Source organism: Apis mellifera, linkage group LG9, assembly GCF_003254395.2.
Source record: "Apis mellifera strain DH4 linkage group LG9, Amel_HAv3.1, whole genome shotgun sequence".
NCBI lineage: Eukaryota > Metazoa > Arthropoda > Insecta > Hymenoptera > Apidae > Apis > Apis mellifera.
This window is the reverse complement of record NC_037646.1, coordinates 11,576,835-11,647,912: the sequence shown is the minus strand read 5'-3', so window position 1 is coordinate 11,647,912 and position 71,078 is coordinate 11,576,835. Positions and strand designations below refer to the sequence as shown.

The window sequence follows — 71,078 nt, the reverse complement described above, 5'->3', positions numbered from 1 at the left end:
ATTGGAATATATTTGGAGGGGTGGTTGAAAGGGAGGGAGAGCTTAGAGATGCGGTTTCGAGAATTCGAACGAGCGGCGGAACGGATGAAGAGGAGGAGGGGGGGGAGGAAAGTTGCAAAGGAGGCTTTGGCCGAAGAAGGATGACCGGGACGCGCGCGAAGAGCGGAAGAGCGGAAAGGGCAGGACACGGAGGGGATGGGAAAGAGGACGAGGAGCAGACGAGGAGGTTAGGATCGGTAGGATGCGGGGCGAGGGGCTAGGAAGGGACGAGGGCGAACCGCCTCGGAGGGTGAGCGAATTCGCAGCATTAAACATGGTGGACTCGCGCATTGGTTGCGCAGTAGCTGGGCGTTACGGACCGCACCATCGACCAGCGGACTGTACGCGCTACTGTATACCAACCATCCTGCGGCATGTTCTCTTCTCCCTCTCCTCCCCTCCCCCCCTCGCTTTATCCCTCTCTCTCTCTCCCTCTCTCCCTCCTTCCCTCCCTCCGCTTTCATCTCTCCTCGGGGATAGGAAACTCTGAATCTCGCCCCTGTTGTTCCTTACGATGCTTTCCGATCCTACTTCCTGGGGGATATTTCTTTTCCTTTTTTCCTCCCTTTCTTTTTTCTCCATTTGCTCGAGATTATTAAACTTGGGAACGAAGAGAAGGGAGAGAAGGGAGATGCGAGAATATAAAGAATAGGTGTAAATTCGTCGAACTGTAAAATAAACGCGATGAGATAAAGAGGGAGAGAGAGAGGAAAAAAATAAGCTCGAGGGAGTGGAAAGAAGCTCGGTGGCAAGGGAGGAGGTCTAGGAAGGATGGATGCGCGCGAGTATAATAAAGGGTAAACACGGGGCACGGGCGCATGGAAGGTCCTTTGCGATTTCGTGAGATTTTCAGTTAATTTTCTGGTTCCTCTTACGGACCACTCCATCAAGCATCCCCCCCTCCCCCTCCCCCTCCTCCTTTCCCGGGCTATCTCCGGTCCACCATTCGGATCCTCCGGCACCGGAGGAGCCCTTCCCTTTTCGCAAGAGTTTTCAACCCTTCCAACGAGGCGGCCTGGTATAATATTCAATTACATAGCTGCAAGTAAAGTCAAACAAACCCACGGGCCTGCAAATCTCTCCCTCTTTCTCCCTTTATCGCTCTCCGCTCTCCTCCTCTCTCCCCCCATCTTCCTCTATCGCGCGCGCCTCTCTCGCTCTCTCCGGCCTCTTCCGGGGTTGGTCGAGACTCTCCGGGCCTCCGACAGGGTGTATACACCCGCCACCCAACCCTCCCTCCCTCCCTCCCTCTCTCCTGTATATACGTTGCGTTACTCCACGTTACTTTACCCGTACCCCGTTCACTCCAGTTTGCAGAGACGCCTGGCCATGGTAACGAAGAGAGTGCAAATTCTTGTTTGGAAAAGACGACGACGAGGAGGAGGAGGAGGAGAAAGAAGAGGAAAAGGAGGAGGAGGAGGAGGACTATAGCCCCCGTTATTCACCCTCGCGGCACCGACCCGCTCCGAAAAAAAAAAAAAAAAAAAAAGAAAGAAAAAGAATAACGCGACGGGACAGCGAGCGCGTGTGTACGCGTTTTATGAATTTAACCCGACCTTAACTGTCTCGCCCGGAATAATCTCTGTCGCGTATCCAAATTTTTCGAAATTTGGAGAAGAGGTTGACTTTCCTTTTTCTTTTTCTTTCTCTTCGAGATAAATAAATTGGATGAATAAATTTTAAGGAAAAAAGGGAGGATCGAGAGACTGAATTTTTGTCGAACGCAAAGAAGAAAAGGATGACTTTCGATGTACGAAACGATACTCTTCGAATAGAAAGATAACGTTTCGAACAATCGAGTTCCATAGAAGATGAATTTCGCACCTTGGAAATTTTTCATCTTGTATTGATCACGCTATCGTTCGACGCCTATGAAGCGACTTCGCTGGCGCCATCTGTAGAGATTTTCCCGAGTGAGCGAAACCGTGAACGGCTCTAATATTCGTTCAACGTTTGGATTTTCCATTTCCACCACCTATTCGAAACGTCAACTCAAAATTATCAATTCAAACACCCTTTATAGCCTAGCACACTACCCTGTCTACATAATTAATATTTAACACACCAACACCCTCTCAGAGCAATACCCTCTCTGCAATAGCTTCCAACCAAATACCAAATTACCCTCGAACCGCCACCTTTCCCGAAAACGTTAGAAAGTCATTAGCTGCTTACTCGATTGTTATTTCGTTACATATACGTCGTAAACGGGGATGCAGCGTGTCGAGCTCGTTAAAATGACAGCGCGGTTCACTCGAGAATTATCGACGATGATGAGCGGACAATGAGAGCAAGCCGGCCGGAAACGCGGCATAATGGGCCACGTTTGCCCGCTGCTTGCTCAACCAACCCTACCCCTACGATTCACGCTCGCGACCAACTTACCTACCCCTTGACGTTGCAACTGACGAGTCGGCCGAATTAAATATGAATAAGCGATGCCTCCGTGCGACCAAACGATTCTCATGCCTCGCCAAATTACCGGCCACTCGCTACTCACTTGCGGTCTTCTTGGCCAATTTTCCAAATAAACCCTCTCTCTAGAGATAAAGGGAAGAAGAAAAAATTATTCTCCAATTTTTCCTCCCCCAACGAGCTATTAATTCACATTGCTTAATTTCATCAATTAAACCGCGATTGATCAAGCGGATGGAAATCAAATCAAGGAGACGGAAATCGAATATTCGATTACAGGAGGAATAAATGCGTGTCGCGAGGAAATCGAGGGTATGCGGAATAAAAGTCGCTTCCGTTTTCTTCCCTCCAGGCTTTCCTCCTCGGAACACGAAGCCTTGGCCACGCTTAATTCTAGCTAATTAATAAACTTTTACCATCTCCGTGTTTGTAACCACCCCCGCAGCCCCTCCTTCGAACCGTTTCCCCCCCCTCCTTCCCTCGCGTTCGAATTCATCTCCTAACCGGTTCCTCTCAAAGGGTGGCTTTACCGTTCGTTCACTCGCAGCAGCCCTTCCCACCTCTCTCCTCCTCCTCTCTCTCTTTCTACCCTCTCCACTACCACCCTTTCCCTTTCTCGCTTCTTCTTCATCCTTTTCGAGAGAGAGTTTAACCGGCTTCAAAGACAGCGTACAATCATCCGCTAGACGAAGTTTAAAGACCGGATCTTCCTCGTCGTTTCCCTCCCTCTCTCTGCTCCCTTCCCTTCAGTTCCTTCCGCAGCTGGTGGTTTTTCTCCCCTCCTCCAGACCCCTCTTCCTCCCTCTCTTCGAGAGAATTCCGAGAGTATCGTGGAATTTTCCAGGGAAGGGGGGTTTTTTTCCAAGAGCATTTTCCCTGTTTTCCGCGTTCGTTCGTCCGAAAAAAAAGGGTTGAAGGGGGTGAGGAGATTGGGGGGTCGAGTTGCGTCGAGCCGCAAAGCGGAGAAATTACGAGGCAAGCCGGGAATTTAAAGTTAATTGGGAGCGTCTTCGGAGCGGGTTGCGAGCCGCTCCTCCTCGCCGGTCATCGCGATTAATTAAGCTCGAAATTAATTTCGTGGAAAAGTAATTCGAAAGTCGTGATGAATTGAACGGATGTCTCGTTCGTTTGTTGTTTCGTTCCCGAGGATCGATGATACAGTCTTCTCGATCGATGAAGATGTACAGTGCAAGTGTGTTTAATTAAGAGATTCTCATCCTCTCTTTCCTTCCTTCCTTTTCCTTTTCCTTTTCGTTATATATAGGGAGGGAGACGTTACTTAGAGAAAATTGAAAGTCTTGAAGGCATCGAAATAGCTTGGGATATCGTTCGATGACAAGGTGGAGCCTCTCTTGAGCGCTAATGTTGACAGAAAAATATTTGCCGGTACACACGGGATATCGCAGAAATAGCGATTCTCTTCGTTCAAATAGAGATCCCCGGCACAATGGGCTGATGATTCCGATCGAAATAAAAATCCCTCCGAAACTTGCCATATATATATATTTCCGATCGAAAAAGGGAGAGAGAAAAAAAATATTCCCTATCGATACAATATTTTTAATAACAAACCTTAACGAATTTCCTCTTTTTTCCTTTTTTTTTTTACTGTTAAGAGACAGAATTCTCTATAACGAGAACAGAGAGAGAGAGAGAGAAAATTTGCTCGATCGTTCGAATTAAGCGATCGAGCCGACGAAATTGGACGACAAGATCAAGAACGTCTCTCTCTCTCTCTCTCTGACGTTCACCGCCATGTTGTTCGGTACGAGGCGCAATTAACGAGGCACGGTGTATTATCCAGCCCCGTAAAACCTTTATTGGAACATAATTTCGGCGTGCACACAAAGACGACAGTTATTGGAGGGCGGTACGCGCGCGCTCTAGGGTTTCGACGGAGGATACGAAGGATCTTGGTGATCCCCGTTCCCCGGCCCCTTCTTCCCGCCGTGTTCTATTGCCGAGCAAACATCGTCGGTCGTCGCCGCGTCGCTAATAAACCCGACTTTCAGAGACGTGATTTACACACTGCCACGCTCGCCTCGTGTAACACGCGTTTTTATGGCGTTATGGCGTACCTCCCAACGGTTTCGACGGTTCACGACAGGCCTGCTCGGATCCGACGGATCTTTAAGGACCGACTTGATAATTTTCGCTCTACTCCCCGCGCGTGTTTGATCTTTCAATCAATTTTTCGGTGGAAAGAAAAAAGAAAAAAGATCGAGAAGGCTCGATTACGAGGCGAGGAAGAGAGTTACGCGGTAAACATAACCTAACCTAAAGTTGTACGGAGATCAGAAAAACGTGGGTATAGATATGGATAGCAGTTTGAACGATTGATGCGAAGATAGAATTTGTTTATGAATATTTGTACGATGGAACTGTAAAGATTTCCTTTTGATAAACTCCGGTCGAAAGAATCTCGTTTATTTTCGCAGCAAGTAGTTGGTAGTTTGTTGACTGCAGTCGAGCAAACAACTGTTGATTCCATGGAAATAATACTTTTTCTTACACGGTATTTTGATATATTCTATATATATAGGAAAGTTTTATACAAACGTATACACGGAGAACGGACGGATTTCAAGATTTTATCCGGGACTATTCGTTTTACCTTTTGAGCAGTGAAACGAAGAGGAAGAATCCAACGATGTTATTGAACGCGTTTTAAAGAAAAGAAAAGCTTGCATCGCGAGATCGAATAATGAAACATTCGGCGCGAAAAGACGGCGATTAATGGGTAGGGATACGTTCGAGGAAAATTCAACGTTGCAGCAGAAGGTAAGGTGACGCGTAATTACGCGTCCACGGCACGCGGCCACTTTCTGATAAACTGCTGCCCTCTCGTTTGACCCTCTCGCTTCTGGCTCCCGCCGCCACGTGACCGGAAACGGTACGACGGACACGAAGATCGTTCGAGCACGTGTAACGACCGCTATCAACGAATAATTAACGAACGTGTCGAAGATAAATACTTGGAGATTCGGCCTGAACTGCAAAGAGAAATATTTCCTTCCTCTTTATCGTTTGATGAAATAAAAAATCCCCGATTAAACGCCAAATCTGAGATCGAAGGAAATGAAACGAAATTTCCTACGTGCTGTTCAATCTCTTTGGACGATAATTAGCCGGAATACTTGGACAAGCGATCGAGCAAGAATGTTTAAACTTTGAAAGAAAAAAAAAAAAGAGAAAGAGAGAAAAAGAGTAGGAGAAAGAAAGAAAGAAAGAAAGAAGGAAGAAAAAAAAATGGGCGAGCGAAAAGTGGAGTGGCACTCTCTGCCTGTGTCGCTTTAAATCGACACACGGATACCCTCTGTCTTCCCTGCTCTCTTTCCTACATATATCTAACGAACAACTAGGTATATTTGCCAGGCATAAACGGAATGGTGCGGAGCACCATGGAGTTGCAGCCGGATATCTATGCTGTGCGACTACCCTGTAATAATAGGCACTCGCTCAAATATTTCCCGGTTAAATATTTGATCTCGTTTTTATACCATTTATTAAAAGCCACAAGTGAAACGCGCGCACACGCGCCTTAACCGAAATCCACCAGCACCAGCCGATACCCGTTCCGACGGCCATCGCCGTTTTTACGCCGCGCCGCGAAACAGAAGAGACGTTCCCGGACGAGAGACGTGATCACCGCCCGCGTGATTATTGGAATTCGTATCGGACGATTGGAGGGAAATTTGGAACACACACTGGATGGTGGAACAGCGCATCCACAGTATATATTATTATAGTTTACAACTGGTAGAGTATAGTAAGAGGAATTGGAAAGGACACGTCGAATGTGAAAGTGAATTGGATGTTTGATATTTGAAAATGATCGAACAATGAAGAAGGGTTATTATGTTTTCGAAACGTTAAAATTAAATAGATAATAAAAAATAGAAAAGTAATAATAAGAAAAGGATCGTGAATTAAGAAGATTTGTTTGCCACGTGTCGATTTATCTTTCCTCGTGTATTTTCTCCGATTAACTAATCAGAAAGTAAACTTATCGGATGCCGGCATTTGTAATATTGACAAATTAGTAACTTCGTTTTGCCTACGAGCTTTCAATTTATTGACTCGCGATCGATTTTGCGATCTGTACAAACCTCTCTCTCTCTCTCTCTCTCTCTTCGGTGTAATACACAGGTCTCCTTTCTTTTTTATTCCCAAGATTGCATTACTCTCCCATTACTCGATGTTGACTCAATTTCGTTTCTACGTCTCCCCTGTCAATATTATTCCTCGGCTACCGACCCAATAAAATTTCGCCTAACTTCTGCAAATCCACCTTTATGTTGCTGTTCTTCAAACACATTAAGCGCCACCCCGCTTCCTTCCCGCTTTTAAACAACTCCAATAAACATTGTCGCCCTAAACTCGCGCGAATTAACGTTATTCCATTTCTTATCACAAGGATATATTATTCCAAGATCAAAAGAACGAAAAAAAAATTTCCTCTCTTGTATACCTTCCATCCTCCATTCTCCAACCCTAGCTAAAAATCCGGATATTTTCCCTTCCTCAAAAAAAAAGAAAAGAAAAAAGAAAGCGCTTTTGAAAGCGAATTCGAGCGTATAGACACGTATCATATTATCACAAGGGTACAAGAGGATGCGCGGATCGAAGCAAGCCTCCGATCAACCCCCTCGCCTTTACGCTTTTTTTCAAAGCGTTACCACGAGTGATTCCTCGATAAGTGACCTCCGCCGTATTACCTAGATTACCATCGATGGGCTGAACCACCCTCCCCCCTCCTCCTCCTCCTCCCACGAACATCAGGATGGTCAGAGTCGGTCAATATATCGGAGGTTGGCTGGCCAAGGGGCTGTACAGGGAACAGGGATCGGCGAGAAAGCGAGAGGGAGAGGGAGGGCGAGCAGGAAACGGCGCAGGAGGCGGAAGGAGAAATCGACGAGGACGGTGGAGAAGGAAGGAAGGAAGGAGAGAAGGTGTGCATAAAAGAGAGAGAGAGAGAAAGGGAGGGTTGTACGATCGAGGGGGAGTGGCGCAAACATTTGCCTGCCGCCCGGTAAATTAAAAGCACACAGAGAGGAGAGAATAGAAACGGGGGGAGGAGAGCGAGTAAGTGAATGAACGGACGAGCCGAGGGATCGTAGGTGGCCATCGTTTCCTCCTCCGCGCTTCCTCCTCCTCCTCCTCCTCCTACCACCACCGCCACCACCACCCCCCTTTTTGCATCGCTCTCGAGCAACCGAATCTCGGCCGCGAACCACTTTGCTTCTGTGTACCGACCATCCGCAACAAACTCGAAATTTGCCGGAAAAATTGTTCGATTAGGCTCCGTTCGTTTAGCGAACCTGCTCGAAAGCGACTTTTAACCGTATCGTAACCGGCCATCCTAGTTCCAGTCCAGCAGCGCGGAAACAAACTTTTCGAGCGCTCTCCAGATTTCGAAAGATTGTTTAATTCTCGAATCTTGGAAATAATTGGTTTTAATTTTTTTTTTCTCTCCCTTCGTTTGGTTTATATGGTATGGAGAAGGAAGTTTTGTCGAGAGCGATATCGATTTGGTTATTTTTTTTTTTTAAACTCGCCAATTTCGCTCCTTTTTGACGCGAGTTAAAATTGCAAACGCGGCGTGTGTAAAAAATTGCGACGAGGAACCGTAGGGTAGGAGCGTGGTTTTAATTTATTAAGCCTCTTACGCGTAAACACGGGTACATTTTCAGCGAATTAATCCACATCCGGCCTTGTCCTTCCCTTTGTTGGACGAAGAAGGAAAGAAAGAGAAGTTGGCGTTTGCTCGGTGTTTTTCTTAACCGTGATGAAATATTTTTCGGTAAACTTGCGGCTGTGTAATCGCGGAACACGTAATTGCAAATTTCGTCAAGGCAATCGATTCGAAGGAAAGTTGAAATTTAAGTTGGCAAGTTAAAATCGAACGATCGCCAAGGATCCAAATTAAAATCAATCTCGTCGAGTTTTCAACATTTTCGAAAAATTCTCCGATAATATTCCAATTAAATTTTTTTTTTCCCTTTTTTTGTTCCAGTTTCCAACATTTAATAAAAAATAAATTCCTTAACTGATTAATTCTAATTAAATTTTTCTTTCTTTTTTTTTCTTACAGACGCCTCGAGATTCGTTGTACGCATATTCTCGCGAAATTATAATTCGATCGCGCGAAAATCAAGTCCCCTCGTCCTTATCTCGTGTCATTCTACCCTTCGAAGCTGGATACCAACCACCGATTCCGCTTTCTCTCTCAATCGGCCCTTTTATGATTCGATTGCCTCCCTTCGCGACGTCACCCTCCCCTCTCCGTCTCTCTCCGTCCCTCTTCTAGTCCGGCCATCAAACGTTCGCTTGGATATGCATGTCGTTTGCGGCGAAGGGATGGAACGGGATGGTAGTGCGAGCCTCTCTGTGTTGACAGGTAAATATTTGTCGCGGCATACACCACCACCGTCAACTACCGTCGACCACCGTCAACCGCCACTACCACCATCTCCGCGTTCGCGCTCCTCCACCCCTCCTCTCCCTTCCTTCCTTCCTTTCTTTCTTTGTCGAACAGGGACCACCTTCTTAAAAGTAACGAAGAATTCTCGAATTCTTCATCTAATGTATCAACGATGTCGTTTCGCAGAAATATCGAAATTTATGCATCGTTTCGAGAGAAAGGGGTTTGTTGGAAAGGGTTGGAGAAGCGTTTTATTCGGGAGACGCGGATGGTGATGGATGGAAAAGCATGGTGGATATAGAGTAATCGCGTTAAAATGTTGCACGGTTAAACGGGCGATTAACATGCAGGTTAACGATCTCGCGGGGTGTATCTTTAACCGGAAACTTCGAGCTATATACTTGGTCAATCATAAACACCATCGAATATTCAATGTTTAAGCTAACAATCAGCGAACTGTTGACAAATATTTCCCTTAAACTATTGCTCCTAGAATATAAACCAACAAAGCCGGCGTTACACCGATGTTGACGAGCCATTCGACAACACGTCCACATCAAACAACCGTGTTCCTTAGTCATCTTTGTATTGGCGACCCTAATCCGTCGGGAAACTTCACCGCGTTCATTCAACGATCGTTATTAGTTAATCGCAATCTATATATATACATTCTTTTCTTGTTTATTCAGGTTTAACGATAAATAGATACTTTCGATTCAATTTCAAAAAAGTGAATCAACATTAAATACCAACGTGATAATAACAAAATGGATCATTGTCTTTTTAAATTGTTTCCAATCCAACCGATTTTATTATCTCGATATCGTGGAATATTCGTGAGACGCGTGTCTGAAAATAGATGGAAGATCGAATGGGTTAATTAAAGAAGGATCGTTGGGACCGCAAAGATCGGTCAACAGCCGTGGCGCTGGACAGGAAAGGGGAGGGGAGGAGATGGCGAGAGGAACGACAGCCGTGAACCGTGGGCAAAAAGGAATCAGAGCGAGTGAAACGGAACGCAATCGAGTCTTTGTTGCGCTTTTACCTGGAAGCCGACTAGGCCCGCCACTGTCTGCTCGTGTTTGTCCCGCGCAAACTTTGTTTTTACAAATAGAACCACATGTTCCTCCGTTCACCCTCTACACCCATTCTCTTTTTACCCCCCTCCACCTACCCTCAGCTTTTCGTGCCTCCCTCCCTCCCTCTCTCTCTCTCTCCCTTCCTTCCTTTCTTTCTTTCTTTTCTCCCTCCCCTCCCACTTCGCCACTCTCTCTCTTCCACCCCCGTCTTCGCGCCGCTCTTCCGCTCCCTCTTTCGCTCGCCTTCACGGGACCACCACACCCCCTTGCGCACACACGCGACAGGTGGTAAAGTATAACAAAAAGGCAAGTTCATTCAAACGGTTTGCGTTGGATTCGCTTTGCACCTCGGAATTTCTTTGGAAAGCCGCACACCCCCCCGCCCCCTCCCTCCGTCAAATATTAGCCCGCGACTGACTTTTGTGCGACTCATGCCACTCTATCCGTGCTGATAGACCGCCACTCCACCTCTCCCTCCTCCCTCCCTTCCATCCATCGATCTTTTCAAGGATGCCGACCGAATTATCGGGACGTCGAATTGAATTCGAAATTTCTTTTTTTTTTCTTTCGAATTTTGTACTCTGTCTTTCTGTTTCGTTTAGAAGAGATAATTTTCTAATTTGTGTAAATTTGTTTTTTTTTTTTCCTCTCTTCTGAAGGAGAACGTTGAGGAAAAATTTTTATCGATCGATTATAAGAGGTGTAACTGTTTCGTTGCCAATTAAACGGGACGATGAGTTTTCTTTTTTTATTTTTTTTTCTCTCTCTCTCTCTCTCCTCCGCGAAATTTCAATCTTTTCCGTAAGGAGAAATCTTGAAACGTAGAAAATCGAGGCGTGCCTTCGACTGAACGCGCCAAGTCTTCGAAGTCTTGAAAACCGTTAATTAATATTTATGAGCGACGTACGCGCATTTCTACGTACAACTTGTTCAATGAGTGCCAATTGTCACCGACGTTCACTTAAATTGCTCATCGAATATTCATGCGAGAACGAACCACGCGGAATGCAGCTTGTGCGCGATAACCAAACGCGATTGAAAAAAAAAAAAGAAGAAAAATTATTGAAGGAAATATTGAAATCCTGCCGACGACGATCCAACCTGTCTACTTCGATTAACATTATTTCGTAATTAAACGTAATTATTATGGAAATTATACAAGGATGGGACAATTTTTAACAGAAAAGAAATTCTATCTAGTCTTCTTATGGGATAGTATTAATAGAGATTTTAATTTAATTCTTAAAATTGGAGAGAAGAGAGAGATATGCCTCGGGGATAAATCAAAATCGACGTTTCATGTATTTTACACTTTTTATCATTTAATTTTATCGCGAAACTTTCGCCACTTTCCACAGAAAATTGATTTCAGTATAGACGGAGATTCGACGTAGTTCTCCAAGACCAGTTTCTTTCTCTTCGTCCCTCTCTCTCTCTTTCTTTTTTTCTTTTTCTTCTTCACTCGAAACAGGAGAGGATTGTGAATTCGACCGGGTCACAAAAGTTCCCCGCACCACGTGTGGGGGGAAAGGTAGAGGATGTATACTAATTGAAGGGCCGGTTAGAAGCAAGACAGTAGCAAGTCTTTCGATTAACACCTCCCGCGGACCACACACAGTCGCAGCTCGGAAGAATTTCCAGTTCTATTTTTGTTTATCACACGATTCGACGTAATCGATGGATCTGCAATGACGATCCCCTTTTTCAACGGGATCGATTATCCTATCCCCTCTACAATCTGATCTCGAGTCAAGTTTCTTAATGCGAGAGAAATTATTTCCACGATCTATCTTTTTCGAAAGGAAACGGTTTCTTTCATTAATTTTATCAACGATCCTCGTGCAAAGGTTTTGGAAAAAAACTCGGTCCGACGATGGATAACAACGGGCCTCGAATCGAGAAGAACTTTCAAAATATGTTCGGCCAGGCGGAGAGAAACAGCGGGCAAGAGTGCAGAAACGCTCCGCGAAAACATCAACAGCAGGAGGATGGCGAAAGGAGAGGGTGAAAGGAGGGAGGAGAGAGAGAGAGAGAGAGAGAGAGAGAAAAAAGCGACTACTTTCGGAAGTTCATGAAAGTTCGTTTACACAACTCTTTCCCGTACTGTGATGCATTATGCTCTCGAGACGGACTGACCTGAAATCTTCGGCCTCTACTGCTCTTCACGAAGGAACAGCATCACGGACTCGTCATTCCGGTGCGCTTTCTACGGATTTGTCTGATATACTATGTGTCCCGGAAGTATAAAATAGACGACGAGTGGATCAAGTTTTATATATATATCTTCCATTTCCAATATCCCCTCTTCCATTATCCTCCATCTCATTGCACCTAATTCCTTAATTCTTCTTCTTATAAGGAACGGTCTCTCGCATCCTGTCCCGTTTCTAAACGACTTTCGTCAGACAACTTCAACTTCGACTCCTTCCTTTCTCGAACTCACGCAACTATATCTCGCCATACTTTACGTAATTATCTTAACGTGTCGTCGAGGTAATCTCGTCCCCATTGCACGATATAAAATTTTACCAGAGACAAGAAAAGTTGTTGGAAAATTTTATCGAACTCTTTTAATTGGATGAAGGAATAGTTTTAGAAAACTATTAATAACATTTCGTGGAAATTATCATCGGGAAGAAATTAAACCTCTGGAAAGTTATCGATCGTGCGATAATAATTTTAATTATCATGCTTTCCCAGTACTTCGCTACTACTCTAAGCATTACGCGGTGCTTGAATATTTTAGTAAGAATAAGCAAGTAGTAAGAATAAGTGGCGAGAAAGAAAGTCTTGAAAACGTGACATTCGAAAACCGAATCGCAACGGATTCCATCGAGCGTGCATACTTATTATATACCGCTAGAAAAAGCTGGCTCTCGTACCTGGTGTCATATTCTACCCGGTATGCTGTCCAGCCGACTACTCGGTCCGATGGAGTACTTGGTCCGCGCGCGACTCCTGAGGGTACTCGAGGCCGCGTCGAGAGAGACCTCTCTACATGGGTGGTCCATTCTCCTTACGCATGCATTATATAAGTTCAGTAAAGTTCACACTAAGGATACACGAGGCCCCTGTGTCCGGCAGCCGTCCAACGGAATTCGATAATTATATCCTAAACCGTTCTCTCACGCGTCCCTTCCTAAGAAAGAGAACTTCTTGTTAGAAAGTCTACAAGAATGGATAGCTGCATCTTCGTGAAACACCGTTCTTTCTCCTTTTGGAATCTCTACTCGTGTCTCGTATTTGTAGAGAAAGAAAGAAATGGATCCGATATTTCGATGCACTCGAGTCAAATTAACCGCAAATCCTTCAACTGATCTTTAGAATTTTAATGAAGAAATTCATTTCGAATTTCATTAAAATTTTATCTCGATTCGTGAAGAGAAGAGAAAGGATTTTTAATAATAATTTATAAAAAATTGGAAAAATAATAATTAAAAATGATTGCATAATTCAAAATTGAAATCATCAGATTTAACTGGAGGGCGAACAAAAGGGCGACGAGGAGGTCGATTCATCATACCGTGTCCTCCGATGTTTCCGAACTCGTGATATAACTTACGAGATGTGAAACATGAAAAGGCAGAGAAATGTGGCCTGTATTTTGTAGATAAGAACGGACCCTATATCCCTCTTACATCGTCTCCACCCTTCCACATCATCAGATTCCTTCCAGTCCCAATTACGTTTCAGATGGTTGCATGGTCACGAGAAGATTATCATCCCTCCCGAAATAATAGTACTAATACGAAAGTTAGAATATATATACATTTATAAGAGAGATCTTGGAAAACTTGTGGAAATTTTTCTTTTGTTTCGAATAAAATTGTGTATTTTGATTAATTACGATAAAGAAAATATTTCAAAGATAGATATATTTAGAATAAATATCTTTCTCGAAAAGATTTTCCCTTAAAATTGTGAAATTAAAGAAATAGATGGGATTTGATTGAAAATTTGAATTAAAGTTCAATTGTTAAATTTAATTAAATAATTGTAAGTATAATTGTAGATATTTTACTGTTTCATTTAATTACTGTTAAATTTATCTATATTCCGTTGATATTATTATTACACGTTTTTATAATATATAAATATAACATAATATAAATATCTTTATTCGAGCTATTATGAATTTTATTTTATAATGTACAAGTACTCGATGTGTTCTCTCGCGGCGAAATTCGGTAGCTTTCTAGCTATCGTATTTTCTGTCGATAATAAATTCTAGACTGAATTTGTTTTTCATATATTTCGCAAAAAATAATTGGTAGAATTGTTACTTTCGATCGATATTAATAAATAAAGATGATAAATTAGGTTTCATATGCATGGAATTTGTTTTAATAATTAAAATGGCGATAGCCTAGTCAAAAGATATACATTATTCTAATATATACATGTATATTATTTTATAAAGCGAGTATTTTAGCAAAATAATAAAAAATATGTACGAAAAAATATTTTACTCACATTTCTCAGCATTTATTCTTAAGATTTCTCGCAATTTTCCTCGATTTTGCACAACAAAATTACACACTGTTCTTTTCACAAATTATTCGTACGTATTTGCGAGAATTTAATTCAATATCTCGAAAAGCGTATTCGATATCTCGCACTCCCACGATTATGTACTGTCGATAATAGCCGTATATAAAAGTGCATATACTTTTGAATCGTAAGAAGAATATTATGTCACTTCCTGCAAAAATTACTTTCGCATTATGTTGTGCAACATCAGCAAGTATTATATTTTATGTGCATTATCAACAAGAAGCTGAGAGGTAATTTAAAATATTTTTATATTAGGTTATATTCGAGTAACGTATATAAAATTCCATAAAAATCTAACCATCGTGTAACATGTATTCACCATTGAATAAGTATAAAATATATAATATGTTATAACAATAAAAATAATGTATATAAATTGAGAATAAATATATCTTTCTTCAAATGTTTCGTTCTTAAATCAGTAGAATTTTCGAAAAAAAATTCGACTGAATTACTTAATTAGTTGAAATTAATATCGTACGATTATTTTATTTAAGAAGATATAATTTTTTCTTTTGTTTTTATAACGTAAAATTTTTTAAATTCATCGTATTTTCTCGATCTAAAATTAGAATTTATAATGAACTTTTTGCATATTTTATCACACGAATGTAAATTAATTTGACTACAGTGTTCAGTACATGTTACACGATAAAATTGTTTTTCGTAGCACGTTTTCGTCACGTATATTTTCATAATTTTTTACAGAAAACAGCTTGAGATAGGTGTAGAACGCGATATTCAACGACAAGAACGGAATAAATTAAAATCGTTGTTGAAACAACAAACACAGTTGACGGATCAGTTGCGAGAATCGTCAAAAAACGAACAAAATCTTCAAACTTTATAACATTAGTAAATATTATATAATATTTATTGTAACAAAAATTTGATAATTTATTGCGTGCAATCATAATTTGTAATTTTATAAATTACATTTGTGGATTTATTTATTTTTCCTTTTACGTTAGATTTCGCTGTCGACTTTAGGTTAGGTTAGATTATACAATATCAATGAACATAATGACTACAGAAGAACCAACAGAACCAGGTATTTACGTATATATATATTTCAACAAAATAATAATAAATTTTACTTTTATATATTTCTTATTTATAGATTTGATTTGCGTAGAGGAAAGTCTTATGAGTTTAGAAAAATTAGATAGAGCATCACCAGATTTATGGCCTGAACAAAGTAGGTATATTTTATGTATACGTGCTACTTATATATGTATATTAAATTTTGAAAGAGAAAATAATATATCGTGTAATCATATTAATGATTAATGAAGTTCCAGGTGTAAACGAATTTGTAGCTCAAAATTCACCTCAAACAGAACCATCTGCTTGGGCTGCTGGTCTCACTCCAGATGATATAAATCAGTTACATCGTAAGTTTATATTCGTTGACAAAATATATATATATGGAATATTTTTTATTATCTCAAAAATAAGAATTTTTATTTAATAAGAATTAGGAAATTTGTCAATGGGTGGTTTAATATCCGAAGTAAAAAAATTACATGACATGGCATATCAATTAGGATTGGAAGAGGCAAAAGAGATGACTCGTGGGAAATATTTGAACATTTTCAAGCATAAATAGCAAAAGTTTGATTAAAGATGATTATATGTAAGAAAATAGTAATATATATATATGTGTGTGTGTGCTTTATTCAAATATTTCATTAATATTAAATAAATTATTAATCTTTTAATGAATAGTTAATAATTTTCTAGAATCCATGTTACGTATTTCTGTACATTAACAAAGACTGATGGAAAGCTGGTGGTTACATTGCAGTTGGAACTATATGATAAAACACCTAACTGAAATTTATGTAAATATATAATTGTAATTTTATATATAAATATATGATTTAATTATACGCATAAAATTTCGTAAAATATCGTGAATAAATAGTAAATTTTTACCAAAAAATGAGAGTCGCCGTATCTAAGTAAAAGAGGACTTCCATTATATCCAGAACATGGCATTTCATCTCCTACACAAGTACACAATTCAACGGCTAATCCTCGAATATAATAATTCACGCATTCTTCTATCGATGCAATCCTCATTTTCAAAAATTGTTGCTTACAAGGATTTACTTTAATAAGATTTATATATTTAAAATTTAAAAAACTCTTTAAACTGTTAGTTATTTATAATTTTCTTACCCTTTCGATTTGCAAGTTTGCCCCAACCAACAAGAATAGCATTTATTCCTACATCTATATAATTATTTTTAGGTAAAAGGCAGACAGGTTGTGCAGTCGCTGAATTGAAAAAGAAAATAAAAATTTCTTAGATTCATCTTTTACATAAATAATTAAGAATATTTAATTACCAGTATATTGTATCGATTCTTTTAAATGCAACATCGCTATATTATTCGCCAAAGTTTCAGCTTGGTAATCAGGATGTTTTATCACATACGATATATTTATTTTCTGTACATTGCAATTAGAATCAGTATCGATATCAAACTCGCCAACAATTACCGAATCCCTATTGAAAGATCAAAAGAAAAATCTGTTCAAATTTTCATCTTAAAAATTACAACTACTACTCACAGTTTATAATCATTAAACTTTATATTGGCACAATTTGCAGTAGTTAATACTGTGCGTTGATTCAGAATTACACCGTTACAAGGATACGTTATTTTTCCTGCATTGTCTGGAAAAGAATTGTAAAAATCGATCTGTAAAACAAATAAACATCTCCAGACTTCTCCCTTACTTTTGTATCCAACTCTTGCAACAAAAGGGAACATTCCTACAGTATTAACGTTTCCACGAACGAAACTTTTACCACACTTTAAAGTAGAACTCCGTCTCGCGTAAAACGTGTCGTCCGTTTGCGTGAAAAATGTGTTCACGTTATTATCATTTATATTGCAGCACACCTTCGGCCTCGTATGTTCGTAACCGCAAATCGCTTGGCGAAATCTACATTTTTGTTTCAAAGTGGAAGTATAAGTAAAACTTTATCTGTATACAATTGTTCCATTGATTTCATTATCTCGTTCTACCCATCGCGAATAATAATCACACTGGATGAATACTTACCTATGAATTGGAAGTAGATTATGATTCATTAAATTTAAAATGGCAGAACAATGCTCGATGAAAGTACAAACTTTATCATTTGGACAGACAACGAAATTAATCGGATACGTTTCTCTGGGAAAATATTGCGTCTGATCGGTGATTGTTAACACGAGAAAACAATAAAAAAATACCAATGAAAGGAGCATTTTTTATCGATCGAATGCCAAATTACAACATCTTTTATACTGTTCTGGCAGATCTCGTTTCAATTTGGCGATACGTAACGAGGATTTTTATTGCGTTCTTCCGGCGGAAATCTCATTGTCATGGCGGAAAACGGTGCTCTTCGAACAAACATTACTTTTTTAGTCATTGCACAATCGTGGTTTCCGTTTAAAAAAAAAAAAAAGAAGAAGAAGAAGAATTACCGTGAAAATCTTATTATTAATTAAAAGATTTTATTGCTATTATATGCATACTATTTATAGATCATAAAAATCTCTCGTCCAAAGATTTGCTTACGATATTATTTACAATATTTATTTACATCAATTGGAAAACAAATTCGATACAAAAATAAAAATTCCTCTCTCGGCGATTAAATTAAACGATCCTTATCCTTACAATAGAGATAACGATTTTTGTTGGATTTAATGGCGACTCGAACGATATCCGTGTCCCTCACGAAATCTGTTGCCACGATGTTCGCGGTGTACTGCCAAATGGTGCTATACCAATTGGTCACGTTCAAATTAACCCTGTCAGCCATATCTCGAAGATCGCCCAATCTGTTCGAGATGATGTCCTTGAAATCCGGTGTCAATTCCGCCATGGCAGATCGGGGCCTCAGAATGCCGTCCCTTCAACAAAAAGAAAAAAAAGAAAAGAAAAGAAAAAAAAGGGAAGAAAAACGAAGAAGGAATATCCTTTAACTTATCTTATATAGCGATTATAAGCATAAATCAAAATCCTTTCTCGACTCATCGTTAATTCCCCTTAATTGCACTTCAAGAAATGTTTTACCTATTGTTGGTTTCAATTTTATGCAAATATTTGTACAAGTCCTCGACGGTCTTGACATTCCCCCATTTATGCGTCACACAAGGCCACACACTGGCGTGATTAGCCACGACTTTCGAATCCTCGTAACCGATTATCAATCTTTTCCCAGAAGACCAGATCTCGTTCAACGTGATCCCCCATCCTTGACCGTTATCCCGCCTCAGATAGTAATCGCGAAATTCCTCCTCCAAATGGGACACCAACGCGAGATGATCGGAATAATTGTTGAAACCTGTTTTTCATAAATCTCGATCATCGTAGAAATCGAACAATCGAAGGAAAAGAACGACGAATTATTACCAACGGCGAATTCGCGTATGTCCATTATCACGATCTCCTCGGTGTTGTCGAGGAAATTTTTCACGTGGTCTGCGACGGTCTTCAACGGGACCGAGCGGTAAAACGGGCCGTGGATCGTCCACCAAATCTCGCTGTTGTCCGGATAATGGCCCAATCTGATGTCCAAGTATCGCACGCCGTGTATCAATTGCCCGAGAATATCTAAATCCTACGAATTGTCTTTGTTAATCGAACGATATAAAATAATATATGAATAAATATTCGATATTATATTTACCTGTGTCACGGCAAATTTCGAAATGATGCTTATTATAGTCCCGTTCACATCGTAAGCAGCGGAATCGTGAGTTCCGGGTAGAAATATATCCTTTACCCTCAAAGGGCCGAGGATATCTTTCATGTCTTTCATCCACGTTGGATATGTTTTTAAGCAATGCATTTTCTTTACGTCTCCTCCCTTCGTTTTCCATATTGTTCCGTACTCTGAAAAGAGGAAAATTGTTAAAAAATAGAGACGAAACATTGGTAATTTTATTCTCTTAAGATTATTCACTTAAACATTTGGACACGAAAGAAAGATTGGCGCTGGGCACAAATTCGGCCAACACCCCAGTCTTTTGAATCCCGCTCGAATCGTTCGGTGCCACGGTGTAAATTTCCCGTCGAAGCCCGTTCGAGTCCTCCGCGTATAGCGAGATTTTATCCTCGGGTTCAATATTGACGTTGTTCCAATAAATTTCTATTTCGCGCATCATTGATCCCGAGATTATTGGTGAAATAAGTATACCGATTCGGGATTGCCCTGAATATAGGACACAAAAGGATTTTAGAGAAATTATTATTTAAAAAAAAAAGAAAGGAAAGAAAGGTGAGAGAAAAAAGTAACGGAGTACTTACAATTTTCCGACGATGCGTTGCAAATTTTGGCGGACGAAATATCGTTACTTATCGTGAATAGAACGAGAAAAATACTCGTCGTATATTGTATCAATGTATTGACAGAGTAGAAAGTAGAAGAGTGTACGGTCATTGTTTCGTTTCTAAAATCTCTACTACTCGAATAATATTCGTATAGAGGATAGAGATGTTGAAAAAGATATGTTGAGATAAGAGATATCTTAAGAAATTAAATAATGAAAATAATTTCGTTCGTTCATTTATATACGAAACACCTGACAAAAATCAATATTAAAATTGAAGTATTAGAACCGAGAGATCTTACACGTGATAATACAATCCGTTTTTAGCTGTGAACTGATGCTCGATGAATACGTGTTTCGTTTAAAATTATGTTGTCAGATATTAGAATGTTTAAATTACGCAACTGATAATCGATTCTACGTAATAATTGCAATTTAAAAAAGTACGTAGAATGATTGTAAAGTTTATTTTATCTAATCAAAAAATATACAATTATCTTTTTATATAAAGTATTAGAGTATTTTATTTTTTTTTATATAAGGTATTAAAGTATTAAGTACATTTTTTAAATTAGATTTTTTTTCTTCTTTATCCTGGAAGTTGCGAGTGTCAATGTATTAACATTTGAACTCTCTGAGATAATCACAAGTGAAATGAGGATGAAATAACAAGGAGCGAAAATGTTTATTGCGATTTATACAATGTGTAATTTTCTTTCTTTTTCTTTCCTTTTTTTTTTGTTATTTCATCCAAGTATTAGTTTTGTTATTTTATTATTTTATGTTGTTAAATATTATTTAATTTTAAATCGATAACAAAAAAAGAAACGATAAGAAACCTACTCTTGCACTATCAATTTACTACTGTTCTGTTGTAAAGAACAGTATTAATCTTGTTTTCTTTCGTAATAATGTTTCCTTTATGTTATGTTGTTTTTTAAGAGGTAATTACATGAAACGCAGTTATGAGAAAATAGCCTTTGTTTCAAGATCGTGATTATGATTAAATTCAAATAAGAATTTCAATTTCAAATTATTGTTAAGAATTCGTTTAAAAATTTTAAATTAATTTTGCGTTGTTAATATTATAAACTAATTATAATATTAAAAATAATAATCTTTAATGTCGAAAATAACAGGATAGTTATGAATGTTCAAAATTTGAATCGATAAAGTAAAGAAAATATACGGTTGTTACAAATATAAAGATTTGCAAGATTAAATATATTTCGATTATATAATAATTATAATATCGAAAATTATTAAATTAAAACATTTTATATCGACGAGGAAATTTTCTTCGTCAAAAGTTTACAGTTTACGCCATTATCGATGGCATCACTGAACCGTGACTTTGCCCGCCGAGTTAATATTACGAAAGGTTGAAATAATTACAGTTGTATTTCGATCGCTGTGTCGTTCAGACGTGCGTGCTCGGATAAAATTATTCGCGAATTATTTTGGTTTTAAAATTTTATTCTAAAATGTGTGTTTGTTTGTTAAAAGTATTTATATTGTGTGTATCTTTTTTTTTTAAACATATTCATTCGCGAGTGTGACAATTTAACGATAGTTTCACAAGTTTTATTCGACGAATATTCAAATATTTCATTATTATGGACGGGAAGCAGTTACTTGGACTATTGTCGTTACAATATTAATTACAATATTAACTACGAATGATAAGACATGCATAAAATTATGGTATGGAGGCATAAAATTTAATACGTTATTTCACGTTAGAAATGAACAATTTCTGTTTTGATCTTATGTACGTAAGCAAATTTCGAAGAGTTGTAAAAAGAAAGAAACATTTTAACATGTATTTCTTTCTAGTTTGTCAATCGATTTTAGAAGATATATCAAAATATGAAATTATAAAGCTTGGATGAAATTTTAATGAAATATAACGATAACATTCAATTATTCGCATAATATTAATTCTTAAAATAAATATATATTTTTTATTTTCGAAAAAGATGTAGATACATGTACGTATAATATGCATACGTAACGTTAATTTTTTCAAACTCGAGAATCGAGAATTAATGCCATCTCTTGAGAAAAACTCTTTGAAAAATGTTTTTGATAAGAGATGGCGGTAACGATCGATTCTTGTTCTACATCTATCTTTCTCTGCATCTATTATTTCTTCTTTTTTCTTCGTGAGTTTACGGCACTCTGAAGATGGCGTTGATTTCAATATTTTTACCTTATCTCTGTTTCTCTCTCACTATTCCCTTTCCTTGTCTGCATTTATTCTATAAATTCGTGCACTAACCCAATTTCCGATTAACTTTATTGCATCGCTGTCCAATTTATTGATTAAAAATCTTAATATCTGTGCACATTATATTTTTTACGAACGATAGTGGCCTGCACAGTGGTAATTGATATTGCTTTTGCCAAAGCAATCTTTAAATGAAATTAGATTAAACTGGAAAAATTATATCAGACGGATCGTGTTAATAAGATTACTGTTTGGAAAGCGATGCCAAATTAAGAATTATAGCTATCTGCTGTATACAATCAAGATTTTGCAAATTTTGCCCTTTCGATATTTCGATCTAGATTGAATAGCAGATATATCACGTATATTTGTACCCGTCGTAGGGCATGACTGGACATTATGGATATCGCGATATAGGGCATATAATATGCTGCAACTTTAATAAGGTAAAAATTTGATATTCGATCGAGTTATTTTCTACGTTGGAATGGATATTGTAAATAACAAAGGAAAAGTCGATTCAAGGACTTTGCTCATCATTCTTTATTACAAAATTGAGAAAAAAGAAAACTTTACGAGAGTAACAAACTTTTGGCTTATATGACTAGTTATAATACTCAGCGGCAATATTAAAATTAGTGCAATATAAGTATGTACATTTGTGTGATTAGGTGTGGCTGGTCCGATGTGGGCCTTTAACACGAGATACCGAAGAAATCGAGCAAGTTTCATCGTGTTGAAACTTGAAAATGAAAGTGTGCAAATAAATTAAACGTTACAGCACGTTTTCCATCAACTGAAAAATCTCAATGGTCCTCTATGCGATGTGATGTATATCCTAAACAATATCATTCGGTTATCATATATGAAATATTTACATTTTCTCTCTCTCTCTCTCTCTCTCTCTCTCTCTCTCTTTTCCCTTACATATTTGATATCCGTCTTAAAAAACAATTTTTCACATAGATTATTTTCGTTTCTTAAATAAAAACAATAATCTTTTCTCGAATCTCTCGTATCAACAAACGATAGATATATAACATTTCAATTTTTCATCGTGTTTAAATTAAACTTCTGTCAAGTTGATGCAGTTAGAGTACACGGTAGAGTACACGAGGAGAAAGAAAAAAAAAAAAAAAAAAATTAATCATAAACATACACCGGGTGCCTCGAAAAAATCGTGATGCGACGCTTCGATCAATCGCGCCATGATAATCGTATCGATAACAATTTTTACTTTTTCTCCGATTTTTTTTCCGCCAATTTTTACGCTCGTTGAAACATTATATTTCTCGCATAATACGCATTAATAATAATAATAATAAAAAAAACGTGCTTCCCTTTATTATTACTTATATTTGCGCGTGCATTCCCTTCGTTCGAAATAGAGATTTTTATAAAAAAAATTCTTCCAATTTTTTTTTCTTTTTTTTTTTTTTAATTTCCGCATCGCAATCAATGCATCAAAATTCTTAAACTCACGCGACAAATTCTCTTCATTTTTCTTCACTCATCATCTCTAATGCTCTCACGCGTTCGCTTCTTTCGTTTTTTTTTTTTTTCTTTTTTTTTTTTCATCGGGATTAAGAACGACAGAACTTAACTTATTAACAGGGTTACAGGAGTGCGGCGGTTTTACATCGTTATCGAACGTTGCTCGCCCATACATCATATATTACCTGTTTTATTTATTATTTTTTTTAGAATATTTTTCGAGAGAGATTGCAAAGTGTTGATCGTTTGGAAAATATTTTTTTTTTTACTTTTTTATTATACGCGTGATAAAGTGATTTTGCAATCTCTTTCTGTCTTTATCTATTAAAAAAAAAAAAAAAAAAAAAAAAAGGAAAAAAAGTCGACGATTAAAATTCATTCTTTTAAAAAAAGTCGAACGAAAGTCGTATTGATTTGAGATCGATCATTTCCGCATATCCGTGTGTATATATATATATATATATATATATATATATATAACAACGAGTTACATGTCATGTCAAGTATATATATATGTGTAAAAAAAAAAAAAGAAGAAAGGAAGAAAAGTAATACTACATACGAAGTATATGTTTTTAAATTCGAGAAAAACGTAGTAACTATGATTGATTAATCTTAACATTGCTCGTCTCGTGTCATATCTCGTCTCAAACTCAGAAATATTAAACGTTTTCTTTCTTTCTTTCTTTTTCTTCTTTTTCTAATAGATCCTTCTTCGACGAGTTGGTATCCATATAAAAACTACTACCATCATCGAATCATCGAAATTGCCAAAAATCAAATACTGCATATATATATATATATATTTTTCCTTCACCTTTAATACAACTACGTATATTCGTGTAGCACTCGTTTCTTTTTTTTCTTTTTCTTTTTTTTTCTCCGTATATACAAGATCCTACGCATCAGAAATTAAATACTGCATTCTATTTTTAATAGCAGACCGCGGATGTTTATATGCAAATTTATTAACGTTTGTGAATTAACTGAAAGAAAGAAAAAAAAAAGAGAGAGAGGTAAGCTTGCTTCACCTGATAATATAATCGCGACGATATTTATTTTATATCGTATATATTTTTTTTTCTCTCTCTCTCTCTATCTTACACGTAATGTTCTTCACAAGTATCCGCAGTCCTCGTCATCATCCAGAGTTCTCGCTCGAGAACTATAACACATAGCCGCTAGAAATTCTTATTATATAACATACGCAACTCGTCGACATTGTATCATCGATAATATATAAATTTTTCAAGAATAAAATTCTGAATGTTCGATAACACAGTGCACGCTATAATAATTTGTTCATTTCATTCAGCAACAAGAGAGAAAAAAAAAAAAAGAAAAATTCGAAATTCCTCCGTGACCGAAAACAATTACAAGAAGATTCTTCTTCGTGAAAAACTTGAAACTCGAATATCGTCTCAACAGGTATATTACACGGTATACATTCTCTTACATATATATATGTACACCGTAAAATCATAATACTATCGTAAAAAACCTTACCGTTCTATTTCTCAAATTTTCGATTTCTTTTTTTTTTCTTTCTTTCTTACCATCTCAAAGTCAAAGATTGTTCCCTCTTCGTACGTATCGTTTAATGTTTAGCCTTAATAACGTTCGTTTAACAGGGGGGAGAGAAAAAAAAAAAAAAAAAAAAAAGAAAGAATTAGTACAAAAAGTTTCCTTCACTTCTTCACAATTCTCGGAATGTGACCAGAGTACCTATCCAAAACGAATATTACCCATCATCGATTGTTCGTATATTGGTTGTTCAGGGCGTTGTTTCGCAGCAACACAGATAGCGGCGTAGAACCGTGCGTAGTAAATACTAAAAAACTAATTCCCTATTAAATAGTCTCTGTCTTGGAAGACACTTGGTATGGCAGGAGTTTTTTTTTTTTTTCTATTTTTATCTCTTTTTAATTTTTTTTTTCCCTTCATTTTTCTTTTCTTTTCTTTTTTTTAATCAAAGGAATAACAGTTATTTTCTCCTTTCTCTCTCTCTCTCTCGGTATAATAGTTAGGTATAAGGAAAAGGTTAGGTATAGATGGATCTTGGTTTCTCCTCGCGTTTCCATTACAGCACATTATCCGATCACCCTGAGAATTTCAAAAATATCCTCGATAAACGAACCGATGACGACTCGAAAGCAGACCCGGTTGTACATTTTCTCGAAGTTACAGATTACGATCTTACGTTCGCCCCATTTCGAGGAGAGGGGGAGGGAGTGGGGAGGGAAGAAATTGCAACACAGTTAGGTGATATCTCTCAGTCGAAAATATTATTCATTTCGAACGTTGTTCCAACGGAAGGGTTCAACCGGAGGGGTCGCCAAAGGGTTTTTCGAGGGAGGATTAATTTTCATCGCGAGGATGATGAGAGAAAAAAAGAAAAAACAATTCACCCGCATAAATAAGTAATAAATTATCGGTCTGTTAACGAGGATCGAGGGAAGTTTTTGATCGCTCACGAGGATTGCGTGTAAACGTTTCTTATTGTGTAAATTTAAGTTTAAAGTTAGATTGAAAAAAAAAAAGGAGAAAATCTTGGAGAGTTGGAAGAACGGAGAATCGTTATTATCGATAAAATTCGCGGAAATTAATATTCCTTTTTCAATGACAACAAAGTTCGTGAGCAATGTTCATTCATTCCATTCGTTTTATTTTTCTCAATTGCGCGAATGATTTGTGTTTCGAGTATATCCGATGAGAAAAAGAAAAAAATGGCTGCTGACACGCGTAACGATTTTTACTTGATTAAAACGACGAAGATTATTCCTCGATTCGTGAGATTCCTTTCCCTGACCACGATGACCACCACGCACGCAGCATGACGAAATAAATTCCATCGATTTTTTTTCCCCCTTTTCCTCTTCCAATGGAAACACCCATTGCATTCTCGTACAAAACTATCGCTTCTTTTTTTTTTTCTTTTCTTTTTTTCTTTTTTACAACGATCCGGTTTTTCTATTGCTTTCGAAAGCGAAAGATCGACGCCTCATCTCTTCTCTCTCTCCATCGCGATTATATTTTCGCCGAATCGTGGGCACTTTCCCATCGTCTTATTCCCTACGTTTTAACGAGTGGTAAACTCGATCGTCCATCCAACGAACGGAACGAAAAATTCCGTCCGCCAAGGAGAAAAAGCTTAAATTCTACGGTCATAAATAAAAAGCGAGTAACCGAGAAGAAAAAGAAGAAGAAGAAGAAAAGAAAAAGAAAAATCGTATCGAAGTATACCCGTACTCGGATCGTACGCGAGTTCCTTAAAGAAAAAAATAAAATAAAATAAAATAAAATAGAATAATAAAAAAAAAAAGAAGAAGAAAGAAAATTTCGGAATTCGTTAAATCGCTATACCCTACAGTTTCAAATGTTATCGTTATACATGCGTCTTCTTATTATTATCGGTATACTTAAGCTAGCTAGCTAAGGTAACAAGGTCTGTATAAAATATAGGACTATGCATCTCGAGTTATTCTTTCTTTCCCTATCCTCTCCCTTCTTTCTCCCATCCAGTTTAAAGTTTTTCGAAAAGTTTTTTTCCCCCACCGTCGCTCACGGTTATTAAAAATCGTCGTGTAATATCGGTACAGAAGAATATTAGATCTTTAGGGGGTTGCTACGTGGATAAAAATACAATGCGGAGAGATCGAGATATTATTCGTTCTCGATTTCTAATAAACTATTCTTTCTCGTCTCGGTTTCTTTTTTTCCTTTTTTTTTCCCCCTTCAATTATTTTAAATCGCAAGCGAATCGTTCGAGTTGATCCACGAGGGATCCTATCTTGATTTCTTTCTCTAAGCTAACCTTTATTACGTTGTACCTTTTGCTTATTGCTTGTGGAAGTTTGAAACAATGGATAATTTTTCGTGTTATTTCTCGTCCTATAAATATATATATATATTTATAGATCGATAGATGCTTAGGCAATATAGAATTTGTGTGTGTGTGTGTGTGTTGTGTATTGTGTGTGTGAAAATTATCGATGATTTCAGAATAATAGGCATTAAAAATTAGAGCTATTTTATATGAATCAATCTCTCTCTCTCTCTCTCTTTCTCTCTCTCTCTCTCTCTCTCTCTCTGTGTGTGTCTCTCTCTCCCCCTCTAACAATAATTACGACAAAGTAAAAACAAACTTCGAAATAAATTTTCAAATACAACGAAGATCATTAGAAATATGCATTGATAATTAATATTTTAACAAACATAATAATCGATAAAAGATATACTTTTATATTCGTTGATTCGAACTTGCTTAATTTCGAAGAAACTAAAAAAGAAAAAAAAAAGTTATTTCATCGATTCGTAGAAAACGCGTATTTGTATTTGACGAAAAGAAAGAAGAAAAAAAAAAAAGAGAGAAAATGGAGAATCATATATACAGGCGATTTTGCAAAAATTCTCGTTCAACTTCCGCGAATATTACTCTCTGAGACCGAAGATCCAGACAGGTTTACGAAAAATAATATTTAAAATACATCTAATTTTAAAACTAAGTCTTCAATGTCAGTCCATAGAAATTCTGCTACGCGCGTTTTTTTTCCCCCTTTTTTCTTTTCTCTTGTGCACACTATAATATATATATATATATCAACTGCTTATCTAATAACTAGAACGATCGCCAATTTGAAATTCGTCCGTCGTTTAATTTTGAAATTAATCTTGACCGTTTCGAAGTTTTGATAAAAGAAAAAAAAAAGCAGCGGGGTAAGAAGGGAAGAAAAATACCGAATCACGGGCAATATATATTTCGTGTCAATATTTCACATATCGGGGTGTTTGAAAAAGTGTGGCAATTTAATGAATTATCGAGGAATGCTTGATCGACGACGCGAACCCCTCTCTCTCTCTCTCTCTTTCTATATCGAGAGAGAGAGGACCGATTGACGAAAGTTATTTTAATCGGATATGGTATTTTTAACTTAAGAATAAATTCGGCAAATTTCAATTTAATTTCTTTCTTTCTTTCTTTCTCAGGGCAAATTGTCTCGTTTTAAAACGGCTACGTAAAACGTTGCCGTCACTTTAAGTGCCGTTACGAACGTCGATTATCTCGCGAAATTTAAATTCAAGCGAGCGAGCATCATCACCGTACACACTTTATTATTATTATTATTATCACTATATCCGTATTTCCCTTCGACGAATAATTTATCGGTCCGCGGTGTGGAAAGATCGTTTCGTCCCGAAAAGTCTCTCACGCGTCTCGACGAGTGTATGTGTGTGTATGTGTCTCTTACGCTAATTAACCGACTATAATTACTTAGCATAGGCAACTAAGGTACTGTACACAGGCCAGTGTATAACGTATATTATATATATATATATAATATAACGGCCACATTTTCAGTGTCGTCGACTTTCCTCTCCATTACTCGGTCTATAAATTAGGATATTTGCTTCGTCGACGAGGCGAGGCAAGGAGTGGGAGGGCGAGAGAGGAGGCGGTTATCTTCTTGACTGATCGTTCGACGACAAACATACGACGACAACAACTTTCCCTCGCTCTACCCTGTCGCTGCGCGTGGTAATAATTCCTAAACGGAAAACTCGTTTTTTGTATGTACACGGGGAGAGGGGGATTACTTACGTTTTTCCTTTCTTCTTTCTTTTAACATTAGATAATTAATTAACGCCGAGGGACCGGTATTATTACGTACAAATCGGTGTTCGATCGATAAATTCATTCGCTTAACAAATCGCTGTTCTCTCTATTTCCGTATATATGTATACTTGGCTACTTACGGCCGGGGTGATTACGTTTGGAAGGAAGATAGAATCCGGATGAAGAAGAAATTTATGATTTTCGTATTTAACTCTGCTCTCTGAAGCGAGAACGATCGAACGAATTAATTGGTAGAGGTGTGAGCGCGATCTTAGAAATAAGCAAGACGAATAAGCGTCTATGTATATATATATATGTATGTATATCATATCTCGTTAAGGAAGGAAGGAACGTGATTAAAAGTGTTATATCGGTAGATATTTCGATCCGTTTATTCGGAAACCAAGCGTTTGTCGAAGAGGGGATATAATAAACGGGAAAAGTATGTAATTGAGCAAAATCCTGTTGCCTGTTTCTCCCCTATAGAGTGTATACACCATGGTTGTACGGTGTGTATCGATAGATTATATCGTAAAAAAAAAAGAAGAAGAAGAAGAAGAAGAGAAACGTATATAAAACTTGGTTAAAACGATCGACTTAACTCGTAGGAAGGAAATGTTTTCCAGTTCTACGGCACTGACCATCTGTATTAATAACGAGAGAGGAAAAAAAAAAAAAAAAAAAAAAAGGAAAAAAAGAAACACGTGCTTCCGCGTTTCCGGAAACGCGGGAGAAACGATTTCCTGCCTTCAGGCACTAGGTGGCAACAATAAATACACCAGGATCGATAACCCACATAGAAGGGTAGTTTGGTTTCTTTTTTTTTTTTTCCTTTTTCTTTTTTTATTAGTTATCGAACTTTCCCTTTTCCCCTTCGCCTCCTCTCCTCTCCTCTCCCCTGTTGACCCGACATTCCTTTGAACTTTCCCTCCTCCTTTTTTTCTCTCCCCCTCTCTGTATTTAATTTATTCTAAACTCTTTATTTTCTCTCTCTCTCTCTCTCTCGTTTCATTTATCCCTAGTGAATGGTTATTCGATAGAAACCGGTAGAATTTCTCTCTCCCCCTCCCCTCTCTTCTCTTTCTCTCTCTCGTTCTATTCTTCGTTTTATGTACAAATTTTTTTTTTCTTTTTATTTTTTTTTTTTTTTTCTTTAAATCTCTATTTATTGCAACGAGTAAAAAATAGTCGTATATCATCGAGACTCGCGACAAATATACATATACATACGTTTGTAATGCCCATTTAAAGTGTTTTAATTCGAGAAATACTCGAATTACAGTTTTCTCACCCTTCTCTCCGCTTAATTTTTAATTTAATTTTGTCCTGTCTTTTACTTTTTCCTTTTCCCTATCTCTCTTTAATTTTTAACATTTAAGTTATTTATAATCATTCTTCGAGAATGATCCTTTCGGATTTCCTCGAATATACTTTCCTCCCCCTCGCGAGGGGAGAATTAAAAATTTTCAATTTTTATTTATTACTTATATCATATTATATCATATTATATCGTCATCGATCGTTTGACCGCGTATTTCGGGGCAAAATACTGCAAGGTCGAACTATGCCATTTCGTTTCGATCCAATGTAATTAACAAAATTTTATCGAAAGGAATATCGGGTCAAGTTGTTTCCAACCAACTCGAAATATACGAATAATACGTATATTTAACGATTAATCATTATCATTATTTGTTATAATAAAAATGTGTGTGTACGTATGTACGACAACGATGATACATCTCAAGGCTTGATTTCGAAGGATTCTCTCGTACCCTCGTCGTTTACCTAACGTTTTACGATATTTGGTCTCGCTGGTGTTATCCGTTATTGAAAAAAAGGATCAATCTTCGAAGGGGAGGAAAAAAAAAAAAGAAAAAGATTCGATCGAATCAATTTGCTCGAATTTCGTATATAAAAAAGAAAAAAGAAAAAAACGAAGAGAAATATTTCGAGTAAATTCCAACCGTATGGAAGGAATCATCATCGTAGAAGACAAACTAAATATCGTTTGTGTAAAAAAAAAAAAGAATTCTCGCCACGTCTTTCTTCTATCCCTCCTATTCTCTCTCTGAATGCGATAAATAGATTAATCCTTAAAGCGAAGACGAGTCTACTACGAGTTTTCTTTTTCCTTACATTCTCTCTCTCACTCATTCACTCACTCACTCGGTCGGTAAAAATATTAAGAGCGCGGAAAATCATCCCGGATTGGGATTGATCCAGTTTCATCATCCATCGATGTTCGAAGAGAACGAAGAAAGAAGAGAAAAGGGTTTATAGTTTATATATTCGCAGAATTGAAAATTTTCTAATTACGTATCGATAATCATCCTTATTCGCTATTATTATTTTTTTTTTATATATATATATATGTATAAATTATCAGCGTTATTTACCTTTTATTATTATTATTATTATTCGTGTATAAATTAATCAAAGTAAATATTTATATGAAATAGTACGATACCGTCAATCTATTGCTCTTATTAAATTATAAAGGAACTTCTAATTCGGTAATAATTAGAACAAGAGAGATCGCGTGCTGCGAGGGCCGCGAATTAAATACGAATAAGTTAAATATATGTATGTACAAATATCTCATAAAATAGAAACACTATTTCGATAATAAAATATTCGTCTGCATGTGTATATATATATACATATATAGGTATATTAGGTATACTGTTTCAACTTTCTGTGGATAGTCGTTTCTTAAAGTTAAATAAAAAGATTTCGATACAGTTTGCGCGCGCGTGCAAGGTGTTTCGTTTCCACATTTCTTTTTCTTAAATTAAATACCGAACTACACGAAGACGAAGTGTAACGTGATTCGTCATAATGCGTATAATTAATTGCTTGCGAATCTCGAGAAAAAATGTGGAAGAAAAAAAAAACGAACGACTTTTTTCACCTTTCGAATAACATAACCTCAACAAAATCTCTCTTAAATTCTTCCCTCATACTTTCATCGAAAAGTTAATGAGTATATATTAAAAAAAAAAAAAAAAAAAAAAGAAGAAAGAAACGAAACATCCCCGTCTCTGTATCGCATATTGTTCTCTCGAAATAAACTCGAATTGCCGAGAATAAGAAATCGAACACATAGTTGTATTTCGATAAGCGGAAAGAATCCAGGCAGAAAGGAGTCTTCGCAACGGTGGTCGATAAGTCTTCTTTTCAACTTCCGTCTGTACCCGCGCCAATGTATGTATTCGTAGTGCCACGAGACACCTTTCTAGTCTCTGTTCCCCCTCCCCCTCCCCTTCCTTTTTATCCCCCTTCTAACGGTGTACATATGTACGAGTGCGTATGTGTGTGTATGTGTATGTATATACGTATGTTCGATCGATCGAAGTATAAATATAGAGCCACCGAAAAAATACTTATTCGAATGTGTATCTATGTGTGTATATATATATGTATATGTATATATCGTGCGTACACACCACCGTTCAAAAGTATCCAGACACTTGATCGCTCGAGGCAGGAAGTGATTCAATTATGAGATTGAGAATAAATGGATTTTTGGATAAATCTTGGATGGTCTTTCAAGATACCGACTTCCAACAGGCCACCATCACGATATATCACGGTATATGCGAATTTTAACACTCGAGACGTTTCGAACCTTCCCGTGTCGATTACTTTGATCAAGAATGAAGAGAGAGAAAAAGAATTCTCTAGTAATAAACTATATATATATATGAAGTTATTCTTCGATTAAAATTCCACGGTTTGTTTAACAAAGAGAAAAAAAAAAAAAAGAAAATTTTTACTTTTGCCATTGATTCGCATCCGTCGTATAAAACTTGTCAAAGTGTCGGGATATTGGCGAGCGATCGTACATACATACATATATAAATATATATGTTACAATAAAATAGAGATATATTTCTTTTCTATTATTTTCCTTAAATTTTCCTCTTTTCACTTCACGCCCTATACTTTTTATACGCCGCCACTAATTACTTACAACGTTTACAACGTTTCAAACTAATCTCTCTACTTTGTATACCGTTTATAATGCGTTTCCTTATACTTATTGCGAGAAGATTGTTGGCATGCTTATTGCAAATTTCTTTCTTTCTTTTTTTTTCTCCTTCTTTTTCTTTCTTCTCCTTCTTTAAATCTAGAACGACGTATACTGTACGTTTGCACGCACGTGCCCTCCCCTTCCCTCCCCCATCATCCTCCCTCGCGAATAAAATATCATTATGTACAACGTTTGTTGAAGGCCACGCGCAACAAACGTGCGAAATACGCGCGCGTACGCGCGCGCATATCGGAACAAGGAACTCTGTAATATATGTGTATATTTACGTATAGTGTGTGTACGCGTCTATGGATTCCCGAGCGCTCGACGATCGTCTAAGTCACCCCCCTTCCCTTGCTCTCGCTCCTTCTCTGTCGGCCGCAGCTCGTCTCCGTCTCCGTATGAACACAGTCTGGAATCGATTCGTGAACGAAATGGGGTGGCGGTGCATCGCGGTGCAGCTGCCTCTCTCTTTCTCTGCCTCTTCCCTCTTCTCTCTCTTTCGATCGTTCTTCTTGATGGAACACGTTGGAATTACAGGATGAATTGGAAGCGAAGGGAGGGGAGAGGATTTAGAAAAAATTGGGGGAAGGAAGAAAGGAAGGAAGGAAGGAAGAGTGGAGCGAGAAGAAGGGGGATCGGTTCTGATTTTTACGTTCGGTTGAACGGAATGTTTCTTTCGTTTCCCGCGCATACGAATAAATAATACGCGGTAAAGGTATATAAGATGTATAAATGTACAATTTATGCCCGTGGTAATGTTTTCTTGTCAAATCTCTCGTTTCCCTTCTCTTTCGTTTACCTTTTTTCTCCTTTACGAGGAGACACAAAAGCGAGAAATTACATTCGCGTTCTCTATTTTTCGCCACCATCCAATTAACGTTCGCTCGAATCGTACGGGAGGGGAGAAAAAAAGTTAACGACGTCGTTCGAGATTATCTCGCGTCCAAAACGATAAATTTCTTTCTCTCGTCCAGACAATATATATATATATATATATATATATATTATACAACGATTCGACAAACGTGACGTAACGGGATCTAATAATCTAATAAAGATAGAAACAAAAAAAGAAAAACTTGCCGTTCAACCAAGATATCCTTGCCAACGGGAAGAGGAGAGAATAGGAATTCGAATTACTATTTCCATTATTATATTGCGAAAAGTTTGACGAAATAATAGAATCGAATAGAATAGAATTATTGCTGCACCGCGATTTTTCTCCGCAATTTATTTTTTTCTATCTTATCTTATCCTTTCCACTTTCTTTCGAAGAAAAATAATACGATATTCGGTTGAGGAAAAAAAAAAAAAAGAAGAAGAAAGAAAACGAACCGGACAAATTTGAAATTACGTATTGCGGGAAAAGGAGGAGGATGATTCTCTTATTCTCTCGGTATTGCTAAGTCTTCTTTCATTCTCTCTCTCTCTCTTACTTTTTCCCTTCCTTTTTTGATAGACCGTTCGTTAGAGATATGTATGCGTTAATGCACGACACGTCGAGTTCGACTTGACGAATGGAGCAAAAATGCGTTCCGACGAGCTTGCAACTTTTTTCGAAATCGGGATTCCTCGACGAAGGAAGTAACGACGCGACGCGTGCCCTCTTCTTCCGCTTCTCGCGCGGAAACTCGTGCACACGTGCATACATACACACACACACACACACACACACACATACACGCGAATTCGCCGTTATCACCCTACCACATTTCGATATTTTTAATCAATAACAAACGAATTCATCGTATCCTACGTATCCTCTGATGCGACTTCTTTCCGTCTACCGTATATGTATAATACGTGTATAATATAATTAGTCAGTTCTTTGCGCGGTACAAGGCTACGAGTACAACAGAAACGCGTGCCGCTAGAGACATTATCTAATCTAGATTCTAGACCGACTAATCCTATTCTTCTAGAATTCTATTCTAGAATTATTAAATCTAATCTAGGAGAGAAAAGAAAAGAGGAGGAGAAGACGGAGGGGAAGAAAGAGGAAGAGAAAAACGAAAAAAAAAAAAGAAAACGAAACCACCAAAAATATACAAAAAAAATTACAGTATCTTTTTCTTTTCTTCTTCGAAGGAACGAACATACTTTCTCAGACTCGCAACTAAAGAACATTGTCGTTTTGATTACGCTTTTCTACGAGAGAGGAAAGAGAGAAAAAAAAAAAAATTCGACGCCAAATCTTCCTCGTTTCAACCATCATCGTCGTCATCGAGATCCCGATCACAAAACGATGACGGACGATCGAGTATCCGTTGTTTCCGTCTTCGCGTTGGCAAGAAGAAAAACAGGGACAGAGGAAAGAGGAGAACGAAAATAATAATAATAATAGTAATAAAAAAAAGTAAAGAGAAAACATCCTTGCCTGTCACTTCTCCCCTGTCCATCGAAACTCGCCGGGCCCTCTCGTTTCGTACTCGATTCACCCCGCCCTGAGTATCCTTTTGTACATCGTGTCCGAACGAGTTTTCCGACTTATCGGGCGAGAGGGGGAGGGGGGTGCGGGGGCGGGACGCTTCTCGGTCCGCCGAAGGAACATACGCGCGAAAGTCGTTTTATATATACATACACATACACACATATATATATATATAAGCCGACTCGCTTTTTACGAGCTCATCGATCGAGAGGCACGTCCTCCATGTTGGCGGTTACGTTACCAAAGTGCTGGAAACCGTTTTTGAAGATGCGCGCCCTGCTGGTCCCGGCCTTGGTCTGATCCAACAGCGTCACGTTGTCCTCGAACTCCTTCACCCACCTGGCCGTCTCGTTGCCCCAGTGGAATCGGATAGGGGCCGCGTGGTGGTAGGGCTTCTTGAGGCCCGAGTTGCGGCTCTCCACGCCCTCCATCGAGTGGTAGAACGACTTCTCGTAGAAATCCTGGCCGAGGAACGGCTCGAGCTCGGACACGATCTCCATGAAGGTCGGCCGATCGCTGGGCCGCCACTTGAAGCACTTCTCCATGATCTTCTGAATGTTCTCGGGGCAATCGCGGGGCACGTTCAACGTCCCCTTGTGCAGCACGTGGCTGAGCACCTCCTCGTTCGAGAAACCCTGGTACGGGATCTCGGCGAGGGTGAGGATCTCGTAGAGGACGACGCCGAACGACCACACGTCCGAGTCGGACGTGAACACGCCGTCCGACAGATTCTCGGGCGCCATCCACCTGATCGGCAGCAACCCCTTCCTCCCTATCTTGTAGTAATCCGTCTCGTAAACGTCCCTCGCCATGCCGAAGTCCCCGATCTTGCACACCAGATCCTTGGAAACCATGCAATTCCTCGCGGCCAGGTCCCGATGAACGTACTTCTTCGACTCCAAGTAGGCCATCCCGTCGGCTATCTCGGCGGCCATCCTCATGATCCTGCACGTGTCCGGCACGAGGCGGGTGTCGCGGATCCGTCTGAGGTAAGTCTTCAGATCCCCGTTCTCCATCAACTCCATGATCACGAACGGCGGATTCTCGATCGAGACCACCCCGATCAGCTTGATTATGTGGAAGGTGGAGAAGTTCTTCATCACCGAGGCCTCGTTCAGAAACTCGTTCTTCTCCCTCTGGCTGGCCGTCTTCGAGATCGTCTTGATGGCGACCGGTATGGTCTTGTCGTAGACACCCCTGTACACCATCCCGAAATTGCCGAGGCCGAGCTCGTTCGAGATCTCCACGCTCTCCCTGGGCACCTCCCACTCGTCGATCACGTACTTGGTCTCTATGTAATCGGGGTTCACGCTCGCGATCAGCCTCTCCTGGTTCTTCCTCTTGCGATGGTGCCGCCACACGACGAACAGCACGACGGACATCATGGCGAGGACGCAGAGCACGAGCAACGCGACCAGGGTGACGGGGGCGGAGTCGGCGAGATCTATGGAGAAGTGCACCACGTCGGAGAAACGGCCGTCCCCGGCCAACGAGGTCGACCTCATCCGAAGGCTGTACTTGCCGGGGCTGAGATTCCTGATCAGGTAGCTGCTGCTCCCCCCGTCCGTTCGGGGCTGGGCCAAGGAGCGGGGGATGCACTCGGCGCTCTTCTTCGCGTCCTTCACGTCCAGGTTCGTGTACTCGATGGTGTAGGAGACGGTGAGGGCGTTGGGGTCCTTGACCGGGTCCCAGAACACCTCGACTATGGTGTTGTTGGTGACCCTGACCCTGACGTTGGTCACGTCGTCGGCGCGGCCCCGCTTCCTCGTCCTCGCGTGCGTGTACTGGATCGACGAGCACATGTTCGACTCGTCCACCTTGGACCCGCACGCGGCTACGGTCACTATGTAGCGGGAGTAATGGCGCAGATCGTTGATCACGAACGAGTTGTTGGGCCCGCTCACGTTGTACGTCACCGCGTCCTTGTCCACCACGACCACGTTGTTGCCCGATCCGTCCATCGAGTTATCGTCCTCGGGCCTGGGGGTGGACAGGTTGTTGGCCAACTCGTAGAACCGGTTGTCCACCGCGTTGTAGTTGTTGTACACGCAGTAATCCTTCCACCCGGGGGATACGTAGCTGATGGTCGTGTTCTCGTGGCAGAATATCTCGAATTTCTTCGACGTGACCACGCTCCGCCCTGGATTCTTGGAGCAGCACGAGGAGGAGGAGGAAGCGCCACCACCGCCTCCGCCTCCGCCTCCACCGCCGCCTCCTCCTCCTCCCCTGCTGACGACGGGCGTCTTGACCGTCACGTCGAGCATCGTCCCCCCCTCGTCCCCGTCGAGATCGTTGTCCAACGTGTCGTTGCAATAATCCCTGGACGAGATCAAACCCTCGTCCTCCCTGATCATCGTCACGGAGAGCATGTAGTAGCCTATGGGCCCGTTCGGGAACAGGGGGGATTCCCACTTGACCATGATCTCGGTGTCGCTCAACGGGGACGAGAACACGTTGACGGGGGGCGAGGGTATGGTGCTCTTTGTCCTGAAGAAGATGATCTTCGACTGGCCTACCTCGTTCGGGTTCACGAACAGATTCGTCGTCCTCGAGTTGAACGTCTTCACGTAAACCGCGTACTTGGTGTACGGTTTCAAATTGCCTATGTGCTTGGAAACGGGGGACGTCCACTTGGGTATCCCCACGTCGAGTATCTGCCACGTGTTGTTCCCTCCGCACGCGTTCATCTCGTAAGTGATGTTCTCGCTCTCCGTCTCGATGTAGTTCAACAGATAGCTGAGCAACTGTTGCCCCTCGGGCGCCTTGTAACTGTCCCACACCAGATCCGCGTAATCCGGGCCCAGATTCCTCACCGTTATGTTTATGTTCACTATGTCGCAGGCCACCTTCTCCCCGTTCGACTGGGATTGCACCTCGAGCTCGGTGAAGTTGGATATGTTCACCATTCTGCCGAATTCCACGATCTTGGACAGGCACAGTTTAGGGTTGTAATGGAAGAACAGTCGGCCGTTCTCGATCCTGATCCTCTGCTCGGGCGGGAACAGGCTCGACAGATTCGGATTGTCGAGCACGGACAGGCTCGCGTTGTTTATGTCCAACTGCTCCCCCTTGATCACCCTCAACCTCTTGAAGAAGCTCAACGAGGTGATGGGGAACGAGTGGGTGATCTTCACGTACTCGGTTATCTCCTCGATCCGGCCGAACGCCTCGCTCAACTCGTTCATTATGTTCGGATTCCCGTTTCGTATCTGGAACTCGAGCGCCCCCTTCACCACCGTTATGCCGCGGAAACTTTGCGCGTCGGATATGTGACGGATCAGAGCGCCGTGCCCCACCTTCCGGCAACTGTTCATGCAGGCGCGGCACGTGGTCATCTGCAACACGGACAGAGAGAGATCGTTGTTGTTGTTATTATTACGAATTCCGTCGATCGAAGAAACCGGTATCCGTCGAGCTTTTCAGCGGAACGGAAAAAATATCCTATTTGAAATGTAAAATGAGAGATATGCATACGCGTGTATGTATATATATATATAAATCATATTTAGAATATATAATATTCCGCTAGTATTTCTATACGCCACGTTTGGCCGGCGAGCAATCGCCAATTACCACCACCCTCCTCGAGTAGAACGGAGGAGATCCTGTCGTTCTATAATTGGCACGTTCTACATTTTTCTTTTCGAATGAAAGAAACGAACGTTAAATCCGTTTCACAGCGCGGTGAAAATTAGATCCAATCGGTTGCGAGATTCGGAGGAATGGAACGTACGTTGTTCTCGTCGAGGGCGTCCTCGTATCCGTCGGGGCAATGAGTCACGCACGACCCATTGAACGGTCTCCAGGCCAGGCCATCCTCCAGAACGTAGTACACTCTCCTCAGACGATTCATCCTCACGCATTCGTCTTTCGTGACGCACCGCCTCGAGAGATACGAATATCTGCGGGGAAAAATCCGTGCGATAGAGAACGACGAGTAGGGAGGATCTTTCTCGGGGGAATTCGGGGGAATTACTCACAGATGGGCGGGGCACGTCTCCACGCATTTCCCCTCGTGGCGATAATGCTTGCAAACGTAACACTTGCTCTCGGTCGGGCCGTGACACTCGCCCAGACACTGCTCGTGACACTTCGGTTTTTCCATCCTCTGACAATACTGGGAAGTCCAACAATAACCGGCAGGACAGTGGGAACATCCTGCGGAGAGGGGGAGTAGAGACAGAGAGCGCTCGATTAACGGGACTCGTAAGTAATTTCGCATGCGAGAGAAAGAATCCCGACGGATTCTATTAAGCGCGCTTAATGTCCGGCCACGAGTTCAATTGCTGTACTTAGCGCGTTAAGTACGCGTTCCTTTGCGAAGAAAAAGAAAGGGAGAGAAAGAAAGACGATTTATGCGAGGAAGAAAAGAAAGGAAGAAAGGGAAAGTCTCGATTCTTTCGAAAGGGAGAGAGGGAAAAAAGAAGAAGAATTAGAAATTACCGGGGCAAGAGGCCTCCTCTCCGTTGTCCTTGATCACGTTCTCCCCCGCGGAGACGATGAGGTCCCAGTTAAGGGTTGTGGTGTAGCAGAGCGCGGGATTTTTCTCGATCCGCACGCTGCCCCTCGAGATCTCGGTAAGTTTCTTCAGCCCGATCTGGAGAAAGAAAGAAAGAAAGAAAGGGAATTGAAGGCGCACGAAACGATCGATTTAGCCTCGATAAAGGCTCGACTCGGCGGAGGTCGAACGACCGGTTAATTCGATTGACTAATTAACGTCACTTGACCCGCGGGGTCAAACCCGACGTTGCGTCCCCAGAAAGCGAATTGGAAGGGAATCCTCTACGCTGTCGCGAATCGTGGGAATCGAGAATCGTGGGATACGGCTCTTTATATACCTTCGATTGGAAATAATTACGATAAATAATATAATCGAGACACCTATAGATGCCTTTCATCGTCGGTCGCATCGTATCTCGACTGTCGATATGAGGGAGGGATGGATGGATGGATGGATGGATGGATGGATTTTAAAAAAAAAAGGAACGATATTATCCACCGTCCGATCGTGATTTTTTTCCTTTTTTTTTTAATTATTTACCCTTCCAATCGAGGGTGAAATATCAATTGATCGGAAGGCAAAAAACGAACCGCAGAAAAAAAGGGGAAGGGAAAAAAAAAAAGGTATTCCGATGGAAAAATATTTGCCAACGGTTCATATATTGATTTATTTTGAAAAATAACACGCGAAAACGTGCGCTCGTTTTTTCTAGACCGTCGATGAGTCGCTCTCTCTCTCTCTCTCTTCCCACGTGGACAGCGTATTCGTTTCGCGCAGCTTTTATTCGACCGGTCGTTTATATTATATTTCCTGATCGGATCTTCGAGAACGCAAAAGATCAACAATAATAATGATGATAATAAAAAGGTATCTCACCTCTTGAAGATTCTGCATCTCGTACACCATGAACGCGTAATCGGTGAGCAAAATATTTCCCCTGATCACCTCGAGATTGGGGAACAGATTGCTCAATGTTTTCAATCCGTTGACGCGGTACAGTAGAAGGTATCCGGTGATCTCTCTGAGCAGCGGGAAACTGATCGGTTGGAAATCCCTCTCCGAGTTGTTCTCGATGAGGACGATCTGCAGGAAGCCCTCTATCACCCTGCAGTCCTTCATAATTCCGAACGCGGACGCGGTGTTCCGTATGTCGATGCTCTGGCATATCCCGTCGCCGATCGTCACATTTTTGTATCTCCGCCCCTTGTCGCGGCCCAAGTCGCTCGACTTCGCGCTCGATTTCGCCAGCCTCGATTGTTGGCCACCTTCCTCCGCCAATCTCGTGTTCGCTTCCGTCGACCTGCCATCATAACCGCACAACAGATCAATGTTACAATCGAGATCCCTCGATAGACGCGGAGGATCTAGGATCTAGGATCCTTCGTCCGATTTTCATCAAAATTTCATCCATTCTCCGATCGATTTTTGCATTTACGCGAATATGAAAACGAAGAATCCTAGGAGGGGAGCGTTTCTAATTGGACATTGAAAACGATCGAATGGATTCTTAAAAAGAAATTTTGTTGCCCATCCGATCGTTCGTGCATTCTTTTCATTGAACGTAAAAACGAAGAATCCAAGGAAAGAAAATTTCTAGGAGGGGAAATTTCTAATTGGACATTGAAAACGATCGTCGAATGGATTCTTCGCTTTTAAAAAAAATTTTGCCATTTTTCGATGAACGTAAGAACGGACGCTAAAAAGAATTGTCGAATGGATTCTTCGCTTAAAAAAATTTTGTTGTCCATCCGATCCTTTTTAGTGAATGTAAAAAGGAAGAATCCAAGGAAAGAAAATTTCTACTTTCTACGCTAAAAAAGATTGTCAAAGGGGTTTGCTTTTAAAAAAAATTTGGCTGCCTATCCGATCATTCGTATATTCTTTTTATTGAACGTAAAAACGAAGAAGGAAAGGAAATTTCTAGGAGGAAAAATTTCTAATTGGACATTAAAAACGATTGTCGAATAGATTCTGCTTTTAAAAAAAAATTTTGCCACCCATCCTTTTCGGTGAACGTAAGAACGGATGCTAAAAAGAATTGAATGGATTCTTTTTTCTTTTAAAAAAAATTTTGCCACCCATTCTTTTCGGTGAACGTAAAAACGGACGCTAAAAAGAATTGTCGAATGGATTCTTCATTTTTAAAAAAAAATTTTGTTGCCCATCTGATCCTTTTCAGTGAATGTAAAAACAAAGAATCCAAAGAAAGAAAATTTCTACTTGGACATTAAAATTGTCGATTGTTGAATGGATTCTTTGTTTTTAAAAAAATACTTGGCCGCCCATTCGATTCTTTTCAGAATGAACGTAAAAAGGAAGAATCCAAGGAAAGAAAATTTCTACTTACTACGCTAAAAAAGATTGTCAAAGGGGTTTGTTTTTAAAAAAAATTTGGCTACCTATCCGATCGTTCGTATATTTTTTTCAGTGAAAAAGGAAGAATCCAAGGAAACAAAATTTCTACTTGGATACTAAAAACGATTGTCGAGTGGATCCTTCTTTTAAAAAAAACTTGGCCGTCTATCCGATCGTATATTCTTTTCATTGGACGAAAAATCCAAGGAAAGAAAATTTCTACTTGGACGCTAAAAAAGATTATCGAATGAGTTCCCTTTTAAAAATCGCCCATTCGATCCTTTTCAGTGAACGTAAAAACGAAGAATCCGAGGAAACAAAATTTCTACTTGGACACTAAAAATGATCGTCGAATGGATACTTCGGTTTTAAGAAAAACTCGGCCGCCTATCCGATCTTTCGTTTTTATATTCTTATTTATATTTTATTTTCTATTTTTATATATTATTTATATATTGCATTTTATATATTACTCCATCTTTTATATTCTATTTCTATATTCTTTTCATTGAACGAAGAATCCAAGGAAAGAAAATTTCTACTTGGACGCTAAAAAAGATGATCGAATGAGTTCCCTTTTAAAAATCGCCCATTCGATCCTTTTCAGTGAACGTAAAAACGAAGAATCCAAGGAAACAAAATTTCTACTTGGACACTAAAAACGATTGTCGAATGGATTCTTCGGTTTTAAGAAAAACTTGCCCGCCTATCCGATCTTTCGTTTTTATATTCTTACTTATATTTTATTTTCTATTTTTATATATTATTTATATATTACATTTTATATATTATTCCATCTTTTATATTCTATTTCTATATTCTTTTCATTGAACGAAGAATCCAAGGAAACAAAATTTCTACTTGGACGTTAAAAAAGATCGTCGAATGGGTTCCCTTTTAAAAAAAATTTGACCACCCGTTCGACCCTTTTCACGTAAAATCCAAGGAAAGAAAATTTCTACATGGACACTAAAAACGATCGTCGAATGGATTCTTCGGTTCTAAAGAAAAACTCGGCCGCCCATCCGATCCTTTTTTACGGTGAACGTAAAAAACGAAGGATCCTCCGAGGGAATAATATTTCTACCTGGAACGCTATCGTTCGTTCACCCGAAAATGGGGTTGTCGAATGGGGAGAAGGGGAGAGGAAAAGGGTGCTCCCCTCCTTCCAGTACCTGGAATCTATCGCCCTGTTGCGCCTGTAGGCGCCGATTCTCTCGTAGAACGGATCCCGTGGATCGAGATCCCGAGCGCCCCTTTCTTCCCGGCGGTTGCCACTGCCGAGCACCGACTCCTCGATCCCACGGTAATCGGCCACGTATCCTCTCCTGATCTCGTCGTAATCGTCGTCGAGAGCGGCCGTGTTCCAAGTCGCGTCGAATTGGCAAGCGGCCAGCGACACGGCGGCGCACAACAGCAGCGGCAACAACATCACCGGCGACCACCGCCGCCACCACCTCCTCGTCCCCCCCATCCTCCACTCGCCACGGCCAGCAGCGACACGGCGGCCGAGGAACGGGGCGAGATCGTCAAACCTTCCCCGAATCGCCCTTCCTCCTCCTCCTCCTCCTCCTCCTCCTTCTCTTCCGCCTCCGCCTCCTCCTGTCGCCTCTCCCTTCGTCCTCCCCCTCCACCTTCGCCCGATCGATCGATCGATCGATCGCCACGCGCCGCGCGTTACGTCCTCCTCGACCAACACCCTTCCCTCCCCTGCCCCGACGCCTCCTCGATCGCGACCAACCGAGGAGGATCGATCATTCGATTCGATTCGATTCGATTGATCAGAGAGAGAGAGAGAGAGAGAAAGGTGATATATGTATATTCGAACTCTCCTCCGTAAATACGATTATTTCGGGAAAGAAAGAAAGAATGGAAAATCGTCGAGCGAGAAATATAAATTCGCCTCGATTTTTTCTTATGCGGAGAAAAGAAAGAAAACCGCGGTCACGATCTCGGCGGATTCTCCTCTTCCTGCCTTGATCTTCTTACTCAACCGGAGGATTATCGAAGATCTTAGTTCAGACCTTCGTTTCCTTCTCAATCGGACGAAGAATTAAACGAATTTAGGAAAGAGGGAACGCCACTATCCTTTTTGATACGTTTCTTTTTCTTGGGGAGGGAGAGGGAGGAGGTTTATTTTTCTTCTTCTTCTTCTTTTTCTTCTGTTCCTTCTTCTTCCTCTTCCTCGGATCTTAAGCAGACGGCGAACGACGAAGAAGAGACACGCTCAGAGCAGTTTCTTGTTGAAGATGAAGAATTTGCCGCCCCTCATAGCTCCGCCAGTGGAAACGCCTGCAATCAATCGAAGCAAGAGGATGTTACATGTAACGTAAACGGAGGGGAATTAATCCCGGGGGTGATTATTCGAGCGTTCCTTTATAACGGATTGTCGTTGCGGATAGTCGTCATCGAAGGCGTGTGTGACTAATTGACCACTTAACCCTTAAACGAGCCGTCTTCGAATCTATTTATAGCCCGGTTCTCGTGTTTGCCCGCGACAACCGGGATACACCGGTTTCCTTCTTACACTTCTTCGGAATTGTCGTGATAAAAAGTGAGATGAGAAAGGAGGTAATATCCATCTCTTTCCATTTCTTGCTATATGTATATATAGAAATTACATTAGTCGATGTTCCTTAAATTAGATATATTTTCATATTTTTATATGTAATTATGGTAGAAATGTCGAAGAATCCGATTTACGAAAGTATATAGAAATATATAATATATAGAAATATATAGAAAGTATATAGAAATTACATTGGCAATTAGTCGACGTTCCCTAAATTAGATATATTTTTATATTTTTATGTATAATTATGATAGAAATGTCAAAGAATCCGATTAAAGTATATAGAAGTATATAGTATATAGAAATATATAGAAAGTATATAGAAATTACATTGGCAATTAGTCAATGTTCTCTAAATTAGATATATTTTTATATTTTTATGTATAATTACGGTAGAAATGTCGAAGAATCCGATTTACGAAAGTATATAGAAGTATATAGTATATAGAAATATATAGAAAGTATATAGAAATTACATTGACAATTAGTCGACGTTCCCTAAATTAGCGAGATATATTTTTATTTTTATATTTTTATATAGATTTTCGGTAGAAAGGAAGAATACGATTTACGAAAATTAAATAAAAAAAGAAATAATATCCATCTCTTTCTATTTCTTGCTATATATATATAAAAATTACATTGGCAATTAGTCAATGTTCCCTAAATTAGATATATTTTTATATTTTATATAATTACGGTAGAAATGTCGAAGAATCCGATTTACGAAAGTATATAGAAGTATATAGTATATAGAAAGATATAGAAAGTATATAGAAATTACATTGGCAATTAGTCGATGTTCCCTAAATTAGATATATTTTTATATTTTTATATGTAATTACGGTAGAAATGTCGAAGAATCCGATTTACGAAAGTAAGATAAGAAAGAAGAATATCCATCTCTTTCCATTTCTTTCTATATATTATAGAAATTATATTTCTATAATATTTTATATATTATAGAAATTGGCAATTAGTCGACGTTCTCTAAATTAGCGAGATATATTTTTATATTTTTATATATAATATACGCTAGAAATACGATTTATGAAAGATAAGAAAGAAGGCGAATATCTATCTCTTTCCATTTCTTGCTATATATATTGAAATTACTATATATTATAGAAATTATATTTCTATAATATTCTATATATTATAGAAATTGGCAATCGATGTTTCCTAAATTAGCGAGATATATTTTTATATTTTTATATATAATTACGGTAGAAATGTCGAAGAATCCGATTTATGAAAGTAAGATAAGAAAGAAGGCAAATATCCATCTCTTTCCATTTCTTACTATATGTATATAGAAATTACATTAGTCGATGTTTCCTAAATTAGATATATTTTTATGTATAATTATGGTAGAAATGTCGAAAAATCCGATTTACGAAAGTATATAGAAGTATATAGTATATAGAAAGATATAGAAAGTATATAGAAATTACATTGGCAATTAGTCGATGTTCCCTAAATTAGATATATTTTTATATTTTTATATGTAATTATGGTAGAAATGTCAAAGAATCCGATTTACGAAAGTAAGATAAGAAAGAAGGCGAATATCCATCTCTTTCCATTTCTTGCTATATATAATATAGAATATATAATATAGAAATTACTATATATTATAGAAATTATATTTCTATAATATTCTACATATTATAGAAATTGGCAATTAGTCGACGTTCTCTAAGTTAGCGAGATATATTTTTATATAGAATTACAGTAGAAATGTCGAAGAATCCGATTTACGAAAGTAAGAAAGGAGGCGAATAATCATCTATTTCCATTTCTTGCTATATACATATATATATAAAAATTACTATATATTATAATTAATTACTATATATTTACTATATATTAAATTATATTTCTATAATATTCTATATATTATAGAAATTGGCAATCGACGTTTCCTAAATTAGCGAGATATATTTTTATATTTTTATATATAATTACGGTAGAAATGTCGAAGAATCCGATTTATAAAAGTACGATAAGAAAGGAGATAATATCCATCTCTTACCATTTCTTGCTATATATAATATAGAATATATAATATAGAAATTACTATATATTATAGAAATTGTATTTCTATAATATTCTACATATTATAGAAATTGGCAATTAGTCGACGTTCTCTAAGTTAGCGAGATATATTTTTATATAGAATTACAGTAGAAATGTCGAAGAATCCGATAATTGCTCAAAGTTGGGAAAAAGAAAGAAGAAAACGTTAAAGTTGGAAAATCGGGACAGCTGGAAAGAAATTTCTCAGTGAGGAAGATGATCCGACGAATTCAATGAAATAGCGATTAAATTTCACTCGAAAGAATCTTGATCTCGTCGAAAACGTACGTCGTTAACGCGTCATCCGTTTGCCGCTTCAAATTAAATATCACCGTTTCCGGCGAGAATCGAGAAATTAAGAAATAATTAACGAAATCGTGGCCATCGTCGATTTTTACCGACAATGACGGGCGATGCGCAAAAAAATTACGCAACTGGACGCGCATCCGGACAAGTCGTTGGTACGGCACGACAGCTTTCGCCGTTGTAAAAAAAGAGAAGAGAGGAAAGGGAACGAATATGGAAAGACGCGAGGAGAGAGGGGGGCAGAGAGAATCGAGAAATTTAAATTGATAAGCGGTGAAAGGGATTCCGCGCAAAGACCCTCCTCCCTTCCCTCCCCTCCCTCTCCCCTGATAACTCTGCCCGCAGAAACCCTCGAAATCCCACCCACGTAATAAACAACGCGAAAGGAGAAATCGATCATTCTCACGATCTCGTCCAACAAGGTTACGTCTCGCGGCGGACGTATTGGTCAACGTTTCTTCGTAAAGTTGCTGGCATAAATCATGACCGGCCATTTTATCTACCAGCGGGACAGCTCTTTAAAACTTGCAACAGCACATCGAGTTGCTCCGAGTGCATCATCGTTGCGCGTAGGTGGATGCTCGAGACAGCAACAAATGCGTTGTTGTAGAAATTTTCTGCTTCGCTTTCGAACCGAGCGGGGAATAATAAAAATAAAAACAAAGAGACAGACAGAGAGAGAGAGAGAGAGAGAGAAATTATGAGTAATCACAGTTTCGTGAGCGGCAAAAAATTTTTTCCAATTCTCAGAATCTCGAAGAGGAGAGAAACGAAAATCCCCTCGCAGATTCGTTAAAACAGCTGGAACACGTGGTTCGATAGTTTTGCTACATGTGCATATGCAAGATATATCGAAGAGAAGGGGCGCGATATAGTTGCCCCACGGTTCGTTTATGTATATTTACGCGACACGTGTAATTACGTTGCACCACCAGTCGGAGCTTGTTTTTTGCCAAGCCAAAATCGAGGACCTCCCTCGATAGTAACGAGGCCTCCATCTCTGCACAGTGTCTCGTCGAAAATTCGAATTTATATCTCGCCTTCTCGTTCCTTTGCGACAGAGAGAGAGAGAGAGAAAGGTTAAAACGCGACGCGTTGATGATTCTTGTGTGAGATATTCTTCCTTTCTCTCTTTCCCTCTTTCCTTCAAGTTGAGCGAGGGATAATTCGAAGCGAAGAGAAATTGATCGTTTCGGTCTGGTTGCCAGGGAAATTCCATATTACTTGCGGAAAAGATGATATTCGAATAATAAAACTGTTGGCGAGCTATTGATTAAATTTATATATATATATATATCGTTAAATGGGGATCCATTCGTTTCTATTTTTATATTCTATTTCGTAGGAGCGAGAAATGTGGACGTTGAGGATTTGGGAAAATTGGGGGAGAAGCGTTTCTCTTTTTTTTTTTTCATTCATAATAAAGAAGGGGATAAAGATAAGTGAAAAGGAAGATAAAATTCTTCATTGAGAAGCGAGATAAAACAACGTTTATTTGGAAACTAATGCGAAATTAATCTCGAATAACATCGTTTCTTATCTATATATAAATATATATATATATATAGAGAGAGAGAGAGAGAAGGACGCAATTTCGTTTCAAATAAAATAAAACTCGAGAATCGTGACTAATTACGCACATTTTTTTTCTTTTTTTTTTTTTTTTTATTTCATCGAAATTAAAACGAAATAGTTTATTATCGAATCAATTCCGCGCGGAACTTAATTTACACACTTTATTCCCCCATCGATAAATCGCCCCATTTCGAGAATTTCAATGAATGAAGACGATTAATTGGGGAAAATTGGGGCCGATCTCCGTTGCGAAACAAATTACGATAAAACGCGAGTTATGTATTTCCACGTGCAGAGTATATCGATCGATATTTATTTTTCTTTTCGTCCCAGAATATAATTGGCATCACCGTTCCGTTACGTTATTTAACCTTCCTTCTCGTGGAAAATTTGGAAAAACTTTTTCTCTTTCATTATCCCTCACGTTCCTTTCTTCTCTCCCCTTTTTTTTTCAAATATCAATTTCCTCTCGATGGAATCTATCCATGCGCCATTAATCCCGATTAGATTAATCCCCCCAAAAAAAAAAGAAAAAAAAGAAATCATCCCGAAGGATAAGCGAGTAGTTCGAGATTTTGGAGTAGCGGAGAGTATTCGATTTTCTTCGTTACACGATACGTCCGCGAGATAATCCACGCTCCGTTGAAAAACAGACGATGGGAAACAGGCGTACGGAGATAATAAAGGGTCAATGCCTCTTTCATACGCCTCGTCGTAATTAATTCCTCGCTCTCGAAATACTCGGTCGGAAAATACTATTGAAAGAAACCGAAATCGTGTGTGTATACACACACACACACGTATAAATATATACATACACGAGCTGTCACGATCCCGCCCATTCATAAGTTGACGCAGCACGACGATAACGAGCTGATAACCAACAGCGGATCGGTGCCTCGTGCCTCGTCCCTCCTAACTTTCTTATCGGGTCCGCCACCGACGACCGATTTCTCGATGGGTACGCGCCTCGAATTGAAATTGCGCCTCGAATTTCGAATTGGAAGGAGAAGAAAGGGATTCGATTCGATTCGAAGAGGGATGGAAACGGAAAGGTGAAGAGAACAGAAGGTGAGAGGGGCAGGGGTTAAGGGTGAGAGAGTCGACGATAATAAGTTTATCGGTTGTACAACAGTCGCGTGTAATCTTATGCACGTAACACGGGTACGTGTTATTCGACGCTCTGTTTGCAAATGACCTTCGAATTATTTTCAGCAATTTGCGATTCCTCGAGGAATCTCCCGCAATGATCGGTAGAAAAATTAAAAAATTGTTAAATACCTTCGTCCAATACTTTCCGATCAATCCGATATTACAACCGTGCCGTGGTTAACACATATATATATATATACACACAGCGGCAAACAGTTTCCAAGTAAACAGGTTTAAGTCGGTTTGAATTATTAATGGCCATAAGATAAATAGTCGTGTATATACGTATTTAACGTGTATTTATAATTTTTTCCTTCTTTTTCTTTTTTTTTATAAATATCCTATCGCGTACAATTCGAAGAATGTCGAGAGACATTGATTCGTATAAAGAGAGAGAGAGAGAGAGAATCAACGCGTACGCGTCAAATATATTATTATTCCCGTTGGAAAATCGAGAAACTTTTCCCTTTTCTCGAAAAAAAATTCCAAATTCTTCAATACGCAACATTTCTTCCGAAGAAATGGACAAATGGATAAAGTTGAACGTGATGTAAAAAAGAGAAAGAAAAGAAAAAAACACTAGATTTTAAATTCGTTTTAAAATTATTAACGGTCGGCGTGCGGGACAGGTAGTCGTAAATTCGAGCGAGGCAGTTAATAATATTCCGTGTACGAATTGGCAAATTGACGCGCGGAGGCAAAACAACGGGTCTTGCTAGATATTCAACCAATCTAGTAGGAGCGAAGGAGAAGGAGAATCGGGTACGCGAGAGACAGAAAAAGAAAGAAAAGAAAGAAAGAAAGAAAAGAGAGAAAAAGGATGGACGATTCTCGTCGACGGATTTCACGATATGTTGCAAAGTTAATTAACGCATCGGGGGAGCAGGTTGGCATGCAGCACGTAGGCTGGTTCCTAGCACGAAAAGTATGCCAGCCAGAGAGGCGGCCCAGGGCCGAATACGTACACGTCGCAGTTGCACGGGAGGAACTACGTTGTGTTGTTTCATCATCATTGTGATGGACGTGCGCGTGTATATTTTCGGTGGGACGGCGAACGCATCGACATCTCGCGGCAATATTTAAGCCCTATCCTATGTATGAATATGCAACTTTCGAACACTCGTCACGCGTCCATGAAATTTCAACGGTCTAACGTCATCTTTTTTTTACGATCTCCGCCCGTGCGACGCGTGCGAGAATGTAGATGTCGTGCAACGTCTTACAACCTAATACAGATTTCGACAGTGCCGGTAGAGGGACTGACTTCTCTTGCCTTTTACGACCTTCGCGCCGTTTACGACCACCACGAATTCTCTACGTCTTTCTCCATTGTCCGGAATTTTAAATTGTTTTAAATTGTTCGTTCTATCGTTTCCTCGTCGTACGAACAATTTATCGGATACGAGTTAGAATGAGAGAGGGGAGGGGGAAGGGGAAAAAAGTTCATCGCACGGAAATATATTCTTCGGATATATTGATTTATGGGTTACAGCTCTTTGCCCAACGTTGCAAAATCTTCGATACGCATATTTCGAATACTTTGCCGCGCAAATTTGTAATCCCTTTCGTAATCTGCTCGCTCGTACGAAAAGAGAATTTTAAATAAATTTCTGTTCGTTCTAACGTTCCTCGTGATACGAACAATCGTTTTAAATTACGAACGATAAAAGAAAAAAAAAAGATAAATAAATAAAGAAATAATAATAATAATAATAACGATAAGAAAAGAGTCACTTTTATTACATCCACGATGCGTTTCATTTACACTGTTGCAAAATCTCCAAAGTCTGAGATATTTCAACTTTGATAATGCGTACAAATTTGCCCTTTCATAATCTACTCGTTCAAATATAAAACGAGAAAGAGAGAGAGAGAGAGAACGGTATAAAGTAAATTTCACCCCAAGATAATTCGCCCCGCGAACCCATAAAACCCAAGATAAACCCACCTTTTTACGGCCAACCTTCTTATCAAAGATCAAACCGAAAGAAAAAGAAAAAGAAAAAAAAAAGGAGAAAGTACTTTCGGAATCTCGTAGCACAAAAAGTTCAACATTATATCGCGGTATTATTTTCTCACGTAATCCATTTCCGGTCTCTTTTATCGACGCAACCACGACAAAGAAAAGAGCAAGAGAGAGAAAAAATAATATTTACACGAGATATCCTCATATGAAAAAGAAGAAAAAAATGACGACGAAGCGCAAAAAAGAGGAGCGCTTACTTTTCCACTGCAGAGGGGAGGGGAGGATCATCTTGTTCCACTGATTGTGCCGCCCCGTTTCCTTGCCAAGATCGCATACATAAATGTTTACGAGGCCGTGATTTTTACGATTTACGCGGCCAAGTCGATGACACTTTCCATTGTCCAAACGCGCGAAGAGGAGAAGAAGAAGAAGAAGAAGAAGAAACAGGAAGTTGGAAGTGAGACGGGAGGAACGGAGCAAATACCGTTTGAAAGAACGTCAACAGCTGACTCACGGCGAGCCAAGCGTTGTGTGTTAACCGGACCATAATTAGATGGACATGACGTTGTAACCTCGTATCGAAACTTTCCAGCCTGGGAATCCGAGAACGTTCCTCCTTCACCCGAAATACGATTATAATTCGATCGTTCGTTCGTTATCGTCCGTTGATGGAAATTTTAGTTATTAACGAAAGGACAGTTTCGAGAAATTAAAAAATTTTGTAAGGAGAAAAGGTGGCGTAACGATGTGGAATTAATATGGAGATACGAGAGGCGAGAACGAAAATTCCGATCGCGTAATAAACGTTATTAAAAACATTCGAAACGAGTGGTTCCGCATTTTCGATTCGATTCGATTCGATTCGAAAATCAGACATTTCGATGATAACGTTGTAACGATAATGATGGCCGAAGCAACAATAATTATTCGACTCGGTAAATTGCGATCCCGAGCGTATTAAACGCGAAATATTCTGTAATTAATTAAACGAACAAGGTACGGATTGATTAAGCAATTAATTTGGCTGGTATCATCGGGAACGAGCCCGATATCGATGCAATTAAAATCCACCAGTGAAATTGGAAACAATGTTCGTTGGATTATAGTGGACGAGGGGTGGGGGGATGTTAATTAGCAGTCGTAAAAAAAAAAGGAAAAAAATAAAAAAAGAAGAAAAGAAAAATATGTATATCCCCGCGTATTTAACCACGCGACGAACAGGTGACCGTGGAATGAAATATACGCCTCGTAACGATATAATTAGTTTAATCATAATTATAGGTTGTCGCCCGATGATATACGCGCCGTTTTTACTATTGCACGGCCGTGCGAGATTACGCGGTAGAAACGTTACCTTAAACGATGAATCGAGAAAAAGGATGAGGAGCTTGTTAACGTCTATGGAAAATTGTGCGCGATGCACACAAATCGTCAAGGTAAATTTATCTCCAACAAATTTTCGTTAATAATCGCATTTAACTCTTCGAACATATATATATATATATATACATGTATGCTATATCGATCGAGTCCTTTTCCTTCCTTTTCTTAAAAAAAAAAAGAAAAAGAAACAAAATTCAAGAATAAATCATGGACGATTTCGATTTCATCGAGGAACGTATTACTACTAACTTTCTACGGGGAAGAAATTCTTCTTCTTCTTCTTTTTTTTTCTTCTTTTTCGGGCCTCTATCTCGAAACGAGGACACGGCCGGTTTAGCGAGACGCGCGAAAGCAAGGCAAGAGCGGAGAGCCGGGAGGAGGAGATAAGGCTGGATTATTTCTAGAAGCACGAATTATAGCGTTGAGGCGCGTAAACAACGATCACCGCGTGGTAAATAAACGCGGAGTTAGACGAGGATAGAGAGATCCGCGATTTGTGGGTCAGGACGCGCACAGGTGGCGTCCCGCGGCGTCGCGCGGCGATCGATAAGGGGGAAGGGGAAGGAAAAGGGGGGGCCGAAAATTGGTTGCATCGTCGCGCCGCTAGGAGCACTGGGCTCCTCCTTTCTCGTTGGACAAAGGTTAACGAGGGACGACGCGGAAAACGGGCGATATATTCGGCCCTCGTCGCAACAACAACACGCGACGATCGATCCACGAGAATGGCGCGCGTTTACCCCCTCTCCCTGCCGTTTTCGTTTATCATACGTACCCTTCCAAACGGGTGCATACGTAACGTGACGTAAGGAGAATGATTCGAGCGTCGCTTTTTTTACGCCCATATAATTTTCCAATTATATACTTTCTTCTCCTAAGAAACGTTGCACAGGCAACGTTTTTTCTTTTATCATCGCGCGTATTACTTTCGGACGACGAGAAGTAAAGTTCACGTCCTCGGCGCGTGAAAGTGATGCATTCTCTCTCTATCGCGGAGGAAAGAAGAAAGAAAGAAGACGCGCCTATAGAAATGCGAGCTCTTTCGTCCAAATTAGTATCCATTAAACTACAACTTCTCCTTCGCTTCCTTGGTATCCCCACGCAAGTAGATCGACTTTCACCGCCTCTGTCTCTCCACCGATAATGTGGAACAATACCGGGTTCCACAGTTTCTTCCTTTTTTCTTCCAATTTTTCCCTTCCAGGGAAGGAAGCGAGCAAGTGGATGGCAATAAAAGTGGAATAACGAAAATCCAACGGGTTTCCTTCCCCCATTCGAGGAGAATTTTTCCTTCGGGGGCGATGAGATGCGCGGAGAGGAGCCGTAAAGAGAAGCAACAGGCGTCATCCGAGAGACGGTCTGAGCATCAGCTACACGAACGATACGAAAGATTCGATAAGTCGTATATGCGAGAATTCGGCTGCGTTCGATCGTGATCCCATCGATAGCCTGTTGGGAGGGTCGATTAATTCCGCTAGAATTCCCGTAGAATTCGTGCGTGGGTGGAATTAGTTTAGCCGGCCGATTAATCGTATCGGTAACTCGAGACCTTCTACCCGCGAATCTACCCGTCGTCTCGAGAGACGACGCATAAATTCAATTCTATCCAATTCGAGGCTTTGTGTATTAACCTGTTCATTAACGAAGGTTAAACGAATACGAACGTGAAACGAATTTTCTCAAATGAATACAAATTGTTAATTCTCTTTCTTCTATATTAATTATATATAAATACGAATCTGCAAAATGGGTGATCGATTGGAAAACTGGCGGAATAGGTAAGCGTAACCGATCCTAAATACGCGCAATGCGTATCTGCATAACCGGATCGGCCGATTTGAATGATTATCGAGCCCCGCATATAATAGGAGGTCGGTTAAATACTCTCGGTATCAGAGGTTAATGACTTATGGAAATTTCTCGCAGGGTCGCATTGTCGCAGCAACGTTCGTGTCGCCTCCTCGCCCTTCTCGACAATTTCGATTTCACGATCGACCAATTTTCTTTCCGCCTATCTTTCGGGAGGAAACGAATTCGTGGGATCACGGAGGGTATTTTACGACGGAGAGACCGTGAGAATGATCGAAGACGAGTTTTCGAGTAACCCGTAGGCGACTCGCTCGTGAGAGAGAATATTAAGCCCGTTTTAAATGCTCGGGGGCCCACACGTCGCCGCACCAAATTACGCGTGTCACAAGAGATTCGAGAGACCATTTTCTCGCTCTTTTCCTCTCCAGAGAGAGAGAGAGAGAGAGCTTACGTTGCCGGCACGAACACTTGGGGAAGAGTTCAAGATGTTGTTTACGAGGCGATAGATCCCTCTCTCAGTCTTATATGGCCACGTGTTCGAGAGACGCGTGTGTCCTTTTCGGTCGATTTTATTTAGCCACGATGCACGGAGTTGATTCACTCGGATCTATGAACAGTAAAGGCTGGCTTCGGGAGCCAACAAGGGAGGCCGGTACATTATTCGACTGGATCCTCCTTCCGTTCCATTTAAATATTTTCGAATATTGATGGATGGAGGAAGGAATAGAAAGTGAGAAATTATGTTGAATTTATTAATTAGGTAAGAAGAAAGATTAGGTAAAATAGTAGCAATGTGAGTAATAAGTACAAAGAGGTTATTTTTCTTACGTATTGTGATATGTATCTTCAGGGAATAATAATAAAAAGTAAACAGAGGGATATAACGATTTTTGTTCTACGATTATTGTTGTATCATATAAATGTAAATTATAGGATGGATGTAATATAATTATTTTTTTCTTTTTTATGTAAGAAATAGGTAACGATATCAAGGACAATTTCGTTTATTTTCAACCGTTGGAATGTAGATTTCCCTTTAACAGTCGAGGACCGAGAGAAGTTCGAAATAAAATGTGTTTACCGTTACTCGGTTTTTCCGCATTGCGATGCTCGGCCAGACTAGAGAACGTGTCGTACGTTGGTTTTACACACCGTTTCTCGAACGAAAACGGTGCGAACGTCCTTTGTTTCGTGAATTTTCAGACAAATGACCTATTTTTCAAATAGGAAAAAAGATGAGAATTTCGCTCAAACTCGTGCAAATTTATTATTACACAGAGTCAAGAAAATATAATATTATTTTTTTATTTTTCCCACAGAAATGAACGCCCGTATATTTTTCTCATAAATTATATCATTTTGATTGTCTTACAAACAAACTTGTAAACTTGGGTACGATAAAGAAAACAACGGGGTAAAAAGAAAAAAGGAATACTCTGAAAATTAATTAATTAATAATAAAATAAGCTAAATTCAAAAAATATAATTTTTTTAATTAAATGTTTCTTCGAATCTTAAAAAATTCCATGTGTAATTGGCCACAAAATTTCGAACAGCTCTTTCGAAACGCGTACGAAAAAGTTGGAAAACCAATATGATTTCTTCTTTTTATTAACTTGGACGATTTTTAACGCGCGTCACAATTGCAAACGATTCGAATCGAATTGGTTAATCATCCATGGGGTGATCGCAAGAAGAGCGCCATTGGAGAGACGATAATTGGACGTCACTTTCATCGTCCTTGAACGTAACAATTTCGTTTCCCATTCGCTGAAGTTACCTTAGATGACGGGGCACAGTTGCACGGAGGAAATTTCCACTTTTCCAATGGGCGAACATGGAATAGCACGGTGAATGGATATTTCCACTACGCCACTTTCGTTTTCGATTAGTTTGTTACTAGTTGTTGGCCGCCTGATAACACGAATACCACGCATGCTATTGACTGGGAGCAAAGTCGTGGAATTATGAAAACGCTATTCATTCACTCGTTTAAGAAAAATATTCGAGATAAGCCGCGGTGATTATAAATCTAATAAATAGTGGTAGTATATTAGAAAAATATTTGATGATAAATCGATAATCGTTATCCGCTAAACAAATATTATTTTTATTTTACAAAATAAAAATTAAACGATTCACAACTTAGAGCTCTTTATTTATCAGATTTAATATTGCTCACGGGATAAAAATACGGGATACAGATATAAAATTGACGAGAAGAATTGGATCAAGTACTATATTTAGAAAAATACTTTTTCTAATATCGATTTTCATTTCTATGAGAGAATAATGAATCGATAGGGAATAATAAAAATCGAAGAAATTGCATCATGGTCAACGATAACGTTATCGGGACGAGGTATTCGTTTTTTGTTTTTTCTTCTTTTTTTTTTTTTTTATCACGGCGTCAAATTTTTTAAATCGATTTGCGTAACGTTACGTAAACGCGACCGCGCTATTAAAAATCCGCCTTTGGCGTTCGTTCCATGTTTTTCCACACGAAACATCGATAGTTCTTTATCGATAGATCTCGTTCTGCATCGCCCGACCGAACAGCGCCCCCGCCAAGCGCGCCAGACCGCGGCACTAACGAGATCATCATAACAGTGACAGACACGGCGACGGAGCCCTTGAAACTGAACTAAATATCGGCGTCGTCCACGTTTCCGTTCCACCATCTCGCCACGATGTTTTCTCGCGATCGTTATCGAGTTCCGGCACACTCTCCGATTAGCTCGTTTGTATTTCTTTTTCACCGGTCGCGACACGTCGTCGTTATTTTTAGACCAAAGACTGATTACCGGAGGCTGAGATAATGGGGCCGCCGATCGGACGTAACGACGACGCGAGTACACATTCACGAACGAAAAATATACGCGGAAAAATATTTTGGCATTTACGTTATATAGGGAAATATTTTCTAAACTCGTCGCCTCTTTATCTTCGAATTATTACGTAATCCGGTATATTTTACGATGCGGCGTCGTCCACAATGGCCGAAACTTTTCGCGCTTTTTTTCCCTTTACGCTACAGCCCTCTGTACTCGAGTGGCAAACTTAACGCGGTCGGCCATATTTACTCGGCATCCGAACGAAATTCTGGCAGCCAGGCAAGAGGATGCCCGATAGAACGATCTACGATAAGAATTTTGTTTACGAGGTAACATACTCCCTGTTAACGGGCTATAATTTCCTAAGATAATCGTAGTCACAGAATATCGTTGCGTAACGATATTTCCTCGTCGAGTTACGATCCGCTTAAATCGCGTTTAGCTTTGATGCACGGTCACGTGACATTCGATTTTTCATCGCGTATACACGACCACTACACACACACACACAACTGCTATATAAATAACCTAACAAGATTAACGTGAATTGACATTTTTTTCTTTCTTTCTTTCCTTCTTTCCTTCTTTTTTTTATTTCTATAATCGACCGAATTAAATGACCAGTAAAAATTTATCGTGCGACATTAAATTTAACGTTCCATAACGTCGCACGTTCCATATCTTTTCTTTCAAATTTAACGATCTTCGTTATCAATATGCATACTCGTTTATAATAATCGCGTATTACATAATTGATTAATTAATTGAATCTTGTTTACCAATATTCGTTTATCGTAAAAATCATGGCCTCGATCGCTCGATTAATTTGTTTTGCAACATGTTTATCGCGAGATTGATGTGCGAAACACTGTTCGTAAGTCAAATTCAACGCATACGATCATTCCGTTCCTCGAATTGCACGAACACGTTCTTATTTGCGCTCAATTGCTTCCGACTTATCGAATGTCACGGCGAAGAGCACACGAACGAATTTTTTATGCATATGCGCCAACTTCTTTCGCGTATGCAAAAAAAATATATCGGCTTAGAATAGAAAAGACAAAACATTGGACATAAACGCGTGCGCGGAGCAAGTGTTGCAAAATTAAAATTTTATTACGTATGCGCGCGTCAAATATTCAATTCTGCACTCGTTAAAACAATAAACTTCGAATAAAGAAGGAAGGTAATGAAACAAATAAAACAATTGTAGAATTAGAAATTAAAACAAAAATTTTAGAATTTAAAAGAATCGAGAATAATCGTAAAAATAAATTTTATACGTGCTTGTAAATAGAATTTCGATCGATTGATCAATTTTTCGAATTTATTTTCGTCGTTAATTAAAAAAAAAAGAATTCCTAAAAAAAAAACTTTTTACATCGTGAAAAATATATTTGTATAATATCTGTAAATGTTAATATTTATGTAGATTAAAACTAAATTGGAAAAGTATCTATAAAAAAAATTTGATCGAAATAACAATAAATGAATAATTATCTTCGAAGCGAATTAATTATTCTAACCTAAATATATAATCGCGAAGCTATCATGGAGAAGCACCTTCAATCGGAAAAATCAACGTCTAGACATCAGGAAACATAATAACATTCTCTCCGACACACTTTGACCGACACGCAATTCGACCGAGTATGGGACATGATTGCTTGTTGCGCGCAATTATCGTGGAAACCGTTCAAATCGCCGGTTGGAGGAGGAACGTGCTCGAACTTTTCACGCGCCAATACTTACGTGTCTCGTAAATATTACGTACATTCCTGGCCGCGAAGTGGATCCGTGTCGATCGTCCTCGATGTTGACGATGATGATGATGATGATGACACGTCGATAACACAATCACTACCGGAGCACCACTGCCGTATGTCCCGCATTACTCGGCATGCCGATAGTCCGAAATCACTGCGTAAATAACAAAAATAGACGTAAAGTAAACTATGGGGGGGAAATAATTTTTTACATACGCATATATACACGCGCGTAAAGATACATAGATGTGTGTATAAATATAAATACGCGTAGAAAAGAACGATGTATAGTGTGTATCGCGACCGATTACAAAACACGCGACCACACACGCTAATTCTCTTTTTCTACGTCGTTTCTTTAGCCGGAACTTTTTCAAGGTTTCGTCCATACGAGATTTCACAAGAGACCAAGCATTTATACTCGATAGACCACGAAATACCGTCCTTTTCCTTCCGACACTTCGGATTACCGTTTAGGATGAAAACAGCGCGAGTACGTGTGCGTGTACACGTGCGCGCGCGCGCGCACACACTCCTTCGACAGACGCGATGATTCGTGGTCGCTTCTAATGCGTAGTTAGCATCGCGAACCCGGTAAAATAAAGTAAAACGTAAAGAGGAAGGAAAGACAAAGAACCACTCCTCGAAGGTTAAAGCGATGAGACGCCATCATCGTAGCAGCCTCTGCGCGGTCCACGCGCCGCTTGTTTACTTTATCCCACCTTCGAACAGGTTGTTGATACGCACCTCGCGATAGTATCACGTTTATGAACGAAGAGAAATCATAATTGACTACGGTATCGATCTACCGTAACTTTATATATATATATGTGTATATATTTTTTTTTTATCGATTCGAAAAATCGTTTCTCATATTACTCACGATATTAATTCAAATCGTAGAACGGAAGCGTGAATTCACGACACTGAGAACAAAACTTCACGAATCATAGGACAAGTATATATCAGATACCGTACAAGGCGACCATGTTATCGTCACTGGCGCACCTCGGATTGCTTTTTTAAACCCGACACCGTAAACTACGCGGTATTCACGCGCGACGCGTTCGACAACGCGCGTATATGCTACACGCGACACAACAAACGCGACTCAACACGTTCGATCGTGCGAGAACACGTAATTCACTTGCAGCGTTAGGAAAACTCGTAGCACAGTAGGGGAATGGTGGAAGGGAGGGGATAGAGAAAGGGTGGTCACGAGTGCGAAATTCCATGTTCCGAAATTCTTGAATTATAACTGAATTTTCCGTACGATGCAATATATATATATATACACACACACACACACACATATATATATATACACACACGATCGTTGGTTAAACTCGAGAGACGAAGAAAAACACAACGAAAACGAGAGACACGTGCCACGAACAAAAGACAAGAAAACGCATATATGGAGTTTTTAGAAAAGAGCGAAACGAATGGAGAAACCAGTCAGAAACATTAATTGCGACGCACGCTGTGAGACCGTTTTCTTCACCGTCGCCATTATCGAATGATAAGAAAAAGAAGGGATGCTTTCGACAGGGTGGAAGGGGGGTTGGAGAAAGAAGGGAGGACGAAGCGTACGGTTAGGTTAGAGACAAAGAAAGAGATATAGTTTGGTGAGAGCGAGCGAGCGAGTGAGTGAGCGAGCGAGTGAGAGAGATAGAGAGAGAGAGAGAGAGAACCGGCTGCTGCTGCCCGCGTCCCGTATTGCGTAGTAAGCGCTTGAATGGATTACGTCACGCGCCAAAGGCAAGCGCAAGAGGGTAAAAGCGTCGCGTCAGACACACAACACGGACGAAGCTCCATACTGTATAGAGCATTTGTTTGTTGCATCGGTTGTTACGCGTGTCCAGCGTGCGCATTTTGCATGGAGGACTTCGGCCCCGACCTCGGTCGTTTGTTTTCCGGTCACCGACAGGGCCCCCGAGTTGCGAGAGAAACGAAGCACGCACCTACCGCCACCGTATGAAACTCTACACGCTCGTATGCGCAGCATCGTTTACCGTTCGCGCATATTCGTGTGACAGGATGCCGTTTTCCAGCGTTTCTCGTGCACCTTCGCCGCGTTCCCGAGGAACGATCGATCGTCAAGATACGATACGAGGGATTCTCCCGCGACGAGTCCTCCCATTTAGCGGACCATAGAACGTTCATCGCTACGGGTGGAACTCCCGCGTCGCTCCCCACGTGTTTTCGCGATCGAACAACAGTCAAGTCAGTCCTCTCTTCGTGTCTTTATTTTATCTTCCCCCCCGCTATTTCTATCTTGCTCTATCGTTTTCCGTTTCCCTTCTTTTCTTTCTCGCTATCTCTCTTTCTGTCTCCGCTATACAACGTCGGTTCAAGTGTCCTCTTTTGTTTCTCGTTTCTCGTTTCCCACAGACTCTTCTCTCCCTTCCTCGGCCATTCGCTTATTTTTCGTCTCGCGAACGAGTTTGCCAAGTCACGCCGAAAACTGGCATCGTGTTCCACGTGGGTAAACGTGTCCTTTCAAAACACCACGATTCTCACCACTGTCGCGCACGTACACATTGCATTCCACCGCGCATAGCGCGTATTTACCTTTCGGCTGTGCTCGCGTGCTCCACAATTCAAACTCTGACCGCCTCTCGTATCGCCTTCGCGCACACGAATCGACACAAGAATGATGGCGAAAGAACACTTGATACGAGGCAGCCCTCAAAAACGCAATAATGGAACACACACCAACATTCTGACGAACGAGTCAGCTGGTACTGATCCGATCGTGAACGAGTGCCGACTTCGCCACGGGTCATGGACGTAGAAGCGTCGTGGAAATACGAGTATCCTCCTCGTGTCTTGTCGGGAATCCGATTTGTGCGCCACCATTCGTACGAAGCCCTTAACTAACATCAGTGCCGTATTCTACGATGCGATAGCCCTTCCTTCCATCGCCTGTCTTCTGCCATTGTCGTTCCACGTTTAATCGTTTACTCGCGAACATATATTTGGACAATGAAATGACCGAAGCTGCAAACAGTCGAACGAGATTACATCTATTTTCCAAATTATTGTCCCGAATGTGAATATTTATCGTGTAAACGATCGGAATGGCAACCGAGGTTTAATTTCGATGGTGGGCAACGCTGATAGGTTAACTTTCGATAAGTCCCCTTAAGTGCGTACATCATGGATGGAGCATCATCCTTTATTGTATTGTAGAGGGGAAAATGAAAATGTGTGTTGTCAGTGTCATGTCGATCGTGCGAGTATTAGTAACTTGTTTTTAACATTTTTTGTTGTGGTGTTGGATCATTGTTTTGAACGACAGTATCGTGTATTATTTTTTATATTTGTCTCGATGAAGGTCGTATAAAAAAAACTCGTTAGAAGTGATTAATGCGTTCGCGATGACTGATCCTTTTTATTCAAATTTAATCGTGATTCGTTCTAAAAGAAAAAAAGTATAAAACATAAAATTTTATCTCTAATGTTTGCAAACAAGTCAACGTATTCCAATAAAATTCTCGAAATTTAAACGTTATATTTATTATGAAGCGATAAATTTTTATTTCTATTATTATTTTTTTTTTTTAATTAACTTTAAAAATATTTTACATTTTTATTACTTTGTTTTTTTTTTTTTAATTTATTTACAGATGATAATAACAAATATCGTCTATCGTAAAATTTTAAAATTTGTTTCAAATTTGTTTGGTAACAGTAATCAACAGTAGTTAATACAGAGATCTGCACGACGATTTGTACAATGATATTCCTTCATTTTTAACACGATAGAAATGTGATCAAATATTCATATTATTTTTTTTTTTTTTTTTTACAGAATATTTCAATTATAAGGCTTTTATATGATCACAACGGTATTGAATGCTATTAAATACAAAAATATCGCAATTTCACGGAATTTCATCGCTATAAAATTGACACTATTCAGTCTAATTCATTTTCTTCTTAACAACTTGCTTGGATATAGTCCTCCAGCATAATTTCTTTAATCCGTACATCAATAGCGTTAATGTTATCACGTAAAATATTACCACATCGATGGAATAATAGTGAATAACGCTCATATACCTGGAACAGTGTATTCCTTATTAATTATCGCGTGAATTTTTTTTTTTTTTAGAGAAACCTTTATCGAAAAACCTACCTAGTAGAACTTTTTAAATGTTCTCCTTTATACTTGGCAACGTGTTCCACCCACCAAGTGGCCAATTTTCTAGGATTAATCGGTAAATCTCGTAGCAACGTGCTCCTCTTTTTCGCCGCTGTTCGATACGAATTGTTGTGAATCGCAGCCACTTTGAGAATCCCATCGCGAAGACTCCCGATGGATATTCCGGCCAAATCCATAACCAAAGCGTAACCCAATTTTTCTGCAAACGATAATAAATTGTATCTCAAACGTACGTTAGACATAAGAATTTTGTCTCAATTTCAAGAATTATTATCTCGATTATTTCGAAATATCCTCTCTTCTTTAAATTTATTCATGATATTACTCTTAAATCCGACTAACCAGCTTGTGCCGCGTTTCCATCGTGGTCACAGAAAACGGGCAAAACGAGGGTGGGAGCGGCGTGATAAGCGGCCTCGTGCAGAGACAGAAGTCCACCGTGGGAGACAAACGCTCGAAGCTTCGGATGGCCTAATAGCTCTTGCTGCGGCCACCATGCCGCCGTCCTGACGTTCGATGGCAGATCTTTGATCTTCATACCTTCCCATTTCCATACAACGTTGCACGGAAGCGTGGCAAAGGCTGCCACGAAGATTTGACGAAGCGTCTCGGGCATGCCCGAAGCGCGGACCGACGAACCCATGGAAACGAAGATGAAACCTGCGCCAACGGTATATCGCCATTATACCAACTTTCGAATTAGACGAGAATGGCCCGTTCGGTATCACGGATCGATCGTGGGAAAAAGACAAAGTAATGGTAATCTTTTTCTTTTTAATTTTTGTTTCTTTGAAATTATTTACTTATTCGTCTACTTGGCATCGATCAAAAAAATTATTATTATTATTACACGTTATTATCATTCTATATTATTATACACGCGCGAAAAACGTACGAGAAATTTGCGCATTTATTGCGAACGACCATTTTTATTTGAACTTCTGGCCGTGGTGAAAATTGAAACGTCAAATTTTGCCCGTCGACCTCGAGAGGAACAACGGGCATAAATTTACCAAGTTAACCAATGCCAATCGATTTTTTACGAAACAACTACTCACCGCGTTGCAAAAAAGTCTCCAAATCCGGACTGAGGTGAGTCGCGGGTTTACAATGGAGGCACGCGACATTCACCACGTTCGCCAAGTAAGGGACCGAGTCGGCCACGCTGTAATGACTATTCTGCAATGTCAGGGGGATCTCCGTGGTCAGATCTCGCACGTCGGGTAATTGATTCCCTGTTGTGTGAAACGAGTTTTCTCTTTTTTTTTTTTTCTTTTTTATTTTTCTTCCCCAGGAAAAGAAAAAAAAGAAGAAGAAGAAGAAAAGGAGGAGAAAAAGTGTTGAAACGGTGAATGGAATGGTGATGAATCGAGAAGTAAAAGCGCGATACTACCTAGATACTTTCTCAGAACCGGTTGAAGGTATCCGGTGATCATGAACCAGTGCATTATCCTCAAACTGACGAGGCAGGCGGCGTTCAGGATCCTTTGAACGAAGCTCATGTCCTGCGTCAGGGATTTACCGAAATAAGGAGTGACGGACCATGGAGATGGGTTCCCTTGCCGACTTATCGACCCGCTGTACAAGGCCACCTGCGCCCGGACATCAACAACGCCATTTAACTTTACGACATACTCTTTTCGAGATGCTCTTCTCTCTCTCTTTTTTTTTTTAAAATTTTATACGTAGAATATTCGTTATTAAATTATTAGATTATTATTGGATATTTAAGAGGGAGAGGAGAAGGAAATCGTAGCAAGTAAAATTGTTTTACCGTGTTTAGCATGATAATGGGCACGCCCTCGCCGTGGAGAACTCCAAGAAGGCACTCGGGGAAGGCTCCGTCCACCACGGCAACGTCCCATCGTTTACGTGAATCGGCTTCGCCCCTTCTAAGCCAGGCTACCGATATTTCGTCCCGAAGAAGCGCCTCGCAAGACTCCCAGGCGTATCGCATCGCGTCCCACGGGGAGATGGGCATTTCGTCCCGGAACCTCGCACCGACCAAATCCCATTCGGACGTGTAATTGCCGACATAAGCCTGCCGATAAAAGCGAGCGTTAACATTATAATCGATCCTTCTTTAATATTGTTTTTATATAATTATATATTCACGCGTTGTTGAATACGAATAATTCTCGAATCGATCGAGAAATTGGATCAAGAATTATTCCTTTCTTTATTTAATATTTTAAATTGTGGCGCATTTACGATTTCATTGTTCTCCTTTTATATAATTTTTGTATAATAATTAGGATAATTTTAAATAAAGAAAGGAAGAAATAATTCTCGATCCAATTCCTCGATCGATTCGAGAATTATTTCTTTTTTTATTTTTAATATTTTAAATTGTTGTGCACTTACGATCTCATATTTTATATTTTTGTATTTTTTTAATTTATGATTGGATTCGAATAATTCTTTCTTCGATTCTTTGAGATTCAATTCTTTGATCGATTCTAAAATTATTTCTTTATTTAATATTTTAAATTGTTGTGCACTTATGATCCTATCTTTTATATAATTTTTGTATAATAATTACGATAATTATACACGCATGACGTGTTGGATTCTAATAATTCTCGATCCAATCCCTCGATCGATTCGAGAATTATTCCTTTCTTTATTTAATATTTTAAATTGCCGCGATTCCATTGTCCTTCTTTTATATAATTTTTATGTAATAATTACGACAATTTTAAAATGTTAAATAAAGAAAGTAATTTCTCGATCCAATCCCTCGATCGATTCGAGAATTATTCCTTTCTTTATTTAACATTTTGAAATTGTCGCGCACTTACGATTCCATTGTCCTCCTTTTATATAATTTTTGTATAATAATTACGACAATTTTAAAATGTTAAATAAAGAAAGGAAGAAGTAATTCTCGATCCAATTATTTCTTTCTTTATTTAACATTTTGAAATTGTTTATTCCATTGTCCTTCTTTTACATAATTTTTACATAATAATTAGGACAATTTTAAATAAAGAAAGGAAGAAGTAGAAAGGAAGATCCAATTCCTCGATCGATTCGAGAATTATTTCTTTCTTTATTTAATATTTTAAATTGTCGCGCACTTACGATCCCATCTTTTATATAATTTTTGTATTTTTTTAATTTACGATGTTGGATTCGAATAATTCTCGATCCAATTCTTTGATCGATTCCAAAATTATTTCTTTATTTAATATTTTAAATTGTTGTGCACTTACGATCCCATCGTTTATATAATTTTTGTATAATAATTACCATAATTATATACACGCATGATGTGTTGAATTCGAATAATTCTCGATCCAATTCCTCGATCGATTTGAGAATTATTTCTTCCTTTCTTTATTTAATATTTTAAATTGTCGTGCACTTACAATCCCATTGTCCTCCTTTTATATAATTTTTATATAATAATTACGACAATTTTAAAATGTTAAATAAAGAAAGGAAGAAGTAATTCTCGATCCAATTATTTCTTTCTTTATTTAACATTTTGAAATTGTTTATTCTATTGTCCTTCTTTTATATAATTTTTATACAATAATTAGGACAATTATTTCTTTCTTTATTTAACATTTTGAAATTGCCACGCACTTACGATTCCATTATCCTCCTTTTATATAATTTTTATATAATAATCACGACGATTTTAAAATGTTAAATAAAGAAAGGAAGAAGTAATTCTCGATCCAATTCCTCGATTCGAAAATTATTCCTTTCTTTATTTAACATTCTGAAAATATCACGCACTTACGATCCCATTGTCCTCTTTTATATAATTCATATAATTTTTATACAATATAATAATACGATATAACAATTACTATACAATTATATACACGCGTGACGTGTTGTATTCGAATCGATCGGGATCGAAATTGGATCCGAAGAATTGCCTCTTCCTTTTTTTATTTAACATTTTAAAATTGTCGTCCACTTTGTAAACACACAAGTATTGCCGGCCGGTAATCAGAAGGTTCTCTCCGTTCACGGTCCGCTAAATTCCCCATGCTTCTCGATTCTGCCGCGATTTATAATTCAAACGTGTTTGCACGCGATACAAACACGAATCCAATCCCTTTTGTACAATCTCCTCCTGCGTTCTCGATTCTCAAACTTGCTTCAATCAGCTTACAGCTTTCGATTGAAAACTGGAAGCTTATCTAGAAACTATTTCCTGTATATATATAAATATAAATATATATTTCATATAAGAAAATATAATCGAACCACTTGAGCAAAGAAAGAGAATCATTATTTTATATTAGAGTTTAATATCAGATTAGCTTCTAGCGTGAAAATTTTTCTCGTCGAGTGTGTGCGTGATAATAAACGGCGTATAAAAAATTGGCTCGTTACCTCGAAAATGGGAGGGACGAACTCCTGCAGCCCATTATTCGCAGCTGGTCCCGGAAATGCGCTTAAAAGGGTCACGTTGTGTCCACGTGTTTTCAAACTGATACCCAACGCGACGAAAGGTATGGTGTGAGACTTGGTCCCACCCATGGTGGCCATTAGAACGTTGTAGGCGTTCGTCGTTCCGTCGCAAAATATCGAGAAGGCCAACAGGAAGAAAATGACCGTCGCTATCGGATTCCTCATCTTTGCGAACATCCTTCGATCCTTTCTCTCTTTCTCCTCCTCGAATATGTATATATTTATTTATATATATATATATATATATATATATATATATCTCTTTTCTTTTCTCCCGTCGTCGTTCGCCGCTCAAACCGCGCGGCGATCAATCGATAACGCGATCGTTCGAACCATCCTCTCGAAACGGTATCATCGTTTTAAGTAGCGTTTTAACACCTTCCTTCCTTCCTTCCTCCTGCCTCCCACCTCGCTTATTTATCCTCAACCGCTTTTATACACACAGTTATAAGATATTTATTATATTATATTCCCTCGATTATCCTCGCTTCTCGGCTGAGTACGTAAATCGGAAGGATCATCTTTCTCCTTCTTCTTCTTTTTTTCAGGCGAGGACGCACGAATGTTGGACCGTCGTAGCGGGAGGATTCGAAAAAACAGGCTGATCCATTATCATTGTAATGATGGGTTGACAGGGGGAGGGGAGGGGAGAAAGAAAAGAGAAGAAAAAACGACCATGGACGGACGGATTGTCTGGAGGAGGGGGAGGGAGAAGAGGCGGTTTTTCTTCTGGTGGAACCTCGCCACGACTATTCCCCCCCCGTCGTTTGTACACGAAGTACGCGGACCATGACCGATCAGCTTCGTTTCCGTGATGATTCTTTATCTCTTATTCTTTCAACCTGTGAAACGGCACTGGTGATGGTAATGGTGATTGTGGTTGTGGTGGTGCGACTGATCGCGCGCGTAATGATTTATTTATTTATTCTTCATCGCGCTATTTCGAAGAATAGACGCGGACGCGGACGGAACGCTATACTAATTGGAGACGTGTTTGCGCCTGAATGAAACGTGTTTCCATGCTCGTATGACGTATATTTAATTTCCTTCCTCGTGTGTTTACACGCGCGTGGCGGATAAAGAAGGGTGAGGAGGGGGAAGATGGGGGGAAAAAATTCTCAAATTCCACGTTTCCGCGAGATATATCCGCGGTATTCTCTCGTCTCGTCCCTTTATCGTTAATTCAATGAGATTTCGATCGATCGAAATAGTATAAATGAAAATTTCGAATTTCGAATTCAAAAAGATTCATCTCGTCTCGAAAAGACTCGTCTCGATTGACGATTGTATATAGAATATATCTCCTCGATCCCAATCCTCTCCATATTTCTTATCCCTTTTAAATTGCTCCAACCGTCTTTTCCCCCCCTCCCCGCTCGAAAAATGGATCACCCGATTTAGTACTTCGATAGGATGAAAGAGGGATGCCGAGCGCCTTTCGCGGACAATGAAATTCGATGATCCGCGTTAAAATTTTCGAGAAGATGAGAAGAAGAAGAAGAAGTATATTCTCGAGTAATATCGAAGTAATTTTTAATGAGGAGAGGGGGAAAGAGGAGGAGATGGGGAAAAATAGTTTGGAAGGAAAATCGAAAGGTTAGGTTAGTTGTTTCGAAGATGTTTGGGAAAGATAATTGGAGATTTGGAATTGGAAAGAGGGATAGGAATAACTAATTATGGAAAGTGGGTCTCGTTCGTCTGATCGAATTCTTAATCGGGAGCATCGATTAAGAAATGGAATGAATCGAGGTGAGAAAGAAAAAAAAAAAGAAAGAAAAATTATTACCTCTTTTAAAATTCTATCTCTATTTCGTTTATTCGTCTCTTAAAGAGTTTCTCGAGAAAATGTAAGAATCGAGTATTTTTAGAAAAAAAAAATCATTAATCTTTTTGATTCTCAATTTTTGTCGTCCCAGATAGAATAGAAACTTGCGCGACCACCGTGACGAACATACGAAAAGAATAAATACGCGGTGACGTCGTTCCACGAAACGTTGTTTTCTCGAAAAATCGTTTCCGAGGAATCGTTCCAAGTCGTTTTAAAAAGCGGTCGGTCGGAGGGCGATCGGCGGCAACACTTTTTCTTACCTCGCGCCTAGCCTCGTCCGCCACTTTCTTCCTTTTACGCGTATCAGCTTTCCTCCTTTCTCGCGCACTCGTTCCTCATCGATCCCCTTACCATTTCCACGAACCAAGTTTCTTTCTTGCAACGACCAACAACAACAACAACAACAACAACAACAAGTCGGCTCCTCGCCGCCGATTCTCTCTCACCAAGGTCGATACTTTTCCATCGATTAACGACAATCGTCCTTCTCATCCTCTCTCCCTATCCCTAATATCTTTCCTCCTGCTCCTCTTCTTCTTCTCCTTCTTCCTTTCTTCTTCCCCGCTACGAATAAATCGGAGGATGATTTATTTACATTGCGCCGCGAGTCGAATCGCAGGATACCTCGGTTGAAAACGATTCGATAAACGTACGGTTTTGAACGGTAAAAAAAATACGAACTTTTGGAA

At 39.5% G+C, this 71,078-nt stretch overlaps 6 protein-coding genes and 1 long non-coding RNA gene across 13 annotated transcripts; 3 read left to right on the top strand and 4 right to left on the bottom strand.

Moving 5' to 3' along the window:
* The first annotated feature begins 14,560 nt into the window (after positions 1-14,560).
* Pet117 (cytochrome c oxidase assembly factor-like) lies at positions 14,561-15,540 on the top strand. Its single transcript, NM_001164809.1, is given in 2 exon segments — positions 14,561-14,741; positions 15,220-15,540. Coding segments are annotated over 2 exon segments (234 nt in total). The 5' UTR covers positions 14,561-14,649; the 3' UTR covers positions 15,362-15,540.
* Lin-52 (lin-52 protein) lies at positions 15,171-16,404 on the top strand. The gene is given in 5 exon segments (NM_001164810.1): positions 15,171-15,366; positions 15,483-15,562; positions 15,632-15,709; positions 15,807-15,905; positions 15,987-16,404. Coding segments are annotated over 4 exon segments (348 nt in total). The 5' UTR covers positions 15,171-15,366; positions 15,483-15,525; the 3' UTR covers positions 16,121-16,404.
* LOC102656398 (chymotrypsin-like protease CTRL-1) lies at positions 16,204-17,882 on the bottom strand. Of its 2 annotated transcripts, XM_016913859.2 has the most exons (7): positions 17,590-17,876; positions 17,261-17,469; positions 17,092-17,197; positions 16,866-17,026; positions 16,696-16,794; positions 16,450-16,625; positions 16,204-16,344 (listed from the first exon to the last, which is right to left on the bottom strand). In XM_016913859.2, the coding sequence occupies exons 1-7, from the start codon at positions 17,775-17,777 to the stop codon at positions 16,240-16,242; spliced, it is 1,044 nt and encodes a 347-aa protein (XP_016769348.2). In that variant the 5' UTR covers positions 17,778-17,876; the 3' UTR covers positions 16,204-16,239. The 2 variants fall into 2 exon arrangements, with proteins under 2 accessions (XP_016769348.2, XP_026298616.1); XM_026442831.1 differs by having other exon boundaries at positions 17,092-17,469; positions 17,590-17,882.
* A 127-nt stretch (positions 17,883-18,009) lies between these two features.
* Positions 18,010-20,240, bottom strand: LOC726934 (PI-PLC X domain-containing protein 1). Of its 2 annotated transcripts, none has more exons than XM_006567383.3 (6): positions 19,831-20,240; positions 19,487-19,735; positions 19,211-19,416; positions 18,934-19,141; positions 18,595-18,865; positions 18,010-18,434 (listed from the first exon to the last, which is right to left on the bottom strand). In XM_006567383.3, the coding sequence occupies exons 1-6, from the start codon at positions 19,961-19,963 to the stop codon at positions 18,170-18,172; spliced, it is 1,332 nt and encodes a 443-aa protein (XP_006567446.1). In that variant the 5' UTR covers positions 19,964-20,240; the 3' UTR covers positions 18,010-18,169. The 2 variants fall into 2 exon arrangements, with proteins under 2 accessions (XP_006567446.1, XP_001122651.2); XM_001122651.5 differs by having other exon boundaries at positions 18,010-18,431; positions 19,831-20,237.
* Positions 20,241-35,239: 14,999 nt separating this feature from the next.
* On the bottom strand, positions 35,240-62,738 carry LOC411297 (insulin-like peptide receptor). Of its 4 annotated transcripts, none has more exons than XM_026443028.1 (8): positions 62,531-62,738; positions 59,943-60,110; positions 43,693-44,809; positions 41,039-41,462; positions 40,105-40,258; positions 39,642-39,819; positions 39,395-39,563; positions 35,240-38,996 (listed from the first exon to the last, which is right to left on the bottom strand). In XM_026443028.1, exons 3-8 carry the CDS (start codon positions 43,989-43,991, stop codon positions 35,859-35,861), a joined length of 4,362 nt encoding a protein of 1,453 aa, XP_026298813.1. In that variant the 5' UTR covers positions 43,992-44,809; positions 59,943-60,110; positions 62,531-62,738; the 3' UTR covers positions 35,240-35,858. The 4 variants fall into 4 exon arrangements, with proteins under 4 accessions (XP_026298813.1, XP_394771.5, XP_026298814.1 ...); XM_394771.7 differs by having other exon boundaries at positions 59,965-60,110; XM_026443029.1 differs by lacking the exon at positions 62,531-62,738 and adding an exon at positions 60,840-62,521 and having other exon boundaries at positions 59,965-60,110.
* Positions 47,269-64,611, top strand: LOC107964968. Of its 2 annotated transcripts, none has more exons than XR_003305363.1 (4): positions 47,269-58,519; positions 64,077-64,182; positions 64,249-64,356; positions 64,473-64,611. It is a non-coding gene; the product is annotated as an uncharacterized LOC107964968 (long non-coding RNA). The 2 variants fall into 2 exon arrangements; XR_003305362.1 differs by lacking the exon at positions 47,269-58,519 and adding an exon at positions 62,975-63,107.
* Positions 63,589-68,792, bottom strand: LOC411298 (UDP-glucuronosyltransferase 2C1). Its single transcript, XM_394772.6, has 7 exons — positions 68,484-68,792; positions 65,902-66,168; positions 65,521-65,719; positions 65,186-65,362; positions 64,470-64,787; positions 64,101-64,326; positions 63,589-64,024 (listed from the first exon to the last, which is right to left on the bottom strand). The coding sequence occupies exons 1-7, from the start codon at positions 68,736-68,738 to the stop codon at positions 63,886-63,888; spliced, it is 1,581 nt and encodes a 526-aa protein (XP_394772.3). The 5' UTR covers positions 68,739-68,792; the 3' UTR covers positions 63,589-63,885.
* Positions 68,793-71,078: the final 2,286 nt, after the last annotated feature.

Bases quoted from the DNA above. Each gene is read 5' to 3' on its own strand.
- LOC411298 (XM_394772.6), bottom strand. From the start codon at position 68,738: ATGTTCGCAAAGATGAGGAATCCGATAGCGACGGTCATTTTCTTCCTG. The intron at 66,169-68,483 runs GTAACGAGCCAA...TTTTATCGGCAG, and splicing joins TCGTCCCTCCCATTTTCGAG to GCTTATGTCGGCAATTACAC. The intron at 64,327-64,469 runs GTTAGTCGGATT...TATCGTTTGCAG, and splicing joins TGGAAACGCGGCACAAGCTG to AAAAATTGGGTTACGCTTTG.
- LOC726934 (XM_006567383.3), bottom strand. From the start codon at position 19,963: ATGACCGTACACTCTTCTACTTTCTACTCTGTCAATACATTGATACAA. The intron at 19,417-19,486 runs GTGAATAATCTT...TCCTCTTTTCAG, and splicing joins TTTCGTGTCCAAATGTTTAA to AGTACGGAACAATATGGAAA. The intron at 19,142-19,210 runs GTAAATATAATA...GACAATTCGTAG, and splicing joins CGAAATTTGCCGTGACACAG to GATTTAGATATTCTCGGGCA.
- LOC411297 (XM_026443028.1), bottom strand. From the start codon at position 43,991: ATGGGGGGGACGAGGAGGTGGTGGCGGCGGTGGTCGCCGGTGATGTTG. The intron at 40,259-41,038 runs GTGAGATACCTT...TTCTTTCTCCAG, and splicing joins AGATGCAGAATCTTCAAGAG to ATCGGGCTGAAGAAACTTAC. The intron at 39,820-40,104 runs GTAATTTCTAAT...CCCTCTCCGCAG, and splicing joins AGAGGAGGCCTCTTGCCCCG to GATGTTCCCACTGTCCTGCC.
- LOC102656398 (XM_026442831.1), bottom strand. From the start codon at position 17,777: ATGCTCCTTTCATTGGTATTTTTTTATTGTTTTCTCGTGTTAACAATC. The intron at 17,470-17,589 runs GTAAGTATTCAT...ACAAAAATGTAG, and splicing joins AATCTACTTCCAATTCATAG to ATTTCGCCAAGCGATTTGCG. The intron at 16,626-16,695 runs GTAAGAAAATTA...ATCTTATTAAAG, and splicing joins CAAACTTGCAAATCGAAAGG to TAAATCCTTGTAAGCAACAA.